This window comes from Canis aureus, chromosome 25 (genome assembly GCF_053574225.1).
Source record: "Canis aureus isolate CA01 chromosome 25, VMU_Caureus_v.1.0, whole genome shotgun sequence".
Classification (NCBI taxonomy): domain Eukaryota; kingdom Metazoa; phylum Chordata; class Mammalia; order Carnivora; family Canidae; genus Canis; species Canis aureus.
In genome coordinates, this window is record NC_135635.1 from 36812840 (window position 1) to 36870129 (window position 57290).

Genomic DNA, 57290 nt, shown 5'->3' on the forward strand with positions numbered 1-57290 from the left:
TAAAGAGTATGTAGACACATAAACAATTTGAAAACAACCATCCAAACTAAAGTAAATTTGCACTAGGAACATTCCATTCACCTTTATTTTCATTATTATTTTTCTAATTCAAGTCGTGCCATCTGGAGTGCCAGAACCTTCAAAATAAAACAAAGTACATCAATGTGATGATGTGGGTCAAAGGTTTCATACTTGAAGATAATTTGAAATGCTTCTGTGAAGAAAATTATTCATTTTGTAGATTTTTTCATTTGAATGAGTTTGAATTTTAGCATATAAACAATTGATAGTCTCTCCAGATGGTTGAAAAGGTGGCATAACTCAAATTGAGCACTAGCAGTGTTAACTCCAGAGGCATTTTGAAGAAAATAGTGACAAGTAAGAACCAGAGGTAGAGACAGAGACAGTGTAGAATAGCTCAATACAAAATAATGAAAATTTCAATAGGAAAAGATTCTGGTACTGTGAAGAAGGGAACAGATATATGAAGCAGTGTAGTGATAGAATAAATAGTACTTTGTGACTGACTGGATGTGTGCTATGTCAAAGGTGTTTGCTTCAAATACAGCTTAGGTTATTATGACCTGTCAGGTTTACTAACTGCTTAGAATGCATCAATCAGATGTAGAAACTTACAATTATCAAAGCAAAAGTCATTCACTCATAAATATGTGCCACAAGTAAAAGTTCATACTTTAATATCAGTTACTTGCCAGCAACAATTTACAATTCATTCCTTAGTTAATAATAAAAAATGAATGGATAAGTTGTATTGAAGAAATGTTAGATTTCTATTTTATTTGCAACACTGTTTGAAAATGATAATAATCTTAAAATATATTTTCCTTTGCAAATTTTATGAATTTCAGTTCGTTGTCTAGAAGGGGTTCTGATGACAAAGGAAACCATTAAGCTTAATGGCACTACATATTGCAAAGTGATCTAGCAAAGCAGAGGTATGTATTGGATTGCAATGGGAATCTGGGCATCACATATAAACTCTTTAAATCTAGATGTGTATATGCAATGAATAAATATAAGATCAAAGTTAGATTTGATCAAAGATCAAAGCATACTTATTAGAAGAAAGTCTCATGTAACTCTTGAAATTAGGGAGCATAATTGAAAATAATGCAAAAATTATAAAATAGTGAGCAAACATGGTGATGAAGCTATCTTCATGCATGTACTTTTTGTTTCTCAAGGTAACTGGTCTTTCTCTGAAGAAAACTGATTTTTTATTTCTGCTGAAAATTAAAACCTTAGCAGCAAGGAAATTGTTCTGAAGCACTGAGCTCCAGTCTTATCAAGACAAATGGCAAGGAAGAATGGAAAGTGTATAGCATGATATTCATTACCATATTTTCCTATAGTGAAGATAATTACAAATAGATTTTTTAATATCTTGTGTACTTTCAAGCATTCTCAATATAAGTAGAGATTTCAATCAAACTGAAAATATTAAAAAATGGACTTGAAATGTTTATGATTTTTTTAATTTAAATATACTTACATATAGAAATGTGCACTAATATATAACATTTTCAGACCTTAGCAAATATATGGGGGGAGGGGCAGAAATCATATAAGACACATAAACTAAAAGGAGTCTGGTCATTATCGACATCTAAAAAATACTTATTGTTTATTGGTTGCTTCTAATGTTCCTAGTAATATTTGAGTGATCACATATATTAAAGCATGTACTGCCCCCAATAAATCTATGAGATAGTACTATCATTGCTGTTGTCTTATTAATAAAGAAACTAAGGCCCATGGACAGCCCCGGTGGCTCAGCGGTTTAGCGCCGCCTTCAGCCGGCGTGATACTGGAGACCCGGGATGGAGTCCCACGTCAGGCTCCCTGTGTGGCGCCTGCTTCTCCCTCTGCCTGTGTCTCTGCCTTTCTCTCTCTCTCTCTCTCTCTCTCTCTCTGTGTCTCTCATGATCAAATAAATAAAAAATCTTAAAAAAAAAGAAACTGAGGCCCAGATAGAATGAGAAGTCTTTCCAAGATTATGTAACTAGTAAGAATTAGAAACAAGATTTAAGCCTTAATAGTCTTAGTCTAGAGATTATTAGCATAATCATTGTGCTATACTAACCCAGAACAATAAATCAGATTAAACCAAGTTGTAAGAATACTGCTTTTGTTGGAAATAGAGCTGCTTATACATGCAGATTTACATTTTTCTCCCCTTGTTGTATCTTTCAGAAAGCAACATATAAGAAAAAAGAACTTTCAAGAATCAAATATCATAATAGCTGTTCATGAGAAGTGATATTTTTATACTAATTATTCTTTGGAATGTGAAAAAAAAAGATTAATAGAAGGGATTTTTCCTCTAGTAGATTCTAGCAATCCTAAAGAATATTGGTCTCCTTTATTTTTAGTTTCCTCCAATATGTGGCTATTGCCTTTATATTGTTGCTCCTTTTGCACTGTATTCAAGTTCTGTTACTGTCTTTAGTAAAAACTTCAATCTACATCCATGATGGTAAATTTGTGGCATATATGCTGATGATTTCTACATGGTGCTCTTGGGAAGGCACTTTCAAAATTACAACACTTTTCCCTACAGAGGCTGAACTCCACTTTGAGTAATTTTTAACAAAGCACACCCTGGTGGCTCACTGGTTAAGCATCTGGCTTTGGCGGAAGTTGTGATCTGGGGGTCCTAGGATTGAGTCCCACAGCAAGCTTCCCACAGGGAGCCTGCTTGTTCCTCTGCCTGTGTCTCTGCCTCTCTCTTTGTTATCTCTCATGAATAAATAAATAAAATATTTTTTTAAAAAGGCACACCTAAAAGGTTTCTGTAGTTGCATTGCTCTCATCTCATTCACACACACTATGCTTTAAACTAAACTTGTATATACAAACCATCAGTGAACTCTTTCAGGAAAAGCATGTAAAAAAAATGTGTATAGAGAGTAATGAATTTGCTAAGGTAATGTCTCTTAGTAGTCGATGACTTCAAAATTTGCTTTTTAAAATCAGTTTACCTATAATTTAGAGTGAAAGAGATAAGGTCTATAAATGTTCCAGAGCTGAAAGAAGACATCAAATTACACATCGACAAAACCTTATGAACCCCAGGAAGGTGGGCAAAGTGAAAACACAGTTATGTGTATCATGTAAATTGCTGAAAACCAAAGACAGGTAAAAAGTTGAAAGGCAGAGAAAAATAGAATTTGCATTCAAATGAGCAATTGGCAGCTAACTATAAAAAGACAAAGAAGACATGAAAGCCATGTACTTACTGAAAGACAACTGCCATGCTAAAATCCTATTCCCAGAGGAGACATCCTAAATATATAAAAATCATATAGGTATATAAATCATATTTCATAGATGAAATAAAGGTAATTAAAGATTGAGAAAAAAGAATTTATTACCTTAGGTGTGCACTAAGGATATAAACTATACTGTGTTCTTTAGGTATAAGAAAATTATTCCAAATGGATTCTTGAATATTCAGGATAAAGGTCAATGAAATAGGTAAAAGTGGGTATAAGTAGAAACAGTGATTATACAAAACCATAATATTAATGTCTATGGCTTAACACTATAAGTGGGGGCACTTGGGTGTCTCGGTTGGTTGAGCATCCAACTCATAATTTTAGTTCAGGTCATGATCTCAGGGTCATGAGTTTGAGCCCCAAGTTGGATTCTGTGCTGAGCAGAGCATGGAGCTTGTTTGAAATTCTGTCTCTCTCTCTCCCTCTGTCCCTCCCCCTACTCACTCTCTCTCTAAAATAAATAAATAAAAGCTTAAAAAAAGAACACTGTAAGTGTAGCAATTAAACCAAAAAGGGGATAAATGGAGTTGGGAAGCCCTACGTTTATCACAATGTCTAGGAAGAGGTAAAGCAACTATTTATATTGGACATTATTAATAAGTAAAGGATGCATGCTGGAATTTTCAGGATAACAAAATAAAATAAAATTTTATGTAACTATGAATGTAGTGAAAAATAGATCTCAATTAATGGAACAATAATTTATAGAATAACTTAATTAGTAGAATTATATTCAATGAAGTCAATGAAGGAAAAGATTTCATATCAGAATCATTTTTAGACAAAGATGCAGGTGTTCAAACAAGAACTTCAGCCTTATCTTTTCAGTCCTTTTAGGATGTTCAGTGGCCCATAAAATACTGAGGGTGGATATTGGAGAATGAGAATGAGTAATTCTAAATGCAAAAGTGAAAGCATCTCCAAGTACCTCTGAGTCACAGTTTTCCATAATTCTTACAGAATCATTTATCTCAGGGCTTTATATAGATGATATAGACAGATATAGATATAGATATAGATGATATAGATATAGATAGATATAGTTTGGTAGCCCACAATATATTTTTCTCAACCTCTTTTTCCAGAAAAAGAGCCATTTATAACTGAGGCAGCCGCATCAGAAGAAGCCTCATCTTCACATTATTCTTGCTCCCCATTTTTTTTTTCATTCTCAAGTGAGGGCTTAAAATAAATTTCAAAGGTCGCTTTTGCCGTATTTCCTCCCCTTGAGACATAATTGTTTCTGTAAAGACTGATTTGTCTCTATGTGGAACTGGTAGTAATTTGATTCTTCCAACTGCCTCAAGAGCTTAGATTTTGAAGCATACTTATTATCTTAATTTCTATTTTCAATAGATCTTCTGCACCAGGATTTTGTAGCCCTCAGACATAATTCCCATTATCATTTTATCACTGACTATCCTATTTAGGCTGAATGTGCCATCATTGTTCCCTCAAAAGAAGATGCCTCTCACCCCAAAGTTGCTGGACAGAATTTGCTTCACTTCCAAAAGGCCATCAATTGGGAAAGATTAGTTTATGTCCCATAATGGGAAAAAATTGGCTAGTAATTCAATAAGACAAACACCACAAATGACTCATGAAACAAGGCAAAAGAAAACTAAGGATAACACATGGTGCCACAGACTGGTCAAAACAAAGAAAGATGAGATTGGGCTAAGCATAACTGAACAACTATAGATTGCACAACAGGAAAGGACTTTTGATTTCCTTGAGATTAATATGTTTATAGAGAGAATAGGAATGGCTGGGATCATTTGACCTGAGCTAGATTGCCAAGTCATCTAGCAAGTTAACAAGGTTGTCCTTCTACAACCATAAAAATACTTATAACATAAGGTAGAGGAAGCGAAGATTTAAAAAGTATTTTGGTCACAGATAAAAATATATATATATACATCACAAAAAATTGGAGAGAGTTGGAGTGATGTCAACAAAATGGCAGACTAGGAAGTTCCAGGCCCTTGTTTCCCTCATAAAAATATTGAAAACGATGATTAACGACTAGCTAAAATTACTTTATTTTTTTAATAATAAATTTATTTTTTATTGGTGTTCAATTTACCAACATACAGAATAACACCCAGTGCTCATCCTGTCAAGTGCCCCCCTCAGTGCCTGTAACCCATTCACCCCACCCCCCACCCTCCTCACCTTCCACCATCCCTAGTTCATTTCCCAGAGTTAAGAGTCTTCATGTTCTGTCTCCCTTTCTGAGCCCGGGTGGCTCAGTGGTTTAGCACCACCTTCAGCCCAGGGCATGATCCTGGAGACCCTGGATCAAGTCCCACGTCAGGCTCCCTGCATGGAGCCTGCTTCTCCCTCTGCCTGTGTCTCTGCCTCTCTCTCTCTCTCTCTCTGTCTCTCATGAATAAATAAAAACAAAATTTAAAAAAATAAAATAAAATAAAATTACTTTATAAGTGCTCTGAGAAACACTCAAAGACCTACAGAATGTCCAATCAAGAAAAAAACACGTTCAAAACAATAGGATACTTTGTAGCATTTTTGCTTGCCATTGTCCCATAGTCTTCCTGATAGGGCATAGCCTTGGTCTGGTGGAGTGGCAACCCAGATCTTGAGCTCAAAATTTGAACCCCCTGAGCTTATCTTTTTCTTTTATCACTTTATCCAGTGACACTAGGAGCGACTGGTCAACATGATTATAATCACTAGTTTCCCAAAATATACAGAGTTACTCAGCTCCTTGATTCTTCTAAGTGGTTGCTTAGAAGTATCCAATGCAGGTATTTTACATATCTTTATCACCTGATTATGCCATGGACTATCACTGCTCTCCTTATTACTAAAAATAGAGTCTAGGCATCTTTAAACCTAATCAGGTTGCAGAAGTAATTCCACTAACCCCAAAACCAATTCAGAAAACTCATCCTTAAAATCCTGTTCCTCTAGAACCACTCTTGGTACCAAAATTTGTATTAGTCAGGGTTCTCCAGAAAAACATAACCAATAGGATAGAACTACTAGGATGGGAATTGGCTCATGCAATTATAGAACCTGAGACCTGCAAGCTGGAGAAGTGGGATCCATTTAAGATCTTGTCATGATCTGCTATCTGCAAGCTGGAAACCCAGGAAAGCCAGTGGATGTGGTTCAAGTCCAAAAATGAAAATATACAGACCAGGGGAGCCAGTAATGTAAATCTCACACTGAGGGCAAAAGAAGACTGATGTTCCACCTCAAACAGGCAGGCAAGAGAGGAATGAATCCTTCCTCCACTTTTTGTTCTGATTAGACCCTCAAGAGACTGGATGATAATGACCCACACTGTGGAGGGAAATCTACTTTATAGAGCTCACAGATTTAATTCTAAACTCATCCAGAAATTCACCTTCCCAGACATACCCAGAAATAATATTTAATCTGGGCATACCATGGCCTAATCGAGTTGGCACATAAAATTAAACATCAAAAATCCTCATTAAAATACTAGCAAACCAAATTCAGCAGTATATTAAAAAGATTATAGACCATTGTCCAAGTAAGATTTATTCGTGGAAACCAAGAATGGTTCAACATATGAAAATCAATTAATATATACATCAAATTAACAGACTGAAGGGGCAAAAAAAAATCACATGATCATCTCATTTAATGCAAAACAAAGAATCATCTGACAAAATTCTATACCCCTACATGATGAAGAGGTTGACAAACTAGAAATAGAAGGAGATACTTGAAAATTCATATATGAAAAGCTAATATATTCAATGAGGAAAGACTCAGTTTTTCCTTTAAGACTAAAAACAAGAGAAAGATACCCACGTCTGCCATTTTTATTTACCATAGTATGGGGAAGTTCTAGCCCAAGCAATTATATATATATATATATATATATATATATATATATATATATATATATATTTATATAAATTTTATATATATATCCATATATATCCACATATCTATATCTATCTATCTATCTCTCTATATATATATTGAGAGAGAGAGAGAGAGAAGAGAGAAAGAGAGAGAAAAAAGAAAAGGCATCCAAACAAGGCATTGGAAAAAAAGATGCAACAGATAACAGGATCTTATATATAAAAAAACAAATATCTTCCACCTTCCCTACACAACACATGCACAAGCTGTAAGAACTAATAAAGAAACTTAGTAAATTGCATGATACAAACTCGACACAAAATTGAGATGTGTTTCTATATACTAACAATGAATAATCTGAACAGAAATTAAGAAAAAATCATATTTACAAATAGAATAAAAAAGAATAAGTTACTTAGGAATAAACATAGGAAGGCGGTGAAAGATATATACATGGAGAATAATAAAACATTGCTGAAACAAGGACATAATTGGAAAGGCATTCCGTGTTATGGATGAGAAAACACTGAAAAAATATCAATACTATCCAGAATGAGCTACAGATTCAGTGCAATCCCTATAAATTCTGAGTGAGTTGTTCTTGGGGTTTTTTTGTTTTGTTTTGTTTTTTAAATAGAAAAAGTTATCCTAAAACTCATATGAAATCTCAAGATCCTTTGCCTATTTTTAATTTGTAATATTTTTCTGCTACTGAGTTGCAGGTGTTTCTTTATTTATTTTGGATATTAGCCAGATATGTGGTTTGCAAATTTTTTTTCCATTACATAAAGCAAAAGTCCAAATAATTGTATTAAAGAATGGGCAAAGGACTTAAATAGACATTTTTCCAAAGAAGATATTCATATGAACAACAAATATATTAAAAGATACTCAGCCCTATCACTACTCATCAGAGAAATGCAAATCAAAAGTACAACAATGTATCACCTCACATCTGTTAGAATGACTATTATCGAAAAGACAAGTGATATCAAGCACTGGCAAGGATACAGAGACAAAGGAACCCTGTGCTTATGGTGAGAATGTAAATTGGTGCAGAGCCACTGTGGAAAACAGTATGGAGTCTATTAAAAAATTCAAAAATAAAATTATCATGTGATCCATCAATTCCACTTCTGAGTATATATCCGAAGGAAATGAAATCACTATCTCAGAGAGATATCTGTGGTGTGTTCATACATTGAAATATTGTTCAGCCTTCTAAAAGGAGGAAATTCTGCCTTGGAAATTGTTGTATGCAACAATATGGATGACCTCGGACGACACTGTGCTAAGTGAAACAAGCCAGACACAGAAGGACAAATACTGCATGATTCCACTTACACAAAGTACATAAAAGAGCAAATTCATAAGAATGATAGTTACCAGGGACTTCACGGAAGGAAACTGGGAGTTACCACTCACCAAGCAGAAAGCTTTAGTTATGCAATATGGGTAAGTTCTAGAGAGCTGCTCTACAACATTGTGCCTGTAGTTTAAACTGTTAAGAAGATGGGCAGCCCAAGTGGCTCAGTGGTTTAGCGCTGCCTTCGGCCCAGGGTGTGATCCTGGAGACCCAGGATAGAGTCTCATGTGGGGCTTCCCTTTATGGAGCCTGCTTCTCCCTCTGCCTATATGTCTGCCCCCCTCCTCTCTCTCTATGTCTCTCATGAATAAATAAAATTTTTTACAAAATACATAAATAAACTGTTAAGAAGATAGATATCATGTTATATGTTCTTACCATAATAAAAAATATAAAGTAAAATAAAATTTTCCAGAGCAGTTCAAAAAAAGAGAAGTTACTACATCCTATATTGTGATGAACTGAATTTCTGTTCCTATAGTTGTATTGCAGAGAATGCATAGAGAAGAGAGGAAAATTCACAGGCATAGTATTAGAGTTCTGACTCTAAAATACTGTCCACTTTGTCATTATTTCTGTCAACTCTTTAGAAAAAGTAACATCAGAGCACATATTTTAACTTTTTTGACTTTTGCTATCTGAAGCTCCTAGAACTACATCTAAACTATTACAAACTTTAAAAAATAATAAGAATTCTATGTTCAATAAATGAATGCATGTGAAATATATAGATGGAACCATGGGAGGGGTAGTATTATGAATTTGAATGACATTTAAAAATCAGCTAAGGTCAGTTCAAGACCAATGTCTCAGTATTACATGGGAAAGGAAAACTGAATTAAGTGGCTTTGTTCAATGATGTTCCTAATCATTCCAGATGATCGATTGAGTAGGGTAATCTAATGAGAACAATGCACATTAGTCTCTAGAAAACTGGCAGCACAAAAGTAAGTAGAATGACAATACAAAGGCAGACTATTTAGCAATCAAATATAATTTTTTAAAGATTTTATTTATTTATTCATGAGAAACAAGAGAGAGAGGCAGAGACACAGGCAGAAGGAGCAGCAGGCTCCCTGCAAGGAGCCTGATGTGGGACTCGATCCAGGATCCCAAGATCACTCCCAGAACCAAAGGCAGACGCTCAACTGCTGAGCCACTCAGGTGTCCCACAAATCTAATTTTTTAAAAGATTTTATTTGTTTGACACAGAAAGAGCACAAGCAGGGGGCGCTGGAGAAGCAGGTTCCTACTGAGCAAAAAGCTCAATGTAGGACTCCATCCAAGGACCCTGGGATCATGACCTGAGCTAAGGGCAAATGCTTAACCAACTGAGCCACCCAGGCACCCCTCAATCTAATTTGTCATTGTCCTAATTGAGTGGATAATTCTTTTCCCTTCCTTTTTCAACCTGCTGAATGTGATGTATCAAAAGTCAATTGTTTCAAATGCCTGATTCTGTTATTCATTAGACCTATAAACCTGAATGGAATATTTAATCTCAAGATTCATTTCCATCATCTGGGAAACATAAAATTAAACTGAATAAGTTATTAGAAATATGTCATAAGGATGATTCAATTTATTAACATAAAAAGCATTAATATAGTACCTAGCAACTAATAAATGATAAAAAATATCATATACAAATATATATATGTTATATATAACATATCATATATATTAGATATTAGATATATATGTTGGGGGTCATAGACAGGGGTGGAGATTAGTTATAATTAGTTTAGATTAAACTTTAACTGAATTGTCTGGGTTATGATATAAAACATTGCTGAAATTTTTAGAAATGCTACTAAATGGTCATTTGGGATCAATCAACTTGTCATTCTTCAGGCATTATGCATTAGTTCGTTATACTCAGTTCAATATGGTGTGTCCAACAAGTGTGGCTGACAAATCACACTGTACAGTAGAGAATACTTCCAACTACAGAGTCATTGCTGCTTGAAACATTTAACATATACATTGGTCTTATGAGGATGAGGTGAAGGGAACAACATTTCTGTTTCAAAGAACAAGAAGCAACTGAAAAATATACTAGAAGTCAAAGTAGTGCACCTGGCCAAGGAACAGAAGATAAAACTTAAAGAGACCGCAAGCTGAGGTGTACAAACCTGGATGTGAGTGATCATGATCACTTTAATGTCATTGTTTGTGTTATCACTCTGGTTAAGAGTGACCACAAGAAACAACACTAAATTCAGAATGGCAGCTAAGAGAGGATGGAAGAATAAAGAGCCAAACACAGAAAACACCAGCTGGTGTCTGAAAATTGTTTGGTTGTGTGGGAAGAAAAAAACCCCACACATATTGGAATTGTTAGGTGCAGAATCATTAACGTTTTATTAAATGCCTAAGACTTTCTTCAGGTGTGGATCTTGTCTACCTTTACAGACCCCAGGTACCTTACATTATTACCCTTAAACCACTACTCATTCTCAGGGTATTATCTGATTTCGAAGCCACTTCATACTGTTTCAACATATAAGGGAAGAATAATCAGGGGTTGTTGCAAATGGGAACTAAAGGTGCCGTTTTAAAAGTTAACTGATAAATTAATAGCCAAGTTTTATCTAGGTTCAGTAAGAAGGTTTGGGACAATGCAAAATGGGAGCAAATGCCTCTGATTTTCTTTTCATTTATGAACAGAACTCACACTGAGGATAGGATCTTCAATAGGAAACATAGATTACTACAAGGGCTTTGGATGATTTTTAATATGTTAAAGTGTTGTGGCCAAAACAAACCAGCAGTGCTTTTGCCTTTGCTCACCCTTTCTTAGCTTCCAGTACCATTCAGAGGGACCAGAATAAGACCATCTAAAAAAGAAAGCAGAAGGTTTTCACAACCTTAGGATTTGACACAGACTGGAGACAGCTTGAAGAGATGGACTTGTTTCCTTCTAGGTTGGCCTAATTCACCATCACAGAAATAGACTGAAACTCAGGATAGAAGTTTAAGCCCTGGGGAATCTGAGTGAAATGGACAAGGTCTATACAACAAGAAATCCCAAGAGTTGGCTTGTACAAAACTTAAAAACTGACGCTCTCTTCATGTCCAAAGAGATGAGAGCCACGAAACCAGGGTAGTGACAGCTCCTCTGAGCTTAGATGAAACCACAAAGAAAGTCATTGAATCAAGGAACTTATTATAGTCACCATGACATAGCCTCACCCCTCCGCCCAGTACAGTTCAGAGTGAATGGTCTTTCCTGGGTCAGAGGCACCGCCACAGCCCTCAAGACACCTTCCACCTCATAAGTGTGATACATGTGGGAGCAGACTCACTGTTTATTCTCCATGGAAAATCAAGTGTGAAACTATTTCATACATTTTCTTCTCAAGTTTTTTCAAGGCTGTTTCTCAATAAATGAAAGAAATTTAATTTTTCTGAGATTTTCTACACTGGTTCCAAGCTCTCTCTTTCACTTTCTTGGTAGTGTCTTGATATTGTGATTAAGAGCACAGCTTTGGTATCAGATAAGGCAAAATATTAATTCCATTTGTGCATTTGATACCTGTATAATCTTGGTCCAGTTGACCTCACTAATTCAATATTTCCATATTTGTAAAAAGAGGAGAAAAAGAGTATCTTTATCAAAGGGTTCTTCTAAACATTAAATGAGAAAGCATGAACTATTGTTATTGTCCTTTGTACAATTTAATGCCTTTTTCTCTCATAGTTTAACTCCCCCTTTTTTTTTTCTTTCTGGAAATATTTTATATTGTAAAGACCTCAGGATTTGACAGCATCAAGAACTGCCTCAAGGGGCACGTGGGTGTCTCAGTGGTTGAGCATCTGCCTTTGGCTCAGGTCATGATCCCGGGATCCTGGGATGGGGTCTTGCATCAGGCTTCCTGGAAGGAGCCTGCTTCTCCCTCTTCCTATGTCTCTGCCTCTCTCTGTGTGTCTCTCGTGAATAAATAAATAAAGTCTTTAAAAAAGAAAAAGAACTGCCTCGATTGTCCAATGTCAGAGATGTTAGCAACTCCCATTTCTCTTCCTTTAAGCCCTATTTAGAACTTTCCCCACTGGTTTGCTGATGCTGATGGCCCCAAACTTGAAGATATGCTTTATGGCTAGGATAATACAGTATACATTTTTAGTCACATATGCCTTACTATTTATGAATTTATACCTGAAAATTAGTATGCAAATGGATCTCAGAATTAGTATTTTCAAGTATGAAAATGTTAAAAAGTCTCCTGTTGTAATAGAAAAATAATGATGTTCTATTAAATCTTATGTTTCAAATAAAAGAAATGTATGTCTCTAATAAGAAAATATATTTAAATATCATAATTTGTTTCATACTATAAAACATATGTAAAATAAAATCTTAAAATAGTTGATTTGAGTCAGTAAAGTAAGTGAAATGTATTTATTGTCATCAGAATTGTTCTCAACACAATATCGTCCTCTGCACTACTAAGAGCAAGAGTCTTGCAGTACTTCTTAAAAGAATGCCCTCTACTGTCTAAAAGTGTCTAAAAGTTTTTCTTCCTGACTTCTGATGCTCACTATTCAGGCTTTATGTTAATAATTACTTGATATGTGAATATTTTGTCAAAGCTATCTGTAAACATTTTATAGAAAAAATAAAGAGGTCATATATTCCATTCTTAAGTGGTTCTTAAGCAGTCTGTTGACCAAAATATGTAGGACAAACAAGGCACATAACTTATTTGAAGTAGGGACATTATCACCAGCAATGATGAAGGTCAGGTATATGCACACAATTACAAAGACAGAGCGTATATGTCTTCTGACCCACAGTGATTATAAGACTCCATATATTTTAAGAGTTATCCTGATTTTGGAGGTGATAAAATGTGAAAAATCTATGAATGATTTGATAAATGAAATGTTCTTTCTGCATTCTATTTATAATATACAATAGCAGAATAAAAGGAAATATAAATTTTTAATTTGTCTACTGAATGTATGGCATGCCAATACACATTTCTAGATCAGTTGATAAGTATTTTAATAGGACTCCTTCCATACTTGCAGGAAGAGTACACAAGGAAGGCCCAATGAATTCTCAAAATACAGAGAGAACTTAGTATTGTAAACACTGAATGAAATCTGAACATTAAAGAAATAATAGCAGGGGTAACTGATCTAGTAATCAACCTGGATGACTGTTTACATAATACCCAAAGTTTGCTTCAGTGAGTGAATTAACTATATTTAAAGGGCCAAGGATAGAGTATACAGATTATAGATCATTTCTAATTTTTCTTTTCTGTTTTTCTGTACTTTTACTTGTACTATAATGAGAATATATTCATTTTAAACTCACCAACTGTAATCTTTATTAAACACCACCAAATATACTTTTTGGACATCCAAAGCCTATAGGACAAATTCAACTTCAGAGATAGTATGAAAGGTTTTTCTCACCAGGCCACAGATTGCTTCCTACACTATTTTTGAAGCAGTCAAGGAAGAGCTTAAGATGGTGGCATAGGCAACAAGCACATGAGAAAATGCTCCACAACACTTGCCATCAGGGAAATACAAATCAAAACCACAATGAGATACCACCTCACACCAGTGAGAATGGGGAAAATTAACAAAGCAGGAAACCAGAAATGTTGGAGAGGATGCGGAGAAAGGGGAACCCTCTTGCACTGTTGGTGGGAATGTGAACTGGTACAGCCACTCTGGAAAACTGTGTGGAGGTTCCTCAGAGAGTTAAAAATAGACCTGCCCTACGACCCAGCAATTGCCCTGCTGGGGATTTACCCAAAGATACAGATGCAATGAAATGCCGGGACACCTGCACCCTGATGTTTCTAGCAGCAATGTCCACAATAGCCAAGCTGTGGAAGGAGCCTCGGTGTCCATCGAAAGATGAATGGATAGAGAAGATGTGGATTATGTATATAATGGAATATTCCTCAGCCATTAGAAACGACAAATACCCACCATTTGCTTCAAAGTGGATGGAACTGGAGGGTATTATGCTGAGCGAAGTAAGTCAATGGGAGGAGGACAAACATTATATGGTCTCATTCATTTGGGGAATATAAATAATAGTGAAAGGGAATAAAGGGGAAAGGAGAAAAAATGAGTGGGAAATATCAGAAAGGGAGACAGAACATGAGAGATTCCTAACTCTGGGAAACGAACTAGGGGTGGTGGAAGGGGAGGTGGGCAGAGGGTGGGGGTGACTGGGTGACAGGCACTGAGGGGGGCACTTGACAGGATGAGCACTGGGTGTTATTCTATATGTTGGCAAATTGAACACCAATAAAAAATAAATTTATGAATAAAAAAAAAAGATGGTGGCATAGGAAGATCCCGAACTCACCTCCTCCCATGGACATACCAAATCTACAGGTACATAAGGAATAATTTTTTCTGAAAAAGAACTGAAAATTAGGTAATGGTCTGTCTTCCAATCTACCTGAAATTAGGTGCTAAATAAGATCCCTCCCCTTGGAACACTGACAGCTCTTGGCACATCCTCAACACCAGGGACCCATCAAGAATAAATCAAGTTGCTTAGACAATCACAAGGTTTGAGAGACAATCAAGAGCTAGGGCAGGGTTGAACAATAAGATTCATCTCCTACACAAGACTACTCTTTCAAGACTGGGAGAGGTAGTTGTTTCACCTAATATTTGGGAACAAACACAGAATCACACCAAATGAGGAAATAGGAATATGTCCCAACTAAAAGAATGAGAGCAAACTTCAGAAACTACCTTCATGGAACAGAGATAAGTAATCAAAGTGATATAGACTTCAAGGTTATGGTCATAAAGATGCTCAACAAACTTGGAAAAGAATGGATGAACACAGGAGAACTTCTACAAAGAGATATAAATATAAGAAAGTACCAAACAGGGATCCCTGGGTGGCGCAGCGGTTTAGCCCCTGCCTTTGGCCCAGGGCGCGATCCTGGAGACCCAGGATCGAATCCCACATCGGGCTCCCAGTGCATGGAGCCTGCTTCTCCCTCTGCCTATGTCTCTGCCTCTCTCTCTCTCTGTGTGTGACTATCATAAATAAATAATTAAAAAAAAAAGTACCAAACAGAAGTCACCAAGCTAAAGAATACAATAATTGAACTGCAAAACTACACTAAAGAATTTTAATACAGGCTGGATGAATCAGGCAAGGGGAGGCAAGAGGGATGATTTGAACACTCTAATGACTCTTATATCGTGCATACCTCATCTACATCATTTTACTACAATGCATTATGATGTGTGTTTATTGGTTTTACCACCAGATTGCACTCCAAAAAAAAGGATACCATATGTTTCCATAACTTTACCTTCTTGGTAATTTTTATGTTTACTGGAACATCATAAATATAAAGCACCTATCTATTGAATGGAAAATCCCTTACCATTTCTTCATTCAGACTATAGTGACAAGTTTGCACTTGCATCTTTCCAGTCAGAGTTTCTTCCTCACATGCTCATACACACACACACACACACACACACACACGCAGAGAGAGAGAGAGAGAGCTGAAAAAGAAAGCAACATACAATTCAGGAAAAAAAAAAGTTCAAGGAACTTCTAGGGAATTCGAAGGAAAAATAAGGAATTCACATCTGGCCCACTCGATGGCAATATAATAATAAGGTGAAAGGTATTATGTAAAAAAGTATCACAAAAGTCTAATATAGAGAAAGGGAGAGTTGATTATTTTTAAAGTAAGTATACACTCCTTAAAGGACAGAACACATGGGAAGAAACTAGGAACTAAGGCACATAATGAAAGCATGTCAACACTCCTAAAACTACTTCGGTTATAGCCAAATTTCATTATATGCCAAAATTTGTATTCTGGCTCATTAAGAACAGGTAGATAGTATATAGACAAGTATACATACAGCAACTAATGATTAAATAATCACTATACATGTAATATGCACATGCTTGTTTATATAGCTAAATTCAACCAGAGAGCTACAAAATTTCAGGGATAACTGAGGTGAAAAGAAATTGGATTTTAATATAATGATGCATAGGGCCTTTTTGTATGCTACTCAACTTGGAGTGCAGCAAACCTTTGTTAGACAATGAACTTTTGCAATTTACTAGCTTCTGAGCCTGAGCATGCTAATTTTTGAGGATAACTTCATATGTAAAATGTAGAGAACAATGTGATCTACCTCACTGCATCATAACAAAGATTATAGGAACTAATGCTTGTAAATGCTTAGTACAAAGCCAGGCATACAGTGAACATAAATCAATATTAACTATCACTAGAGGTTATATTTCAATTAAATCGATGAGATTAAAACTTCATTGAAAGAGCATGGGTTCCTTCAATTGAGTTTCTTGGTAATCAGTCCTTTTGCATCATCTTTATTTCTGGCTTTGTCTCTGGTTTCTGGGGCTCGAAATTTCATAAACTCAGTGATAGTACATGGGTGGATTTGTTACAAATGCTGATTTCTTAGTTCTTGAGCCTGATGGGTAATTACTAATTGAATAATTAATTTCTAGTTTTCAGTCCTGAAGTTGTTCCCTGATCTTTTTTTCAGGCATTTGCATGTCTTTTTTTTTTCTTTTATGCTCAAGTTTTAACAGCAAAATCATAGACTACAAAATTTTATGACTCAGAAATTTTCCCTTATCAGAACCATTTCCCTGATCCTTAGTAAACTGCCTGAGCTTTTGGCCACCAAGAAGTGACTTATTTGCCACTATTCTTTGGCTCTTTCAGTGTGAGAAAACTGAAGCCCACCAACATCTCACCCAGAGCAGTGGTTTTCTACTGCATGCTGCAGGGAGCCACAGCAGTAGGAGAGCTCTTTGAAGCTCTTGCATGAGGTATTAACAACTTATTTTAGCCCCACATGCTTACAGACATTTATTAGTGACTCAAATGTTTATCAAAATAAACACAGAAACATTGTATTTTGAAATCATGTTCTCAAGTCTGGTTTATAAAATCTCTTCCAATGGGAATTCCTAATCAGACCAGTGTTCCACATCATAGCATCTATATGGGCACATCTCTTCTCCTAGGGAGATGTCTCATTCCCTAACATTGTTACTAGATAGTGTCAAGCACTGATAAAGAAGATAATAGCACCCAGATCTCACACAATGTTCCATATCCTTCATGTGATTGTGAGTAAATGATTCATTATCCACTAGATAGTGGAGTGGATAGTTATGGTTGGTTTGTGAGAGGAGAGATTGAAAGTATTTTCTTCTTTATGTCCATTTTCACTTGGGGGTAGTGAAAATGACTTTGTGTCATGTGTTTTAATTAATATTTATGGATAATTTTGTTAACATCACCATAAAACATAAAATTATAAACTTATTCTACACTAGTAGAATAAGAAGATCGCACAGCATTGACACTTCAAATGCAACTGCAAATATGATCATCAATACTTTAGAGGACATATCAAAATGGAGAGTTGAACAAGGAATTAAAATCATCACTTTTCTTCCATTTTCTCATTGCTTCTATTTGACTAAAGGTTGCAAGATGGTCACCCTTTCAGACTATAGGCCTCTGCCTCTCCCCACTCCTTAGAGCGCCCCCATGCTCTCTCTCTCTCTAAAAAAAAAAATATATATATATATATATTTTTTATATATATGTTTTTTATATGTTATATATGTTTATATGTTTTTATATGTTTATATATATGTTTTTTATATGTTTACATATATATGTATTTTTATATATATATATATATATGTTTTTTCCACAAGAGAAAGTTAAAGAAACAAAAATACAATTTTCTCCATTGGCCACTTGGTACAGAGAACACATTTGAAAGACTGCTTTACTAAGCAAGTCATAGTACACAACAGGATTCTGACATGAATCTGAGAAATAATCATAAGGAGAAAAAGACACTCAGAAAGTAGAAATGAGCATCCCAGAATACCTTGAAGCTTCATCCTTGATAATTTGCTTCCAAAGCAAATTACAGTGTTGAAGCAAAGCAAAAAATTCAGCAGCAGGCAGAATGTTTTAAGAAAGAGAAGATACAGCAAAAAGACTCAGTTAAAAGTGGAATATATAATATAAAAAGTGATATTTACTGTGGCTTTTTTCCAAGTGACAAACACTTTTCATTTAGTAAAATATTTAACCTGCATAATCACTCTATGAAGTAGAAGCTCTAATTATCCTCATTGGTCAGTTGGAACACCTAAATTCAAAGATCGTGTATATTTTCCCCAAAGTTTTACAGGTAGTAATTGGAGGAGCTGGGATTTGAACACAAGCAGTCTGGCTTTGGAACTTGTGTAAGTAAAGCTCAATACCAGTCGTGGTCACCACAGAAGAGGCTGGGCTCAGCTGGCAGACCGACCCCTCAGCACCTAAATACTTCTCTCTGATTGTATAATTACTACTCTAGAGCCTTGGATCAGGGTGTCTAATTGCACGCCCATACTTGATGTTAACTCACAGAGCCTCCATGGTCACTTTCCAAGATGGATAAATGATGAACAAGAACACCCACAGTATATTGCTTACCTGACTATGTGATCTCACAATTTTAGTGGAAGCAAATTAATTCACTTAGAATTGACAAAATTAAAATAAAATCTTTATTACACATATTGTATTACAGTAAAATACTAGAAGGATAGAGAGTATCAACAACAGAACCCATGATCCACTACCAAATAGACAAGAAGTGGTGGAGCTGAACTGTTATCACCCCCAGAGAGCAGGTCATACTTTTAGACTCTTTTGCCTAGACAGAGAAAACTATTCTGCAGTTATCTTCATAGTATCTGGGGTTCTTAGAATTCATATGCCTAGAGATCAGTTACATAGGTGCCTCTTTTTAGTACCAAGCTTGCCTGCTATATAAGAGACATTCTTTGATATTTTAGCTGTTCTGTATTCCTTGGCCATTGGCCCACAAGCAGCCGACTTTAAGTGCATGCTAATAAATACATACTTTTGGATTTTGCTAAATTATGCTAAACATGACAAACTACAGCAAAAACAACAGGAATACGATAAAAGGAAAAACTCTGGCAAAGGCTAGTCTGTCTAGTCAGGCATTCTGAAATTCTTGGGCTTCTTGAACAACTTAGCAATATTTGAGTGCCCGAGACTCACTTTCAAAGTTTCGAAGGCCTGAGCAGGTGGATGAACTGGAAAGATCTCAGGCCTGGAGACCACAAATGTGATTTTCAAACCACTAATTGTTATCCTTTGTCAGATGAGATTCTTACAACTGTAATGAAAGGACAGATCACTATAATCATACATCAAGTTTGGAAAATCACCCTGATTTTGATCCCAAATGGACTGACTCTGCCTCTTTTCACCAAATTTCAACTCATCATTATATTGGTTAAACTAGTGTTGTATGCTAGATTATTTTGGTTTTAGGTTGAGATGTATCTGGCTCTGTGGTATGTGTTTCACATAAATAAGTCATTAGGTCAATTAATTGTTCCCTTTTTTTATATATGCATTTTATTTAAGAGACATATCTATCAAATTTCTCATTGAGATTCAAGTGAAATTATCTGCTTAGGTTAAATTCAAGAGTGTAAACTCTTACTATTTGCTTCTCCATCCCAATACAGAAAATTTTAAAAGGGGGCATTCCTTCTAAAGAGACAGTTACTTATTTAATATTTACTGCTTGTTTAATGGCAAAGTACCTGACACATAGTAAGCACAAATGAAATATTCAAGTGACAAAATGTAAAAATGAAAAACAGACATGGTCTCTGTCTTCAGTAAGATTATATTATTCCTTATGAAAGAAATTACAGGAGTGCCTGGGTGGTTCAATCAGTTAAGCATCCAATTCTTCAGCTCAGGTCATGATCTCAGGGTCCTGGGATCAAGCCCTGAGTCGGACTCCCTGCTCAGACAGGAGACTGCTTGTGTCCCCCCACACACACCGATCCTCCCCCTCCTCACTCTCTTTTTCTAAAGTAATTACAAAATCTAAGCAAAAGACAAAGAAAAAAATACAAGTTCCAATAAATGTTATAAATTAACAAAAAGGGGTTTGAGATTCAGAGCAATAGTGGAGGGAAGAATCATTAATTGGGTGATCAGAGACTATAATATTTAAGTTAAGACAAAGTGTAAGGTGAGTGGCCTTACAGAGAGCTAAGGGAGAAGCAACTTAGCAAAACATACTTAGCATATGCAGAGCCCTGAGTCAGGAAATTGCTTAGTATAGTTCCAGAAACAGGTGTGAGACCAGTGTGGTTTAAGATTAACTAGTGAGGGCAATTGACATATGACGCATGCTGTTGCTGTTGGACAGATAAGCAGAGGGCTGTATACTTGCAATCTCTTTAGATTTATAAACAACATTACTTAGATTTATATTTTGTAGCTACAGAAGTCTTTTTGCTTTTTAATTTTTATGTCATTCACCTTTTTTTCTATTTTAAAGCAATACCGAAATGTGGCTCTGGTCTTTTTATCCTTATATGAAAGCTTAATCTCCAAACAAACGAGTAGAGTACATTCGGAAAAAAGAGACTAATGGTGTTTTATTTCTTTTTCCTTTTCCTACTTATCCTTCTTCACCCTCTACTAGCCACCTTAGCATGAGGAAGTTCCTCATTAACTTCTAAGCCTCTATAAGTGGAGGAAATGAGAGCAAAATCAATTTGAGACATTTAAAAGAACTTATCATTAGCACTTGCTTTTTGAATTACCACAATAGTCTACAAATAAAACTTCATGTTTTACAGAGGCAAATACTTTCAGAGGTGTAAAAATCAGAGAAGTAGCAAAGCACTATATTGCTTTTTCCTGCTTATAAGTATTTGATCTTCCCCTTATTTCTGCCCCTTATGTAGCTCAAATAAATGAGAGAATAGATTTATGTTACATAATTTCCTTTTAACTAGGCCTCTAGTTCCTTCAGCAATTGAGTTCTTAGATATATACTACTGTTAATTTTTTCAGCAAAAACATTTCTATGTGTTTGATAAGGTGTTAGTATCTATCTAGATTCTGAAAAAGACACCAAAGTTAGAATAACAAAAAATGTGTTCCTCTGGGACAAGATTAAGAAAAAAAAAACTGAAAATAAATGAACAATATGATTTCTCATATTTTCATCTAGTTCTAAGATTATGTGGCTTTTTTTTTTTTAATGTGGCTTTTGATTACAGAAATGTGTCACACTATTTTTATTAGTGACAAATGGGAAAATGATAGTCTCAATCTTTGGCAATTGAGTTACTAAGTGGGTCTGGCCTGCCACCTTGTGGCCATAAGTGTGATGAACATGATTGTTTCAGAAACGAGACTGCCTAGCTGTGGTAAGAATTGGGGGATCAGGATACCTTGCAAGTTAGTTCCTCAAAATCTTTCAGTCAGATCAAAATAGCATCAAAACAACTGCTGACTGAAGACAGGTGGCTTATTTTCTTAAAGATGTGCATGAATCCTCATGTTATCTCAATTCGTCTGTAGCATAAAACAAATTCAATAACTAAAATTGTCTTAGGGTTTGCAGCACTGCGAGAGTTAAAAAAGGAAAAATGGATCTGACAAAAATTATTCTATCTGTTGCATAGAAGAAAAACTAAGCAAATTCAGGAGAGAAGTTCCTAGTTCCAGAACTGATACTGATGTGTTGTTCAACAAGAGCAGCCAAATGAATTCACAACCCTAGGGGTCTGTAAAAAGATGCTTTGACCCTCACCCTGTCCTTCCCAGCAGTGATGCTGAAGTGGGGCCCTGTTATCAGTGGTTTTTAAAAGCTTGCCACTTATGCTAATTTGTAGCCAGAAATGGAAACACCACCGTGTCTCTTAACCCCATTCAGTAGGATGGATGGTGATTTCAATTCAACGTGGTTATAAAGCCCCAGGTAATTTTGTTCAACCATATACAAACAAAACCTCCTACATTCCTGCAGATTGTAACACATAATATCACCTAAGTTTTTAAAAATTATTGAAAGATGAAAAGGAACCCAAAATATAATTTTTTAAAACTCCCTTGGATAGACTCCAATAAATCTGTTCTATAAATAAAGTATCCCAAATGAGTCTCTTGGTCTTCATTTCTTTTGGGGCCTAGATACATTGTATTTGGACATTACTACACTAATTGTGAATTTCTCTTTCTCTGGCAAGTGTGACACTTTACCTAATGGTTCCTGAGATTCCATCTGTATACATAAAACATTGTTTAAAATGCAGTTTTCTGGGATGCCTGGGTGGCTCAGCAGTTTGGTGCCTGCCTTCAGCCCAAGGTGTGATCCTGGAGACCCAGGATCCAGTCCCACGTCAGGTTTCCTGCATGGAGACTGCTTCTCTCTCTCTGCCTCTCTCTGCCTGTGTTTCTGCCTCTCTCTCTCTCTCTGTATCTCTCATTAATAAATAAATAAGATCTTTTTTAAAAAAATGCAGTTTTCTGTATTTACTCCTCAGAAATTGGAGTAATGAGTAGAAATCTTCCGTATTTAACAAGCAATCCAGACAAATCCAATGCAGGTAGTTTTATGCATCTCAGAGAAGCATTGCTTAGCCATATTGCAATTTGCTAATTCACCGAGGGCTTGGAAGTGTGCTTTAGGTAAGGGACGTTTTTATATTTGATTTCTACTACAATGGTTTCCAAAGTGTGGTCCTTGGACCAGTAGCATCAGCATCACCTGAAAGTTCTTATAGAAATGCAAATTCTAGCCCCACTCTAGATTTATGTAATCAGAAACTCATGGTGAGGCCCCAAAAAGGGATTTTAACCAGCCTTCTATGTGATTATGATATACTCTTAAAATCTAGAAATACTAGTCAAAACAACCCACTGTCCTTGATGGCTTTTTGGTGTATCTTCTTCTTGTTCTTAGAATTTTTCTCTCATCCTAACACATCTGTAGGAAGGAAGTATGCCCCATCCCTGTATATCAATATGTGGGAAAATGCATGGTATTTGAAATTACAAGACCTGGATGGGAATTCCAACTCTAGTCAATTACTAGGAATAAAACCATGCATAAACATTTTACTCTCTGAACAATTTCCTCATTAAACATTAGAAAGGAAGAGAACATCTATCCAGTAGAGTCAAGAACTTTGAAGTTTTACCTCTCTTGATCACCACCCACAGCTGCAAGTGGCATTACTTGTAATTAATAGATGAGTAAACAGAGACATAGAAGACTCAGGAAGGTGAACATGCTTTCCTAACCCAGACTCATTGGTCATAAATCCTTTGACAGTGTTCCTTTATCTGTAAAATGTGGATGATGACTCCATGAGTTTGTCTTAAGGATTAATAAGGAATTGGAATTTTAAAAGATTTGTAAAAGGTAAATATTATGTTTGTATTTATTATCTTAGTGGTGTAGTGGGTTGGGTGGACTCAGCATGCTCAAATCTTCAGCTGAGAAAAATCAACAGCCAATAAGAGAAAAGGTGAAGCCAAAGGCTCCATCCAGGTGATTTGCTAATTTGATTACCCATTATTCTCCTGTGATGCAGGCATCCCAGGCAACCTGGAGTGGAACAGGTGCAGCTCTGCTGGTCAAAAGGTGAGGGCAGAGGCCCTGCCCAGAGGCCTGGGCACCATTTCTGTCTTTTGCCGCTAAGGGCCTAGATGAGCCTTGCTGACGAGAATCTTGCAGCTATTTTCAGGAGCTTAAAAAAAAGAAAAAGAAAAAAAAGAAAATCTCTTCCTGCTGCTCTCTCTGCTGAATGTCATGCTGTGGTCCAAAGCAGATTAGTGTTAGGTCAGCACTGCCTGCAGGACACACAAGTGTCCTTCAGGGCTGTAGTTGAGGGGATTGGATCCCTGGGAAAAATGCTTGTAGATGCGTCTCACCAGAAAAAGCCAAGCACCTTCTCCAGAGTTCTTAGAGGAAATGCAGATCAAGACAAACTTCTGTCTGTACTATTGCAAATGCTACTCTCCCCCCCCCCCTCATATTGGGTTTTCCCAATATATTTCTCTTGCCAAATAAGTGAATTTCTAATTTTATGCTTCAAATAGAAGTAAAACCAGATGCTAAAACCATGGCTAATATTTTGACCATTCATGTTTGTTTGAGGGATGAATTATGAAGACAAGTAGGATCAAGTACTTAAAGATCTTATAAAGAAATAATTATATTTCTCTATATAGTCCTATTCTGTTTCTCCAGAGAAATCTAATATAAAGAGATAAATATTCCAGATAAATCCTTAGAAGGTCTTGAGGTTATGAGGATGATGGTGATTTTGAGGAACTAAGTGAGCCACTGAAGAAGCTACAGCATAGATCAGAAGGGGCAGAGTAACTCTAGCTGAGGCTGGAGAGAGAAGCCAGTAGGAAACGAACTTACCAAGTTATACTTTGTTCTATTTGGCTTTGAAGGTTTAATTTTCTTCCAAGGATGCCTCACCTGCTAGCTAGAGAATTCTAAGGTTTGTATTTAATATTTAAGACATGAAAAATGGGACCCCTGGATGGCTCACTGGTTGAATATCTGCCTTCAGCTCAGGGCCTGATCCTGGAGTCCCACATCGGGCTCCCTGCATGGAGCCTGCTTCTCCCTCTGCCTATGTCTCTGCCCCTCTGTGTCTCTCAGTTTCTCATGAATACATAAAATATTTTAAAAATATATGAAAAATGCCCAATCTGCTTTAGTCTTTATAGCTGTCTTATACTGCAGTTATTCCAAATTCAACAAAAATGTTAGAGCCAAACACTGAGATAACAAAGACGTACTAAACATAACCCAGGTCTTCAGGAGAGAAACAACTAAAGGTAAGAGAGACAGCACTTTAGGAACAGTATAGAGCCATGTACAAAACTCATTCTGAGAGGCAGGCATCATAATTTTTAATTTGCTGATAAGGAAATTGAAATTCAGAGACGTTAAAAGTCACTGGCATATTCATGCAGAATTGCAAGTAGGGCTGGAAAAGCTAGTCTTTATTTTGGGTGGCCACGTTTGATCTTCCCCTCCTTCTGACCTTTAACGCTCCTTCTTGCCCACTCATTTTAAGAAGTGTGGGTTCTAGAGGGATTTGCCATTTGGGGATTCCAAAGACTAAAGAGACAAAAGAAGACAAAGAGAAAAGACATCTAACTTGCCATCCTGGAACTGTGTTTTAGAGCTTCGGGCTGCACTCGGGAAGGAGGAAGCGCTTCTGGTGCCCGACACAGCACTTCCAGCTGCAGAACACCAGTGCCAGGGGCATCCTCCTTGGAAGGCCGCGTTTTACGGTCCGCGTTGGGTGGCAGGAAAACTGATGAATGGGAGTTAGTGTTAATTTGTGTATGCCATCTTGAATGTTTGTCTGGATAGTTCATGATTATTTTGCAAAAAAAAAAATAATAATAGTAGTAATAATAATAATAATAATAATTTTTTAAAAAGCGTAAAGATTCATGGTATAGATTCCAAGCTTGAAAAATTGATCTAGCTACTCTATCTGCGTTTTACCAACGGTTCTGAGGATAAATGGAGGAGAAAGTCAGACCTCCGGGAGGCTTTAACGGAAGCAGGCAGAAAACCCTCTCTGCTGCATTTCCCAGGTCTCAGAGCTGTCTTTTCAGCAGGCATCCAGCCGGATACAGGCCGCTTCATTTTTCCCTGACTCATGCCACATCCTGCAATTGTCAGTGAATGCCAATAAAACAATGACAACCTAGATTGTTCCGCAGCTAGCCTGTCGTCGTTGTAAATAAAATGTACTCTGAATAGGCAACGCTACTATTTAGTGGTTTGCAAAGGATCTATTTAATATTCACAACCTAAGATGTAATTATGACGGTATCTGAGAGAAATCAGAATTTCATTTTCAGAGAAGACAAACTGGCCTGTCACAGAGCTAGTGGAGTGGCAGCACTGAGATTCGAGCCCTACTTCCTGCCTCTGGTAAACTCCAAGGGCCCCTTGAGTGGCCTTTTTCTAAGTTGTGCTTTTATGGATAATTAGGTGGTTTGTTTTTTTTTTTTTTATAATTTGATTCTTAACAAAATTACCTAGTCCTGGAACCAAAACCTCCTGTCCTATCAGAAGCTATTATTCTTTATTTTTGATCATGAACTATATAGGTCAGGCACAGTTTGGACCACTTTATGTAAATCAGCAAACAAAATTTCTGCCTCTGTGGAAGTTACTACCCAGTGAGATTTAAAAAAAAAAAAAAAAAAAGCATGGTTAGAAGGTCATCTGTGCTGGGGCACCTGGGTGGTTCAGTCAGTTAAGCCTCAGCCTCCTGGTTTGGGCTCAAATCACGAACTCAGGATCGTGAGATCAAGCTCTACATGGGTTCCACGGTGAGTGCAGAGTCTGCTTGGAGTTTCTCCCTCACCCTCTGCCCCTTCACTCGCTCTCTCTCAAATAAATAAATCCTAAGAGAAACAAAAAAGGTGATCTGTGCTAAGTGAAGAAGACAAGCATGGTAGGAATGAGTGGGAGAGCAGGGAGTGGATACAGGTTATTGAAATACTTAAGAGGGTGCTTACAGTGGTCCTGAGATGACAGCAAAGACGGGGAGGTACTTAGCTAACGCCAACCCCTAAAATACAGCTGTTACTTTTAGCCTCTGAACACCAAGCAAGAGGTAATCAGCATGCTTTCACTGAATGACTTTTTATCCAACATAGGGCTCAATCCCAGGATTCCAGGATCATGACCTGAGCCAAAGCCAAATACTTGAACTGAGTCCCCCAAGCACCTCTCACTGAATAATCAGTGGTAACTTCAAACCTACATAGAAGTGCAAAGATAGAAAATGCACTTCAACCCTGTACCCATCTCAAGGTCACTTTATTAAAGTTTTAGGTGCTTAAGTATCTCTCAACTAAAGTCATAAAGATCTTAGAGAAACATCTTGCCAGGTTGAGAACAAAACTGTCAAAATAAATGGTTCAACATGCTGTTGGACACATGCCAGAATAACTTAGGTCTTTTGTTAGTCAGTGTTGAAACAATGGCACATTGAATAGTCATCTGATGACTTCTCCAGGTGATCACTTCCTGCTACTTTAAATATGTATTTAGAAAGTACCGAAGTGCCCATAACTATAATAATGGAAAGTGGGACAAAATGCCGTGTCAAAACAGGGCAATCAGGCTGGCATCATGACAGCCGCTCAGTCTTTGAGAAAGTACTAGTGCTATGTTTGTGTTTCTAGGTTTCTGTTGTTCTTGTTTTTTTTTAAGCATGTACCAAAGTAGCTGAGAAAAAGCTACTCCACAGCCCCGAGTCATCCATAGGACAGTGTGCCAAAGGCTAAAGCTGATGAAACCTAACACGTTAACACAGTAATACCCAGGTAAACAGAGGGGCGGGTGCAGAGGTGCGTGGCAGGCAAGGAATAGGAAAGAAATACTTGGTTACTCAGGGTTGTACTGAATAGAGCCACCCCAGGCCAAAATGGGCCAGTTTCTGTAAATAATTGGTGGTTTCATGCAGGAGGGAAAAAAAAACAATGATGAATGTTTGGAGCTTGTTCAAATCTGAGTAAAAAAGATTCAAAAGAAAACACAGCAATGAATAGTTGATTAAGTTCTGTAAATACTGGATGGAATCAATTTATCAACCTGTTTATTTTCCACAAGTGACTGAATTTGTTCTTTCCAACTGACTTGGCACTGTATCCATGGGCAAGTGTACATGTATATGCCCCAAATCTCTTTGAAGTACATTTATTCCTTGTCTGAAATTGCATGGAATCTACAGATCAATTTTAAAATATCTAACATACATTAATTTTCTATTTTTTCTGTCCCTAAGCATTGATCTACTTTTCCAATGAGTACTTTCCAACAACTTTTGATGCCCCAGGCCCAGATGTAAAACGACAAAATCATACCATACCTCCATTTGCTTAATGATAAAACCACAATGTAAAACTGCTTAATGAATGTAACATTTCCATAGCAACTAGCAATCCTTAATACTGTGTTCGAAGGTCACTGAAATGGCCAGAGAGCTGTGCCACCCACTTTGGGGAGCACTGTTCACACTGAGCCATAGCAGCACACCCTGGAGTGGCGCCAGGCAGCGCACCTGCTTGCCTAGTTACCACTGTGCTTTTAAGTGCACAGTGCTTTAAAGGAAGAAAACAATTCTGCACTGAGGAAGGAAACAAAAGAAAAACAAAATAAGGCAGTACAATCTGCCATTCCGAAGTGGCATTTTTTTTCTAGTCATCACCCGCACAGAGTAAGAAGAGCTGTACTGGGGCGTGATGTGTCTGGATGGCACAGGCGTTCTTTTTCTTGATAGAGTGGAAAGAAACTTTTTTTCTTTCTTTTTTTCTTTCTTTCTTTCTTTCTTTCTTTCTTTTCTTTCTTTCTTTCTTTTCTTTCTTTTTTTTTTTCTTTTTTTTTTACTTAGTATAAGGAGTAGCACCATATGTTTTGTCCACTGGGAAACTTGTGACAGTGAAATAAGAAACCATTAATGTATCAATCAGGACAATAGGAATGATTCAAGGCTATCCTAGGGAAACAGATGTAGGCTCATATGACATGCTAGTATTTGAGATCTTTCTACCAAAATATAGCAAAGGACTCACTCATCTCTGCTACTGAGGCATACTAGACTCCAAGGGAAGAATGGGCTTTTTGACACAGCATTCAACCTTGGTCTCCAGAAGAAAGTATCAGGTAAGTCGATCTTACCTGGGACATGAGGCCAAGGTTAATGAAAAGGCGTTTCCAAAAGTGTTTATAGAGTTCAAGACTGACACAACTGCCTGATGACACAGAGCAGCTTTAAAGCTTCCCTAGCAGGAAACCAGAAGACATACTTGAGAGATATGGTTCACAAAAGAGCATCAGACACAGCACTCAAGTATCTGGTCTGGCTCTGCACTTAGCTGTTATTCAGCTTTATGGACCTATAAAATTAGAAGAGGGCTGGTCTAAAATGGCATGAAATGTCCCACGCAAGGAGCAATTTTTCCTACCAGGAATATCCAGAGATAAGGAGGACTGGCATAAAAGGCTGCCTCAGGGAGAACCTCCAAACTAACTACTACTTTGATTTAGCAATGGCCCGGGTCTCCTGCACTCACTACAGGGACGGTTTCCAATTTGTATAGAGATCTGGGATCTGCCATGTATTTGTTTGCTTTTAAACATTCACTGAATCTCATTCCTAGCTAGTGGGTTAAGTCTTTTAGTTTCATAATATAGTTTGTATCTTAATTCAAATATTAGCTTCCATTTGATTTTGGCAGAGACAATGCCCCAATGTTTTTCTGTCAGTAGTGACAGGTGTCCATTTTTAAGTCTTTTTTGTCAAAATCCAAATTCCTTAGAGTCTCCCATAATTTTCTGCATGTTGTGTTTGCCGGGCTTGGACTTCTTCCTTTCCTCTGAATCCTGACTTAACTTTCTCAACCAGTACACACTGGACATGGTTTGGTGGTGGGTGAAATCTTGCCATCTTTTGTAACTACCTGTTTCTGTCTGTCTGGTGACTGTCATATAGTCCATAAAAGTCTACAAAGGTAGATTCCACTTGGACACACAGCTGCAAGAGATTAAAGAGAATTAGACATGACTTTTAAGGTCAAAAAAGGAGTTTCCACTACTTTGGTTTTTTATCATCTTATAACCTGTACCCCCACTGCCCATCCACATTTTGCTTCCAAATGAATGAATGAAAAACTCTCATATGGTCAGAAGACACCAAGCTTGTTCTGACCTCAGGAGCCTTACGTATGTGCCAGTTGCTGCTCTGGGAGATGGTGGCCTCACACCAACCACAATGTGGCAGACAGAATAGGTTTGGTTGGCACTCAAAACAAAACCAGGTATTGAGAGCAATGCCTCTCCACCTTCGGCATGCAGCAGAATCAGGAGGAGCTGGTTAACACCACAGACACCTACGCTGAGAATGACTCAGCTAAATGTAGGATGAAACCCAGACATCTGCATTTTTAATAACTACACCCCCGCCTTACCCCTTATAGTCTCACCCAGGCAGTGTTCCATCTTCAGCTTTGAGAAACACACAAACCAATGACAAAGCATTTATCTGTGGAGCAGAAAATCACACACGTATCACCAACACACCAGGCATGCTACCCCACCACGCTCACCTTTGAATAACAACTCGTGGTAAGTAAAGAGGTTTACTTAAACCTCTATACATCTGACATACGTGAGCATCCATTTCTAACAGCCACCCTCACTCAGTTTTCTGCTCAGAGTCCACACACCACCTATTCTACAGTACAGTCAATAAAAGCAACATTTCTGAACTCATGGTTGGTTTTCAAGGTATGCAATTATTTTATTTCCTTGGCCTGACAGCATAAACTTCATTACACAAGAATCTGCAGCTGACAAAACGGACACAGATTTCTCCCACAGGAAGGACCCTTTTCATTAGCAGAGATGAACTGAAATGTCACGTCTGAGTGCGATTCCTGCTCCCCGCCCCCACCCACATAACCCCAAAAGTGAAAATAATCAGAATCCATAGAATCCCCATTTAGTATTAAGTCATTCCCTCATACTTGTCTAACTAGCAGCTGCAGTACATGGAAACCTAAGTCAGGAGGCAGCTGGCCATCACTTAGCAGATCTGTGTGCCTGGGACTGAAGAGACGGGAACAAGGGAACAAGAATCCTGGCTGAGGCAGAGGCATAGACAAGCTGTCTTACCTCATACCTGCTCCCATTCCATACATAGGACATCTCTGTCCCTACACATGGAGCAAAGTTTGGGAAATGCTGAAGGAGGTTTTAGCCCATAATGGGAAATGGTTGTCCTCACTGAGGTTGTGGGATAAGGGGCACCAGAGAGAGAGCAGGTTAGACAGAGATGCTCAACATAGTCAATTCCAGTTTAATGCTACCAAAACGATCTTAATAGCCAAACCATCCTTCATGCCTGGCCCCTGTATTCCAGTGGTGAGAACCCTCCATCTAAATGTCTGCCTAATGGCTATCCGCACCACTAGGTGGTGCTGTGGTGTCTGTAAGTGGAATTATGACAGGGATGGGGAGGTGTGGAGCTAGGTCAAGGTCACAACGCTTTAATTACAATGGGTCTCTTTTGGTCCCTAGGAATGATCTACTACTGGTGGTCCTAAAACATCCTCATCCCTTTCCCTACCTGTCTTCTGCAAATGTCAAAAATAGAATCTCTGCCCGAAGAGGAAGGAGAGCAGGAAGTTACTGGTGGTCTGCAATCATCTCTGGCCCCATCTTGCCCACCTCCTGCCTCTTCTGTGAAGTCACACAGAAATTAATTCACAGAAATGCTGTGACATTAAATCATCTTCATTCCTCTATCAAAGCCAATCCAACACCTCTGTCCTGACATGCTTTCTCCCTGGGCCGAGGAAGCAGCAAAAATTATCAATTGAGCATGTGAAAATATGATGATGGTGTGTGCGGTGTAGTGTTTCCAGATGTCTTCCCCTTCTGTCTCCTCCACGGTGGGAGCCCTCCCTCTCTTTCCCCAAGTCCCACACACACCCCTCCCCCTACCCCCGAGTCCAGGTGCTCCCATCTGCTGGGCTTCCACCACTCACTTCCCATAGACACTCTCGTCACTGTAGGCCACATACAGAAAATAGTCTTCCTCATGGTTGTCCTGAGGGAGGAAACAAGAGGAAACATCATACTCATTACCTTCAGGATTCTGAGCCTCACACAAGGTAAGCAGGTTTTGCAAGGCATCATTAGCCTCCACTGACCAAAAAATAAGAATACACAGAAGTGACTGGAATTCAACTTCTGAGTTCACAAAAAAATCTTCAAGAAGAGTATCGATACGTACAAACATCAGGGATAACAACATGACCCTTTAAAAAGCTCATTCTAGCAAAAGGGAACACAGAATATACACTAACAGGAAATATATGCTATGGAATAAAAATAAGATTGAGAGATTGTTAGAAAGTTTACACAATTCACTAACTCACAGGGCACAATAAGAAGGCAGTACAATGTGAAATCCTTTAAGGAAGAATATAGCCACAAAACTGGGTGACAGAGCATGACCGAGTCCTTTCCAATAGTCTTCTCATTAGATTCTGACAGCTTACCAATTAAACCAAATGAAATCAGCAAATTATTCTCTCCAACTGAGTTTATCTGTTAAGACAAATGAATCAATTTAAAGGCTTTGCCTTATAATTTTAAATTTCATTTTATTTGGAATTTGCAATCAGAAACAATTTCTTACTGTTTCAATAAAGATGATCCAAGATTAGAACCCTAGAATAAGGCAAAACTGAAAGCTCAAAGAGAATGAATCTAGTAGTCAGCTCAATCCCTAAAGGACAAGTGACATTTAATCTCTCAGAGCCTTACACTGCTGTGTGTAAGTGGATACAGGGAAGTAACACCTCCTGCCCCACTTCCCAGGTGTGTTATCAACAGACTCCAGAACAAAGGCTAGAGAACACGAGACTACACAGTATTGTCGTGACCAGAACACTTACCTCATACAGCTGGCCCATGGTAGCACTAGTGGGAGGGATGGTGTTGTTGACAAAGAAGAATAAGGCATCCTCAGGCCTCAGGTGGATCCTCTTCCGGATTAAGAAGTAGAACTGGCCAACTGGATAAAGGAAGAAGGTTTTAGAAAAGGAAGGCAATTAGGGAAGACAAGGGATTATGAGAAGGGGAAGGCCCAGAAAAGAAAAAAAAATCTGCTGCACCTGCTCCACCGCTTAAAGTGCCAACTTTAGAGAAAATCTCAGCAGAACCAAATACAGTCCTATAGCTGTAGAAATAGAAAATGCAACTCTAATAAGCCTCCATATTCCCAGACAGGCCACTAAGAAGCTTATTCTCCAATCCTTTCCCTCTTTACTCAGTTTTAAACTTAATGTTAGCTTATCCACTCAAAATCTGATGACTTTGAGGGAATCCTATGTACATCGAGACCAAAATACTCTTCTTATCATTCTCCCAAGGGGATCTGAAATGCACTTCCATCCTCATTCCCACCTTATGACAAACCAGTGATGTGGAGAGGTCTACTGGACTCCAGTAATCTCAGCATGGTCGCCCATCCCAAAGTCCAGGCAATGAGTGGGGTTCAATGCTGTACCTTCTACCAAGCATACTGAGAAGTTCTAGAAGGCTGACATTCAAATCTAACAACTCTAAGGCAAACACATCTACAAAACCTTTCCAGTGATTTGTATAACCACTGGTTATTCCATTAAAGATCACTAAGGTGAAGAATTAATATATTATCTGTAATCGCAAACAGTATCTACAAGACATATTATCAAAAACCATAGCTTGAGAGGACAAAGTATTCAGCTGAAAATCTAAAATGTGATCCTCCCTCTGACTTTCCTTTTGGAATAAACTGGTATCACAATAACAAAGCAGATTCTAAGTGGTTTAAAAACGTGGGCATCTGGTCATTGCTTTTCAACGATGTGGGTTCTACTGTGTCTAAACCACACAAGATATTGTGATGGAAAATGTGTAAGGGAACTGGCAATTGGGAAGATCATCTGGCTATGTTTGAGTCCCCCAAGTCTCTGAAGAATCCTACCCACATCAACTCTACTTCGTCTCAATCCCCCAAGCTCATGCACACAGGAGGGACCAACGAGGCTCTGCCATAGAGGGAGGATTTAGAGAGGGAAAGAGCATTACCAGTGAGGTCAGAGGGCACCAAGTACTTCCTCTTGTCCAGATCGGGCACCCTGGCTTTAGGAGCCTTCTCCACAATCACCTGGGCGGGAGGAGAATGAGAATGAAAAATACAGAATCTAATCTAGTATTTTTCCTTCCACATCCTACAACTGCCATATTTGAAGTATGTTTGTCTAGACCCAATAAAATGTTCCCATTTCTCATTTCCTTTTATCTTACAAAACCAAAGGGTACATGATCTTCATCAGTAAGGCTGTAGTTCTATTACTGCAATAAGAAGAAAATGGAGGGCATGAGATGAAAAGTAAAGAGAACCTTGATTTAAATAATTACAAGTTACCTCCCAGGTATAGGATCTATACTTCCCGGTATTTACTGAGAGCATCAAAAGGACTGTGCATTTCTTCAGATGCTCCTACGTACCTACTGGTTTTATTCTTTCTAATGAATGGCATTAATTAAAGTTATGGATAAAATGGGATTTACATTTTGTACTTTGTCGAACTTCTCTAGAGTGACTGCAAAAAAATGTTCAAGGCACTGTCTTATTAAGTCAAAGAAAGTACTGAATAGTACTTAGAGTATGAGATCCTGTAACGTGAAGTCACTTATGATAACCTATTTATCAATATTGGTTGGTGTTATAAGGATTTTCAATGTCTACATTAAATATGTCTATGATCAAATTTTTTTTTAAAGATTTTTATTTATTTATTCATGGAAGACACAGAGAGAGAATGAGAGACAGAGGCAGAGACACAGGCAGAGGGGGAAGCAGGCTCCATGCACCGGGAGCCCGATGTGGGATTCAATCCCGGGTCTCCAGGATCGCGCCCTGGGCCAAAGGCAGGCGCCAAACCGCTGCGCCACCCAGGGATCCCCTCTATGATCAAATTTTATAAGGATCATATATTTCTCTAATGAAAAGAAAAAAGAAAAAAAGAAGATATATAAAAATTAAAGACTTTATGCATAAAGTTTCAAATATTAATTTAAACAACATATCTTTAAGAAATAATTATAAAAATATACTTAGTATTTATAATTTATGTAACTTAACTGAAATTATAAATATTTAAAATCTTTTGTAGGGCACCAGGATGACCCAGTGGTTGAGCATCTACCTTTGGTTCATGATCCCAGGGTCCTGGGATCAAGGCCTGCATCAGGCTCCCTGTGGGAAGCCTGTTTCTCCCTCTGCCTATGTCTCTGCCCCTCTCAGGAATAAATAAAATCTTAAAAAAAAAAAAAAAATACAATCATTCTTGATCAAACACACAGAAAATCTAGAAGAGTTACAGAAGTAGAAGTAACACTAGACAAGTATCCCAGGGAACTTTGTGATCTTCAACAGGTCATTTAACTTCTTTGAACTACAGCATTCCGGTGAGTAATAGGAAGATGAAACTTTCCAATATATCTTCTACAGTCATGGTACTCCTACAGTAACTTTGAGTAATCCATAAAATTTTATGTGAAAATGTTTTGTAAATTATGAAGAATTATCTTAATAAAAGGAACGATTTAAGAGGAGAGACTTGGAGGCTTGAAGCTTTTAAATGAAAGGGAACACATAAAAGGAGTAAAAAACATTATTTTGTGTTTCTGGAGAAAAAGAATCCTGAACCAGGAAGACTGAAGGGACATGATCCCTCTAAAAATTTAGAAGTGAAAACCAGAAAAAAAAATACGTGAATCAGAAATTTAAAAGAAAAAGTAGGAAGAAGTTCGGGGATAGACCAGTGAAGGCCCAACAATGAGGATGGACAGGAGGCATCAGGTTAATAAAAAAGCAAAGGGAAAGAGAGGGAGCCTAACACTGTTTCCCAAAGGAACCCTGAGACCTCCCGCTCCCATCAGTAAGAAGTGACAGAAACCACAAAAAGAGAGCAGAAAAAGAGGCAATAAAATATACTGCAAATAAGATATCCAGACAGGAGGTTGGGATTTGGAGATGAACAGGAGGGGGATGGGTAATCATTAAGGCCTTGGCTTACCAGAAAATATCTTAGGTTTCCAACAACCCCAACTCTACTCATAGGCCCTGGACTAGATGCTTTTCCTCTTTGGTTCTCGACGTGTTTTTTTCTTCTGTGCAATACGGCCAATATTCCACAAGGGCTTTTACAAATTTTAAAGAATAGACAATATGTCCCTAACAGTTTCCTGCAGTGTTGAAGGTTTTCAATACACTGTAGCTATGCAGATACTTTAAGATCCAAAGAAAACCTTTCCTCTCAAGGCAGGAGCACATCCATTCTTTTGGATGGTAGCTAAGAGATAAGGAGGAGCCTAACTAAAACTGAGTTATGTGAGCAGTCAGGGAACCTGATTGCTTTGGTAAATACCAATGGCCCAGCTGGAAGGGGTTTTAGAAATCACTTACACTAACCCTCTTTTCTGTACACTTTAGTGCAGCAAGATTAAGGATCCGGCCCAAAACTAAATCTCACAACTCAGAGAGCAGAGCTCTTCTTCCTGCATCACGACCACAAAGAAGGTCACAGGCTGAGCACCTAAGGAGCAGCTGGAACGCTTATAAACTGGTTAAAACCCAACTGAAGGAACCATGAGACCTGAGTGACGATTCTAAGAGCTGACTAGTAATCACACAGGCCAAACATTTTTAACACCAAACAATGAGCAGGAAAAGAATAGGGAAGATTAGCTGAAATACTCTGGGTGAATGCATGTAAGAGACTGAAATGGCAAGGGCTCGGTTTTGAAGAAATACATGGGAATTTTAACTAGATTTAGGAACAGGTACCTTTCAGAGTTTGTGGCTTAGGTAGAGCTACTGGAACAGAGCCTCATACTGTTCTGAATAAATGGTAGTCATTTTGCTCACTGGGTTACCTTTCTGGCATCATACTTCTCTGACCTTTCTAGGGCTGCAATGTTTTTTCTTAATTTCCAATACCTAACAGTGTGAGTCACACAGTGCCTCCTTAATTAATTCTGAGATTAATTTTCCTTAATTCTTAATTAAGAGAATTGTATTAGAAATTGAGAAACAATATGGCATGGAAGGTCCAACAACCAGAGTTGGAATCTCAGCTCTGCCACACACCAGCCACAGGAAACCTTTAGGAATCCGTCATTTCTCTGTGCTTCAGATCCTTCATCTGTAGAATGGGATTATAACGGTGTGAAGATTGAGTAAGGTCAGAGGACATGCAATACTGTCAGTATAGAGCAAACAATCAACCAATGAAAGTTAGTTGTCATTTTTAACTATTAGACGAAAGGAGGCTTGCTACCACCACAACTGGGGCAAACTTTTGAAGCTGTCACCCAAAGTCCAGATACCAAACAAGTAATTTGTGAAGGATCATTTACTGGGTGGGTAATAGAGCTAGATCTCCTTTTTAGCTGAAAACCCTTGTGTACAATTCGTGGGGAATGGAACAGACCTAAAGTCTCGCTTCCTTATAAAGGACTGCAGGGGAGTTTTACTGCAGGCATTAAGGCCCAAGTTGCTTCCAGTAGCTGTAACACGATGAAAATTAGGTAAGGATTGGAGAAGAGTCCCAAAGAGTACCTGCAGGTCAAGAACTGACAACACATAATCACAATTACTTTGCCTGTACATAATACGTCATCTTTATCCCAATGTCCCTGCCTGAAGATAGAGAGTACAATCTGACAGCCTCTGCTCCTCCATCTCCAAAACCCAACGGTGGTTGTTCCCTCTACCACCACACTCAAAAGTCTTCTGCCTTCCAATCTGGCTGCGGAGCCTACATTACAAAAAAAAAAAAAAAAAAAAAAAAAAAAAAAAAAAAAAAAAAAAAAAAAACAGGCAAGCGGCGGGGGATGGGGCGACGAAAAAAGCGCCCGGATGCAGAAAGCTACCTTAATGTTTCTCTGTTCTCCCCACTGCCGGCACTAATTTTAACCACAGAAACCAGCTTCCAAGACGGAAGCAAAAGGCCTCAGTCCTTCATGGTTGTGTCCAGGTACAATCTGATAGAATAAGTACAGGAGGGAGGCTGGCTGCACCCTCACAAGCCCCTGGAGCCAAGAATGATGAGGCAATCGGGCTGTGGCGCAGAGAACGTGACCTTGTTTTCTGGGCCAGGCCTGTCTCGTGCCCTCCCCTCCCCCGCCCAACAAAGACACTTTTCTCATTCTTATGGAATAAAAGAAAGGATCCACTGGTTTCTGAATCTATCCCTCCCAAACCCAATGTTCTGAGAGCCAAAGTCAACTTCAGGGAGACGCATCGAAGGCAGAAATCCATGGCCGCAAACCTCACTGCACCAAGTTATTTCCAGAACAATTTCCCTGGGATTCTGAAGGACGCGAATGTATGGTCCCATCTCGATCCTGCTCTCACTAAAGGGCCACATCCTGGTCACTTCTCACCCTGCACATCCTCTGAATACTGCTGAGTCACTCAAACGGAGGCTCCGCTCTAAAGATGACGGGGAGAGCGGCCCCGGGGAGACCGGCCGTGCAGGGTCCGCAATCAGGACGTGCGCTCCACGGCTCTCCTGGGGCTCAGCAACCCTAGAGACCACCCCTCTTCTGTGCCTCAGGGCAGCCACCACGACTCCCGGGTTCCCCCAAGCGCGCTCAGCCCCTTCCCCCCTCCTCTTCCCTGCCCCCCATTACACTCACAGGGACCCTGTCCGGATATTTCTTCCGGATTTTTTCTCCTTCCTTTTTCCGATATTCAAAGGGATGGTCCTCCTTGTACTGGAACTTCATGATGGACCGCAGGGTTTCTAAGATTCCCCGGCCGGGGCCTGCCTTCCTCGCGGGTGGCTGCGTCTCTCCCGCCTCGCCTCCCCCTGCCGAATTTCGATGTAGGTGTCAGAACCGCCTGAGAAACGTCAGCTCCCGTCGCCACGCGCCTTGGCAGAGCTCGCAGAAGGGACGTCGGGTCCCCTCGGACGCAAGACGGAGTCGCTCAGGTGGAGAAATCCCGGCGGATTTTCCCCGGAGCCTCGAGCACAAAAACAACACGGCGGCGCGTTGGTATTATGACGTCATGACGTCCCGCCTCCCCGCCCCGCCCCCAGCCTTCGGACGGCAGCGGGGGGGGGGGGGGGGGGGGGGGGGGGGAGGGCGAAACGCGGTCCGGTTCGGCGCGCTCCCCTCTCCCTCTGTCCGAACTCTCCTGCGTCGGGAGACGTCGTTGTGTGGCTGTGACATTAAAAGTGGTTTGGATGCAAAAAAAAAAAAAAAAATACGTTCTAAAGATATCTTATTCCCTCTTGCTCGCTGTTTCTTGGTTGGATCCAAAAACAAACACAGGGGGCGAAAATCCAGCTCTTTCCAGCTTATTGGGATCTGGAATCTAGGAGAAGAAAGAATGGGGGTCGTCGGGTGGCTTTGGCCGGTACGGAAGTGCCCGGTGCCTGCATTGTGCCCTTTGCTCCTCGTCTGCACCCCCGCTCCTGGGCGCTGGGCTGGCGCGCTCCGACCGTGACCCTCCTTCACCACGCGCGCGCACGTCGTTTTGTTTGGGTCCTTGCCGCAATTCGCTCCTAGAGCGGCAGCAGCAACAGAGCATGACTCAGGAATTTGAGATGTAGAAGCTGAAGGGCAAGCTTGTCGTCAAGGTCCTGAGAAGTGATGTCAGTCATCGCTGCCGAGGGCGTCGCTCACGCTCCGATATAGAAATGATTCACTTTCTCCTACGAACTCAGAGGGTGGGCCTGTCTTCTGGAAAAGAAAATAACCAAGCAATTCAGGTGGTTCACAAAGTACCTCTTAAACATTTCTGTTGTTTCTTTTTTTTTTAATTTTTATTTATTTATGATAGTCACAGAGAGAGCGAGAGAGAGAGAGAGAGAGAGAGGCAGAGACACAGGCAGAGGGAGAAGCAGGCTCCATGCACCGGGAGCCCGACGTGGGATTCGATCCCGGGGCTCCAGGATCGCGCCCTGGGCCAAAGGCAGGCGCCAAACCGCTGCGCCACCCAGGGATCCCCCATTTCTGTTTTTATTCTGCAAAAATTCACCAGAGGATAGTACTACTTGTTAAGTGTCCCTAAGGTGAAATAAAGTGCCACCCGAAGGGCTGGTGGAAGACTGGTGGGCCACCTGCCGTTGTCGCTTGCCTCTGGCCGTCCCCTGGCCCCACTAAGAATGGAAGAATTAAGGCCTTTCCAACCACTGCCAATGGCAGTGATTCCAGGGATTGTAGATCAGCAGGAGGAAGGCAGAGAAAATTGTAAAAGGTATAGAAGAGAGAGGAAGGACCGCTTTGCTTTGATCAAGTCCAGGGAGCTCTGAAATAAATATACAACAGCAGTCCCCATGTCTCTGGTTTAAAAAACAAACCCACAAAATAAAAGAAACTAAGTTTCATTATTGAAAAAAGGAAAATGAAGATCAATAGCCTTACTTCTTGACGTTAATTATTTCTCCTCCATGATGTCTTTCAGTCCTCTTTAGTATAAAAACCCAGGAACGAGTCTATCACATTATATGTTTATAATTTTTAATCCTTATTTTCAACCAAATGTTAGCTCATTTTAGTTTTGACCCACTATAGCTAAAGTCTCTGAAAGGAAGTACTTTACAACCAGCTGAGAAAGATAATTGTGATGGAGATGAATATTTTAAGGGTGTGGTTCTTGGGACACCTGGGTGACTCCTTGGTTGAGCATCTGCCTTTGGCTCAGGTTGGGATCCTGGGGTGGGGTCCTGAGATGGAGTCCCACATCAGCTCCTCACAGGGAGCCTGCTTCTCCCTCTGCCTATGTCTCTGCCACTCTGTGTCTCTCATGAATAAATAAATAAAATCTTAAGAAAAAAAAAAAGGTTTGTTTCTCTGATCAAATCATAGCTAGTTAAAATGCTTATTTTAACTTTTATTTTAAGAATACCTAAGCACAATGGCAATTTATATGTGAAAAATAATTTGAAGATAAAGTTTCATTAATATTTCTACCTCAAACCTTTTGTAAATGCTAATACTTCATCTTGGAATACACAATCTGTCATCTTTCAAAGTTTGCTCTCTATATTATCAGCATGATGTTTAAAACATGCAAAAGGTGATTTTATACATTAACACATTTAAGCAGATAAAATATCCAACATTCATTTTTTAACCAGAGACAAAATACTATATTAAAAAGCGCACATTTCAGGAATTCTCATTCATTACTCAGAGGAATGGGAAATGGCATAGCCACTTTGGAAGACAATTTGGTGGTTTCTTAGAAAACTAAACATTCTCTTACAATATGATCTAGCAATCAATCATTCCCCTTGGTATTTACCCCCCAAAACTTAAAACTCTGTCCACATAAAACCTGTACACAGCTGTTTATAGCAGCTTTATTCAAAATTGTCAAAACTTGGAAGCAATCAAGATATTTTTCGGTGGGTGAATGGATAAACTATGGTTGATCAGAACAATGGAATATTATCAATGCCAAAAGGAAATGATCTATCAAGCCATGATAAGCCAAAACCTTAAATGCATATTATTGAGTTAAAGAAGCCAATCTAAAAGCCAAAATACTGTATCATTCCAACTGTATATGACATTCTGAAAAAGGCAAAACTATGGAGATAGTAAAAAGTTCAGTGGTTGCCAGGGGTTGGTGGTCGGTGAGATGATTACATAGAGGACAGTGAAAATTCTCTGTATGATAATGATGGATACATGTCATTAAACATTTGTCCAAACCAATGTATGATACCACAACTGAACTCTAATGAAAACTATGAATTTTGGATGATTATGATGTGTTGATGTAAGTTCCTCAGTTGTAACAACTATATCACTCTAATGGGGAATATTAATAATGGGGGAGGCAATGCATGTGTGGAGGGCGGTAGGTATATGGGATATCTTTCTACCTTACTTCTAATTTTGCTGTGAACCTAAAACTGCTCCAAAAATAGTAAAGTCTTAAAAAACAATTCACATTTTCTCAAAAATAAATTCGAATTTTTTCTTGTAATCTTCTAGTTTTTTATGTTCTCAAGGGTTAATTTTTTTTATCTTTTATGAACAGTTTCAAATAGGTAAAAAAAAAATTCAAAAAAATAGTTTGATGAACACCTACACACCACCACCCTGATTTTTTTCATTTGAAAGTAAATACAAACTTCATGACACTTCACCCTAAATACTCAATATAGTCCTGACAAGAATAAGAAGTACTGGGATCCCTGGGTGGCGCAGCGGTTTGGCGCCTGCCTTTGGCCCAGGGTGCGATCCTGGAGACCCGGGATCGAATCCCACGTCAGGCTCCCGGTGCATGGAGCCTCTGTGTGACTATCATAAAATAAATAAAAATTAAAAAAAAAAAGAATAAGAAATGTTCCTACATAATCATGATATTATGACACTTTTAAAAATGTCAATATTTTCCAACATTATTAAAGAGTTTATATTCATATTTTCACAATTGTTCTTAAAACACTTTTTATATTTTTCCCTCAATCATTAGATTATGAAAATAGCTGGAATTGATCATAAAGATAGGTCTGATTTCTTTTTTATTCTGATATTTTTATATTATCACATTTAAACTAATATGTACCAATAAACACATGAAAAGATGCTCAATATCACTAATCATCAGGGAAATGCAAATCCAAATCCCAGCGAGATGCCACCTTACACATGTCAGAAGAGGTAGTATCAAAGAGATGAGAAATAACAAGTGTTGGTGAGAATGTGGAGAAAAGAAACTGTCATGCATCATTGGTGGGAATGTCAATTGGTGCAGCCACTGTAGAAAAAATATTGAGTTTTCTCAAAAAATTAAAAATAAAATACCATATGATCCAATATTTCCACTAGGCTATTTATCCCAAGAAAATGAAAACACTAATTTGAAAAGATATATGATATGCACCCCTATATTTATTCCAGAATTATTTTCAATAGCCAAGTTAAACAAAAGCAACTTGTATCTATCGATAGATAAATGGATAAAGAAGAGGGGGTATATATACATACAATGAAATATTACTCAGCTATAAAAAATCATGAGATCTTGCCATTTGTGACAACATGGATAGACCATGCTAAAAGCATTATGTATTATGCTAAAAAGAGTAAGTCAGACAGAAAGACAAATATTTTTTTAAGATTTATTTATTTATTTATTTATTTATTTATTTATTTATTCATGATAGACAAAGAGAGATAGAAGCAGAGACACAGGAGGAGGGAGAAGCAAGCAGGCTCCCTGCCAGGAGCCCGACTTGGGACTCGATCCTGGGACTCCAGGACCGCGCCGTGGGCCAAAGGCAGGTGCCAAACCACTGAGCCACCCAGGGATCCCCAGAAAGACAAATATTATATGATTTCGCTTATATATGGGATCTAGAAAACAAACAAACATGCAAGCAAACAAGAACAGAAACAGAATTATACAGAGAACAAACTAGTGGTTGCCAGAGGGGATGGAGGAAATAGGTAAAAGGGATTAAGAGATACAAACTTCCAGTTATAAAATAAATAAGCCACAAAGATGAGAAGTACAACATAGGGAATATAGTCAATAATATTATAATAATGATTATTGTGGGTTGCCTGGATGGCTCATTCTGTTAAGCATCTGACTCTTGATTTCTGCTCAGGTCATGATCCCAGGGTTGTGAGATCAAGCCCTGTGACAGGCTCCATGCTTGGTGTGGAGCCTGCTTAAGATTTTCTCTCTCCTTCTCTCTCTGCTTCCCCCACTAAATAAAAAAAATAATAATAATAGTAGTAGTAATAGTAATAATAATAATAATATTGCAATAATGTATTGTGACAAGTGGTAACTATACTTATTTTGATGAGCATAGTGTAATGCATAGAATTGTCAAATCACTATGTTGTACACCTGAAACTAATATACTGTTGTATGTCAACAATACTCAAATTAAAAATTGTAAACTAATAAAAATAAACTAATGTGTAAAACCAGAATTTCAATGTATTGATCTCCGGTGAGAAATACAATAATGAGGTTCAGCAACTCATAACCATTTGCCAAATTTAATTGATAAGCTTGGAATTTAAACAAAGAAGTTAACCTTTTTTTTTTTTTTTTAAGATTTTACTTATTTACTCATAGAGACAGAGAGAGAGGCAGAGACACAGGCAGAGGGAGAAGCAGGCTCCACGCAGGGAGCCCGACGTGGGACTCGATCCAGGGTCTCCAGGATCACGCCCTGGGCTGCAGGCGGCGCTAAACCGCTGCGCCACCGGGGCTACCCCAAAGAAGCTAATCAATTTGAATTTTTAGATAAGCTGCCATCTGCAAAGCAGTGCCAACTACCATCAGGTTGAGACTGCTTGACCCCAAGACCAGGAATCTTTCTTGCTTCAGGACTGTGCACATGTGGATCTTCCTTCTTAATAATTTGAATGTGCCCACTTTGCTCTGTCACTATTTTAGTTTAGTTTTATTAAAAAACAAAACTCGAGCAGCCTGGGTGGCTCAGCGGTTTAGCACCGCCTTCAGCCCAGAGCATGATCCTGGAGATCCAGAATCGAGTCCCACAGCAGGTTCCCTGCATGGAGCCTGCTTCTCCCTCTGCCTGTGTCTCTGCCTCTCCCTATCTCTCTCTGTGTGTATCTCATGAATAAATAAAATGTTAAAAAAAAAAAAAACCTCAACTGAATACATCTTAAATATCTTATTGGCTATATTAAATGATCCATGAATTGGTCAGCATCCCATCTAACAGATAGGAGCTCTGAAGAGCTGTACAAAATGAAAGACTAAAAAAAAAAAAAAAAAAAAAAAAAATTTACTTTTTTATTTTAGAGAGAGGTAGCAGAAGTTAGAAGGGCAGAAGAAGAGCGAAAATCTGACGCCGGCTCCGTAATGACCTGGGAGCCTGACAAGAGACTGGATCTCAGAACCCTGATCATGACCTGGGTCGAAACCAAGATTCACCCAAGCACCACCCAAGCACCCTCAAAACAAAAGACTTTGTGCCACCCAAGCACCCTCAAAACAAAAGACTTATAGGCAGAAGAGAATGGGACAAAAAAAGTTACTAGCCAAGGTGGATTGTTTGTGGCAGGATCACTTTCCTTTAGGATATGTGTATGAACCAGACTAAATCTATCTTGGACCAATCTGCCATGATGATGCTCTGTGACTCAAAGCCTTCTTGAGCCCGCCCCCTTTTTTCTCTTTTTGTTTACCCACACTCTAAAGTACACCCTTGGGGCATAACATCCTTGATCTGCTTTGGAGATGCATTATTCTCAAGCCTTTTCTGGCTTCCCAGCACGTACTCCCTAGCCCTTAGGGCTATAGAAACAGGTTTTAGGGAGGTGGGATTGCGGAGATATTCTCATCACCTGGTTGCCCAAGAACTTTTTTCTTCCTGGAGATTCACCACAGATCTTTCATTTAGTGGCTGCTAGTTAGGCACGCTTCTTTCATGGCAGGCTTTCTGAGCAAATTTCCCAAAAGAAATCAGCAGAAAGAACATGGCCTTTGTAACCTCATCTTTTAAACTCTGAAGTGCTATCTGGCTCATTCTATTCCTCAAGGCAGTCACAATTTCCTGCCCAGGGTCAGAGGAAGAGGACCATAGTACCCTCCTTAGATGGAAGTGTTAAAAAATTTATGGACGTGTTTTTGAGCACCAATGTTACTTAAACCCATTCTTAATTAGTCTTTAATAATGTCCTTGAGAAAGGGAGAGAGAGACAGAGAAACCGAGAGATCTTACTGATGCCAGAATAAATATAGTAAGCCATATTTCATTATGTCAGTTCTCTCTTATTATCATTCAGTGGTCCATAGTTATCATTCAGATTCTCCACAGTCTTTGGAAAAAGCTGAAATTCCTTAGAAAAATCAAGCATTTATGATCTGGCTGCTGTTTATCTCTCTGGCCTCACATTTGCCTATTTCCTATTTTGCACTCTATGTTCCAGGCATACAAAGTTACTTAATTATTTCTTTCCTATACTGCCCTTGTTTCCAGACATTGGATATTCTCAAAGTTTCTTCCTATGTTGGGATCCCTGGGTGGCCCAGCGGTTTAGCGCCTGCCTTTGGCCCTGGGCACGATCCTGGGGACCCAGGATCGAATCCCACCTCGGGCTCCCGGTGCATGGAGCCTGCTTCTCCCTCTGCCTGTGTCTCTGCCTCTCTCTGTGTGTGTGTGTGTGTGTGTGTGTGTGTGTGTGTGTGACTATCATAAATTAAAAAAAATAAAAATTCAAAAAAAAGTTTCTTCCTATTTTTTTTTCTGTTTAATTCCTATAAATCATTCAAGGTTTAGCTCAGGCATCATCTTCTCCAGGAAATATTTTTCATCTTACTTGCCTGGATTCTGTACCTCTTCAATGCACTTCCAAAGGACTGTGCTCTTATTTATGTCTTAGTACTTACAATGATGTACATTACCTAATACAATGTCCATTACTTTTCATTGCTTTTGGGGGGCATATGCAGTATTTCGGGGAACTCCTCCTCCCACCTTGATATCACATGATTCCTCTAGAGGGGCCTACTAACCTATGCAGCCTTGACTATTTAAAAGTCCTGTGACTGACACAAAACCAATCAGCATCTTTTCTTAAAATTTCTCACATATGAACTAAGGGAGGTGTTGAAAAAAAACAAAATTCAAGTGAGTAAATTTGAACATCTAATTGGCTCTATTTGATGATTTATCAATCAGGCAGTATCCCATCCCATTTTAGCAGATAGAAAGGAGCTCCAAGGAGCTGTACCAGATAGAAGGTTTTTCTAGGCAGAAGGAGACAGAAAAAGAAAGTTTCTTGCAAAGAGGGGATGTTTAGGCAAGGTCACCTTTCTTTGGGAGAAGTGGTGGGTCTATCTGGCAGATTACCCCACTGGTGTTGACCAGCTAGTTCTAGACTAACTGGTTAAAGATCATATTTCTGCAAGAGGCTGAAACTGCAGTTAGGTTAGGATATTAAGACTCTGGTAATGTGAGCTTAGTACAAGTGACTCCATTTGGAACTTCTCTCTCTCTCTCTTCTTAAGATTTATTTATTTATTCATTAGAGACATACAGGAAGAGGCAGAGACATAAGCAGAAGGAGAAGCAGGCTCCTTGCAGGGAGCCCGATGTGGAACTTGATCCCGGGACTCTGGGACCACACCATGAGCCAAAGGTAGATGCTCAACCACTGAGCCACCCAGGTGACCCTGAACTTGTCTCTCTCTCTCTTTCTCTCTCTCTCTCTCTTTTTAACAAAGTATGCTTCATCTTTGGTGATGAAGTTGGATAATATAAGATCAGAGGTTTACAGTAGCCATCATTTTAGTTTCATGTAGTCCAAATGCACCAGTCAGTGATAAGACAAAGAAAGTGGCATTCAGAGAAACAAGATATATAAGTAGGAATATAGAGAGATAGAAACACAGAAGAAATCCTAATGTTGTTTAATCCTTAGCTTCAGGAGTCTTTCCCAGTAGACTCTGTGCTATTTGATGCATTATTACTGTTGCCAGGTGAACTAGGGAGATCCCAGGCCCTGGAGCCATGACCCCATCCAGCCCAAGATGTTACAGAAGGTTCTTGGTCATGTCACAAGAAAGAATTCAAGGACAGACACAGCACTGTGAACACACTGTGAACACACAGTAATAAAATTTATTAGAGCAAAAGTACACTCTTGAGACATGAGAATAGGTAAGTTCAAGAGAGAGATAGAGAAAACTGTGCATCCCAGTGTTTGGGATTTCTATCTTTTATCGGCAGTTGTTAATAATGGAGTGGAATACTCATTACCTGGGGCAAGGATTTCTTAGAAGAAGGGTTTTGTACCATTTCTTTCCTATTTGGTTGAGGGTTTCCTGTCACCTGCTGTCTTGGACCGGTCTAGTTTGATCTGGCTTCTTGTGGAGTGCTTCCAGGATAGGCTTCTGAGTTTCCCCAATTGCTGGCCATGGTTTTCACTATGCTGGCTTCCAGATGTCCTGTTAGAACTGAACCAACAGGTTCGGTGCCTCCTCTAACATTACTACTGTTTATATCCTAAATGCTAAGGACAAAAAATGTAGAGTATGTCATAGTCAAAAGAACAAAGGGTAGATTTTTAAATTTAAGATGGTGAATTAAAAATGATACATTTGCTTTTGCTGTCTTTTGAAACTCTTCTAAAATGACAGTGTCAGGGATTGAATTGTATCCCCCCCAAAGATGTTAAATTTCTAACCCCCAGGGTCCATGAATGCAACTTTGGGAATAGGATCTTTGTAGATGACAACCAAATTAAGATGAGGTCATTAGGGAAGGCCTTAATTCAATATGACTGGTGTCCTTCTTAAAGAAAAAAATTTGAATATACGGACAGACATGCATAAAGGAAAAAGTATATGAAATCACAGGAATAATGCCATCTGCAAGCAAAAATGCAGGAGGCTACCAGAAGGTAGGAGAGAGGCATGAAATAGTTTTTCTCACAGCCTTCTAAAGGAATCAACTGTACTGATACCCTAATTCTAGATGTCTGGCCTCCAGAACTGAGAGACAACACATTTCTGTTGTTTAAACCATCCAGTTTGTGGTTTTTAGTAATGGAAGTCTGTGATTTTGTGATTTATAATAATAAATAATATATTGTCTTTTAATTAGTTCCCATCAGAGCTCTAAAAACCCTTGGAATTTATTAAATGATCAAAGCAATAAAGGTGTATTCGTTGTGTTAGTTAGTGACTTATGGAATGCATCCAGGCCACCTAAGAATAGGGACTGGTCACAAGAGGCACCAACCAATGGATTAAAAAATTGAAATGTTCAGTCCCCTCCTACCCACTACTTCCAAGGAGAGGAAAGGGGCTGGCTGGAAACTGAGTTCAGTCACCAATGACCAATGACTTAACCAGCCATGTTTATGTAATGAAAACTCCATAAAAACCCCAAAGCATGAGGTGCTCAGAGCCTCTGCTTTGCTGGAGCTCATGGAGATGCTGGATGAATGGCATGCTTGGAAAGGGCATGGAAGCTCTGCACCTCTTCCCACACACCTTGACCTATGCATCAGCCCCAGAAGTAAAATGTTTCTCTGGGTTGTAGGACCCACAGGAGTGAATTAATCACCCAAGGAAGAGGTCTTCAGAACCTGTGAACTCTAGAAGCTCAGGTGACAATTTGGATTTGCAAGTGACATCTGAAGTGAGAGGTGAAGGGAACAGTCTTGTAGGACTGAGCTCTTAACGTGTGGAATCTGACACCATCTCCAAGTAGAATAAAACTGCTGCTTGAAACTTGGGAACATCTTTAGAGACTCCATTTTGAGAAAAGTTCCATTCTTCTTTCTAAAACAAATGGCTGATGAACTACTGAATTAGGCAAAAAGACTCTTGAACTGGGCCAGAAACAATTCTTTTGCAAGCTATTGTTCTTAAAAGTCAACAGGACAAGAGGTGTCTTGATCATAAGACTTTATTGCAGACTTTCTGAAGAGAAGATAGCTAGCTAATGCATACCAGGAATAGTTTCATTTAATGCCAAGAAAATAGTCGGTCAATGTGTAACCAAAAGCAGCTCAGCCTGTTAGTACCAATTGATATTTTCTTTTTCTTCTTTTTATCCAGATCATATAATTGCCCCCTTTCCTCTTTCTCTTAAAAACCCCTTGCTTTTATAACTGGACCAACGTAAGTTTGCTCTTTGGTGAGTGGGATACACCAGGTAGAGTTGTCCCATAAAGTAAACTGTATTTGCAGCAAATAAGATCACAAGGAATAATTTCCAAAGACTGTGACTCTCTCACAAGGGTGAAGGGATCCCTTTTATTTAAGGTTCAAATGAATATTTAGATAGAGAAGCCTTTTACCATCTGTAGAGGCAGGCATTAGGTCATACATGCGCCTTAAGAAAACATGCCTATACATATGTTGTATGTTATATAAATGAGGCTGAGGCTTCTCCTTGTGTGGCGATGTTATTTTTATTTTATTATTTTTTTAGTATTACAATGAGGTAAAGGTAATTGTCGGTCATTCCAGGGGTTACTTCACCCTCCATCTGTGCACAAGTCAGGGGTTTAGCTCAAAAGGTCTGAGAGATCTGGACTGTGGGAGGTCTTGTCAGGGCAGGAAACATCACCTGAGGGATGGTTTCAGGTTTCACTTGCCTGAGTTAAGAAATAAACTGGAAAGAGCTTAAGGAAAAATATAAGACAAAGGTGAGTGAGTACAAGCAGGTGGGTAGTGAAAGCATCGTCTTGGGATCTAGCTGGTAACAATTTCACCCCGTGGGTGGGACACTATTTGGGTTTCTACCTTAGTCTGTGCTCCTCAAATTGCAATCCCGAGGCTCCAGTTTTGCCTATCTTTTTTTTTTTTTTTCCTATCTTCTCAGATGACTATAGTGTCAGAATTGAGTTGAATTTCAGGACACCGAGTTGGTGTCAAAGAAATATTTGGTATGGGTTAAAAACCCACACGTGGGAATTGGATTCAGAATCCTACAGCCTGTAGGATTTTACAGACTGTAAAAAAGGAAATCAAAAACTCACAAAGTCCAAAAAAAGAAGAGATGATAGAAAACTGTTTTAGAGTCTAAAAAGAGTGACAAATGACAAATTGCTGACAGAACAGACTTGAAAAAGGAAATCCTAAACTGAGAGTAGGGAATATTCATTAAAATAGCCCATTATTGGGATCCCTGGGTGGTGCAGCGGTTTGGCTCCTGCCTTTGGCCCAGGGCGCAATCCTGGAGACCTGGGATCGAATCCCACGTCGGGCTCTCGATGCATGGAGCCTGCTTCTCCCTCTGCCTATGTCTCTGCCTCTCTCTCTCTCTGTATGACTATCATAAATAAATAAAAATTTTTAAAAATAGCCCATTATTCATTAAAGAACAGAGAGAGAAAGTCTCAGGTATTCCCCCCGCCCCCACCTCTCTTGCCCCATACAACCATGTGATTGTCTCTCTTCATTGCCTGATTTACACCTTGTACAGGGTAAACAAAGTCTATGAACTGTGGCAGATGGGAAAAGCAGACTTAATCCAAGATGGCACACTGAAGAGGAGGAGACTGAGAATATACACACATGAATCCCCCACCTTCTTCCTAGTCTGTGCCCAGAATTTCGTCAGCCTAGCTGGGTTTGCATACATACAGAATTTCAAATGAGCTTTGTAGTGCCCTGTTCTTAAATATGAGCAGACCGTAAGGAGTCAGGATTTGAAGGAATGATCTGGTATGAAGCAAACAGTGAACAACAGTCTCAAGAGAATAAAAAAAGACTACGTAGCGAGAATACAGCCTCAAAAATATTATCATTAATATCCTCGAAGAAACAAGAGAAAATATTGCATTCTTGAAACAAAAACAGCTAAAGAATATTCAGATTATATATGGGGCGGGGTGGAGAATGAGGAAGGCAAAATTTAATAAAAGTATTAGAAGACAGTTGAAAATTTTTGAAAAGTAAAATAACACAAAAAGGTGATGAAGGAGGCCAGGGTATGTAAATTAGAGGTCGAACTTTCAAATACTAGGAGTCTCATAGAACACAGCAAATGTGGGAAGGGGGTCAGATTTTATTTAAAGCTAGTTATGCCCTTAAAATCCTAAGGACAGAGTGCCTGGGTGGCTCAATCAATTAAACTTTTGCCTTTGGCTCAGGTCATAATTCCAGGATGCTGAGATCCAGTCCCACGTCTCTCCCCTGGCCCAGCTCCCTACTCAGCCTGAAGCCTGCTTCTTCCTCTCCCTCTGCCTCTCCCCCTGCTTATGCTCTTACTCTCTCTCATTCTTTAAAAAAAAAAAAAAAGAAATCTTTAAAATTCTAAGGGAAATTGTTTTCTTCCTAGAATTTTATGCCAAACTATTATTTAATTATGAGGGTAGCACAAGACAAAACTTAGATATGGAAGCTCTCTAAAAACGTGTGTCTTATGTATCTGTTTTCAGAAAGCATTCCCAAAATGAGAAACTAAACCAAGAAAGGAAAGACATGGGATGTAGAAAACTGAATTTGCCATGAGAGATAATCTACAAGATAGTAAAAGTTAATATGTATTAATGTATAACATGTTTTATATATAGTATGTACATGTGTATTAAGTCCCATAACTCTCATAATATAATATGATGTATATATATGCAGTCATTTTTCATCCTTTTATAAGTGAAGAAATTGAAGCATAGAATGATTAAGCAATTATAAGCAGAGCCAGAATTCTAACCCATAGAGTCTGATTTCAGGCTCTACCATTAATAGTCTTTTCCCTGCTTGCCAATATACTCATTTAAGCAAAATTATGATAGAACTAAATTTAAAAGATGGGGGAGGGCACAAGAAATGTTCTAATGTGTCCTGATAGCCAAGGTAGAGATGATGGTGATAAAAAAGAGCTCAACTTTCATTTTCCTTAATGGCAAGTCAATGCATGATACTCCAACCTGAAAATAAAAATCAAGAACAGCAACATATGCATAGTATTTGGAGAAATGCAGATTTTAAAAAATCAACTACAAAGTAGAGAGTTGAGAATATGTATGTGGTGAGGAGGTTCCATTTTTCTTCCTAAGCTTTGAAGAGCTATTTGACTTTTTAATCTGTATGAAAGTCTACATTTGATTAAAAGAAATAAAGATTAAATTTAAAAAATAAGAGCAGCAGATTTTTCAGTTTGGAGTTTGAGGTCTTAGAAACTTGAGTAAAAACCAGCTCAGTCAACTCCACTCTCTGTAGGTTATACCTCTTCTCTGCCATCCAGCCTCCAAAGCTGACAATTAATGAATTAAATGCTGCACTAGAGGCATTCAAATAGTTATGATTACTTACCAACTGTTTGACTCCTGATGGACTTTTGTCCCTTTGGACTGAATTTCCATTATCTACTTTGTTATATATTGAGTTGGATTTATGACCCTTTAGGAGGAGCTGGCAATTCTCAACTTTACTACCTATAGTAATTAGGATTAGCACCATGGGGGAAATGAGGTTCTAAGTTTAATATAAGAAGGGAGTATAGGAGGGTGCCTGGGTGGCTCAGTGGTTGAGCATCTGCCTTTGGCTTAGGTCATGATCCCAGGGTCCTGGGATTGAGTCCCCCATTGGGTTCCCCTGCAGGGATCTTGTTTCTCCCTCTACCTGTGTCTCTGCCTCTCTCTGTGTGTCTCTTGTGAATAAATAAATAAAATATTAAAAGAAAAAAGGGAGTACAGGAGATGACCCATACAGGCAAGTTTGACAGACAAACGGGGACTCAAGAGAGGAACACTGATACCTTTTGTCAAACAAGGCCAGCAATAACCAAAGGGCAACAGAAACAAATAATAAGTACTGGGGCCAAAAAATAGTACTGAGAAGCAGAAATGTAGAGAAGAGACATTATATTTAGTTGGTCTTATTTCATAATTTTGCTTATAACTAGACTTTTATGAAACACAAGGAAGAAATATTGTCTTTGGGGTAATTCAGGACCATAATTGTTTCCTTGTCTTCCAGATCTCACCTCTTACTCATCCTCTAGTGACAGCCAAAGCATCTTACAAGTTACATGATCTCTTCTCTTTCTTCAGACTTTACAATGGCTTTCATAGAATGCATGATAAAAATCAAAGTGCTTGAGCTCCCATGGAATGCCTTCCATGCAAAGATGCTAACCTGTCTTTCCAGATTCATTTCCATTATATTATCACTCTTGGAATTTTTAACATTCTCTATGATTCACATTCTCATTTTCCCTCTTTACTCACAGACAAAAACAAAAACAAAAAAACACATGCTCTTATGCTGTATATATAACGTTTAAAATTTTATCACCCTGTAGGGTTCAACTCCAGTATTACCATGTTCACGATACACTTTCCAAACTCTTATTGTTGTGAGGAATTCTAGGTGGGAAATAGTGCAATTATGGGTTAACTAAGGTGAAAGTGCCAGAAGAGACACTGGCCAACATTATTCAGAGGCAGCATGTAAAATATTTCCCACAATTGAACTCTCAGTGTATCTTGGACAAACCATAAATCACTGTAATTGTTTTCTCAGTCAGTCTGCCAGCTCAAGGGCAAACTTCCCATGCTAGTCTCCTTATTGCCTTCCAGACAATCTGCTTACCCAAGGAAAAGAAAACAAAACTTGCTGTTTTCAGACTTTGCAATTTTTCTCCTCAGCCTCTTAAATTTGTTACATAAATCCCATCTTTGCTTTATTTCCATATAAGTAAACTCTTAATATATAAACTAACAGACCTTCTAATAATGGTCTTATAGACTACCCTTATAAGGCTAATTCAATAAGATTCAATACTATAGTTCTTGACCTAGACCTGGGCCAGAAACAGACAAAGGGTAGCAGAATTGCCATCTCAAGATATGTCTCTTTGACATAAGGATTATCTTAACCTGGTTATTTTTTTAATTAATTTTTTTTAAATTGGGAGTTCAATTTCCCAACATATAGCATATCAATCAGTGCTCATCCCATCAAGTGCCCTCCTCAGTGCCCATCACCCAGTCAACCCAACCCCACGCCCACCTCCCCTTCCACTACCCCTTGTTCGTTTCCCAGAGTTAGGAATCTCTCAAGTTCTGTCTCCCTCTCTGATATTTTCACTCATTTTCTTTCCTTTCCCCTATTATCCCTTTCACTATTTTTTATATTCCCCAAATGAATGAGACCATATAATGTTTGTACTTCTCTGATTGACTTATTTCACTCAGCATACCCTCCAGTTCCATCCAGGTCGAAGCAAATGGTGGGTATTTGTCGTTTCTAGTGGCTGAGTAATATTCCATTGTATACATAGACCACAGCTTCTTTATCCATTCATCTTTCTTTAAAAAAAATATTTATTTATTTATGATAGACATAGAGAGAGAGAGAGAGAGGCAGAGACACAGGAGGAGGGAGAAGCAGGCTCCATGCCGGGAGCCCAACGTGGGACTCGATCCAGGGACTCCAGGATCGTGCCCTGGGCCAAAGGCAGGCGTTAAACCGCTGAGCCACTCAGGGATCCCCTTTATCCATTCATCTTTCGTTGGACACCGAGGCTTCTTCCACAGTTTGGCTCTTGTGGACATTGCTGCTATAAACATTGGGGTGCTGGTGTCCCGGCATTTCACTACATCTGTATCTTTGGGGTAAATCCCCAACAGTGCAATTGCTGGGTCGTAGGGCAGGTCTATTTTTAACTCTCTGAGGAACCTCCACACAGTTTTCCAGAGTGGCTGCACCAGTTCACATTCCCACCAACAGTGTAAGAGGGTTCCCCTTTCTCCACATCCTCTCCAACATTTGTGGTTTCCTGTCTTGTTAATTTTTCCCATTCTCACTGGTGTGAGGTGGTATCTCATTGTGGTTTTGATTTGTATTTCCCTGATGGGAAGGGATGCAGAGCATTTTCTCATGTGCATGTTGGCCATGTCTATGTCTTCCTCTGTGAGATTTCTGTTCATGTCTTTTGCCCATTTCATGATTGGATTGTTTGTTTCTTTGCTGTTGAGTTTAATAAGTTCTTTATAGATCTTGGATACTAGCCCTTTATCTGATACGTCATTTACAAATATCTTCTCCCATTCTGTAGGTTGTCTTTTAGTTTTGTTGACTCTTTCTTTTGCTGTGCAGAAGCTTTTTATCTCGATTAAGTCCCAATAATTCATTTGCTTTTGTTTCCCTTGCCTTCATAGATGTATCTTGCAAGAAGTTGCTGTGGCCAAGTTATTTTTAAGAAACAGCAGACAGGGGGCAGCCCTGCTGGCTAAGCGGTTTAGTGCCGCCTTTGGCCCAGGGTGTGATCCTGGAGACCCAGGATTGAGTCCCACGTGGGGCATGGAGCCTGCTTCTCCCTCTGCCTCTGTTTCTGCCTCTCTCTCTCTATCTCTCAGGAATAAATGAATAAAATCTTAAAAAAAAAATGAAAAAGAAACAGCAGACAGGAGAAGCTCTGAAAACTGAGTAAAAGTTTATGTTTATTATTTTTTTTTAAAGTTTATGTTTATAAGGGAAATCTCCATTTGTTAGGGTGTCTCCTCTTTACCAAGAAGAGGATGACTATATCTCTAGAAACTCTCAACAATGGAGAAGAAGACAGTGACTTAAGTCTGCAAAAAAACATACTTTTGTTTACTGTGCTTTTCCTGGTAACCTCTCATACCACCCCTACCTGACCCAATCCTCTTTTGTTTTTAGCTGGAGATGATATTCATGGTAGTGGCTTGGGCCATTTCAGGGAGTTCCTCATCAATTTTCTTGGGTCTCTCACATATACAGGAACTATGCAGGTTATTAAATTTCTGTTTTTCTCTTATTAATTTTTTTTTTCTGGGGTGTCTCAGCTAAGAACTTAGAAAGGTAGAGGGAAAATAATTTGTCCTCCTCTACATAAGCCACTGTAAGGGACCCTGTAGTATTCTATTTGCCTCCAAACCTCAGATAAAACTAGTCATCATAACCCAATCAATCATTTCTCAGACCCCCCCCTCCCCAGGAAAGAGACCCTGTATTGTTCTTGTGTAAATCAATATATGTCCATCTTTCAGTTCTTCCTTTTAGATTAGAAGCTTTGTGCTATCAGAGTCAACTCCCCCCACTATGTAGGTACAGACACCTCCTTCCAGATAGTGATATCTTACCAGACACTACTCCTTATAAGAGTTTTAGTTTGGGCAAATAAAAAGTTATGGGAAGTGTGGGGGGTTTTGTCCCATGTAAACACCCCAAGAAATCCCAAGTAAGATGTAGAGGGTGGATAGTGCAGCTTCAACCACCAGGCTGAAGAAGGTTTAATACATATTTGTGTCATAAGAAAGGAGTAGAAGAGAATCTCTACTGCTTAAGATCAGAGGAGAAGGAGCCTGGGTGTCTCCGTTAGCTAAGCATCTGACTCTTGATCTTGGATCAGGACATGATCTCAAGTTCTGAGATTAAGCCCTGTGTTGGGCTCTGTGCTCAGTGCAGGGTCTACTTGTCCCTCTCTCTCTTCTCCTTCCCCTGTGCTCATGCTCCTCTCTCAAATAAATAAAAGAATAAAATATTTTAAAAAATAAAATCAGAGGGAAGACCTAAAGACTCATAGAACCTAGAATTCTGCTGACAAGAAAAAATAACTGTAGTCCCTTTCATCACCACCCTCATGTTCCTTTTCAGACTCTCACTACCTTTAACTAGGATTTGTACAATATGTTCTTAGCTGAAATGAAGACCTGACTTTCTTACACTTCATCTAAGACCTCAAACTATCACTGGAGTATCCTTCTAAATATTGATCACATTATAAAACTCTTCTGTTAATAAAACATTAAGTAGTCTTCAC

At 38.8% G+C, this 57290-nt stretch overlaps 2 protein-coding genes across 2 annotated transcripts in view; one reads left to right on the plus strand and one right to left on the minus strand.

Moving 5' to 3' along the window:
• The window catches only part of LOC144297244 (uncharacterized), a 6343-nt gene extending 4201 nt beyond the window's left edge, over positions 1–2142 (plus strand). Inside the window, exons 4-5 of the mRNA XM_077871089.1 lie at positions 870–956; positions 1206–2142. Coding sequence (XP_077727215.1) covers positions 870–946 — 77 coding nt within the window. The 3' untranslated portion in view covers positions 947–956; positions 1206–2142. The remainder of the gene's footprint in view (positions 1–869; positions 957–1205) is intronic.
• A 28587-nt stretch (positions 2143–30729) lies between these two features.
• GABARAPL1 (GABA type A receptor associated protein like 1) lies at positions 30730–39090 on the minus strand. The gene is made up of 4 exons (XM_077871090.1): positions 38719–39090; positions 34096–34174; positions 32919–33037; positions 30730–32065 (listed from the first exon to the last, which is right to left on the minus strand). The coding sequence occupies exons 1-4, from the start codon at positions 38806–38808 to the stop codon at positions 32000–32002; spliced, it is 354 nt and encodes a 117-aa protein (XP_077727216.1). The 5' UTR covers positions 38809–39090; the 3' UTR covers positions 30730–31999.
• Between the last annotated feature and the right edge of the window lie 18200 nt (positions 39091–57290).

Bases quoted from the DNA above. Each gene is read 5' to 3' on its own strand.
- GABARAPL1 (XM_077871090.1), bottom strand. From the start codon at position 38,808: ATGAAGTTCCAGTACAAGGAGGACCATCCCTTTGAATATCGGAAAAAG. The intron at 34,175-38,718 runs GTGAGTGTAATG...CCTCCCGCCCAG, and splicing joins AATATCCGGACAGGGTCCCT to GTGATTGTGGAGAAGGCTCC. The intron at 33,038-34,095 runs GTAATGCTCTTT...TCCTTTATCCAG, and splicing joins GGTGCCCTCTGACCTCACTG to TTGGCCAGTTCTACTTCTTA.